Genomic DNA, 72,089 nt, shown 5'->3' with positions numbered 1-72,089 from the left:
AGACAATGCAGAATCTGCATGCAAGGAAGCAGAAATTGAAGCCCTTCAGAAGGAATGTGAACATGTGGCGGCCATGGCAAGGCTAAAGGTCTTTGAGCAAGCTCTGGGTGGGAGCCAAGAAGGCAGCGCCAGTTTGTGTGATCTCAACACTGAAGACTCACTTAAGCGTACAAGAGATTACTTGCTGGGCCAAGCTGACGAACTGCCAACTACCATCAACATTCCCGTCAGTGCTAACACTTCTCCAGAGCTTCAAAACATGGATCCACCTCCAGCTTCTAGCCTTCCAGGTCAGTCCAATGCACCTCAGACTTTCAAGCCTGAACTTGCTTCATATTCCAATGCACAGCCACACCCTGTGCATCAGCAACCTCCGTATGCCCATGTCTACATGCAACCTAACATGCCGGCAAGTCGCTACACTCCCAACAACTGTGTAGTTCCAATCCCGTATACAACAGAGATTGTACACACCAAACCGATCACTGGTCTAAACGCCTATGCCACTCCGTACTTTCCCATGTTCCCGAACCAAGAAGCTAAGAACCATGCAACCAGCACCACACAGTCAGCAAATGTGCCCCCAATGTCGGAAAGATCAGACATGTCCGACTTTGCGAGGTACATGATACGCCAAGAACTCACCAGCACTGGTCTTACAAAGTTTGATGACCAGCTCAAAAACTACAGAGGGTGGAAGTGTGCCTTCAAAACCGCAATGCATGACCTCGGCATTATGGCTGACAAAGAGCTGGACTTGCTAATCAGGTGGCTAGGGCCACGGTCTACTGAGAGAATCAAAAGACTCAGATCCGTCTACATCAGCGACCCAACAACTGGTCTCGCAACCGCATGGGACAGACTAGAGAAAGGCTTCGGCAGTAATGAAGTAATTGAAGATGCATTGCTGAAACAACTATATGACCCTCCCAAAATATCTGGCAAGGATGCTTCAAAGTACCAGGAACTCAGCGACCTGCTGTCCGAGTTCCAGCTGGCCAAAACAGACACACACCTACCTTGCCTCAGCTACCTGGTCACTGCTCGTGGGGTGAAACCCATAGTCGCCAAGTTACCTTACAACGTGCAGGAAAGGTGGACCACGGTAGGAACAAACTATAAAAAAGAGCACCAAGTCTCCTTCCCTCCATTCTCCTACTTCTGCGAGTTCATCAACGGCATCGCGGACCGTAAGGCAGACCCCAGCTTCCCCTGTGGAGAACCCACCGGCTCCACTTCACCAGCTCCCAGATATGAGAGCAGTCATCAAAATGACAGAAAACATAGGGGCCCAGTATCAGTCAAAAAGACTGACGTTCTACCACCTACACCAACGTCAGCACCAGACAAGGGCAATGAAGGCGGGAAGGCAGAAAATCCAAACCGCCAGTGTCCTATTCACAAACTGCCACACCCCCTGAAGAAGTGCATTGGCTTCAGGAAGAAACCCCTTCAAGAACGAAAGGAACTCTTGAAAAGGTTTGGGGTATGTTTCAGGTGTTGCGCCTCTACAGAACACCTTGCCAAGGACTGTAAGGTTACAATTAAGTGCATGGAGTGTGACAGCACAGATCACGTACAAGTGCTCCACCCATCTCAGCCTGATCCTGCACCTGCATCTTCTCCTACCACAAGTCATGGCGGAGAGAGTACAAGCCAAGCTGCAAACCACCTTACAGTATCCTCCTCGTGCACCGAAGTCTGTGGAGAAGATCTCTGGGACAAGTCTTGTGCGAAAATATGCCTAGTAAAGGTATATCCCAAAGGTCACCCAGAAAGGGCCGTGAAGGTGTACAGCATCCTGGACGACCAGAGTAACAGGTCACTGGCCAGGTCCGAACTCTTCGACTTGTTCGGATTAAATGGAAATGCCTACCCTTACACACTAGGTACTTGCAGCAGCATCTCAGAAGCTTGTGGAAGAAGAGCCAGTGGTCTTGTGGTAACATCTCTTGAAAATACCGTAGAGATACCTCTACCGACACTCGTTGAGTATGGGATTCACAGCTTCTAGGAAGAGACAGAATATGCAGGATAATGCTCCATCACATGCATCCAACTACTCCACAGCATGGCTGGCTAGTAAAGGTCCAGAAGATGAAAAAATAATGACATGGCCCCCTTGTTCACCTGATCTTAACCCCATAGAGAACCTGTGGTCCTTCATAAAATGGGAGATCTACAGGGGGGGAAGACAGTACACCTCTCGGAACAGTGTCTGGGAGGCTGTGGTGGCTGCTGCATGCAATGTTTATCATAAACAGATCAAGCAACAGACAGTATTTATGGATGCTAGGCTGTTGAGTGTTATCATAAAAAAGGTGGCTATATTGGTCACTTTTTTTTTTTTTTTGCATGTCAGAAATGTTTATTTCTACATTTTGGGCCTAAAACACACTTCCGCAAAAAAAACGTCCGTGTGACACGGTCCGTTTTTTTGGTCCGTTTCTCCGGTACGTATGGCATCCGTGTGATGGCGTATGCGAGCCGTGTGTATGTGTAAAATGTCCGTGTTTGTGTGTAAAATACCTGTGTATGTGTACGTGGAATGTCTGTGTGGAATGTCCGTTTGTGTGTTGCACAATGTCATTGATACATGTCGGCTGACAGCAGACAGAGTTGCGCGATGAGAATGAACTTGGGTGAACTTCACCCGACTTCATTGTCATGCCGCGGCTCTGTCTGTGTGCCGCATACTGATTAGCGATCACCTGTGAAGGATTCACCAGTGACTGCTAATCCCCCGAGTGACTGAAGTGAGCAGCCCTCTCTCATACTTACCGCTCCCCGATCACCAGCGCGGCGAGGAACAGCTGTGCAGAGAATACACGGCAACAATTACTTTGAATATGCCGGCCGCTCATTAATCAATCTCGTATTCCCTGCTTTCCCCACCCACAGGCGCCTGTGATTGGTTGCAGTCAGACACACCCCCCCACGCTGAGTGACAGCTGTCTCACTGCACCCAATCACAGCAGCCAGTGGGCGTGTCTATACTGTGCAGTAAAATAAATAAATAATTAAAAAAAACGTCGTGCGGTCCCCTCCAATTTTAATACCAGCCAGATAAAGCCATACGACTGAAGGCTGGTATTCTCAGGATGGGGAGCCCCACGTTATGGGGAGCTCCCCAGCCTAACAATATCAGTCAGCAGCCGCCCAGAATTGCCGCATACATTATATGCGAAAGTTCTGGGACTGTACCCGGCTCTTCCTGATTTGCCCTGGTGCGTTGGCAAATCGGGGTAATAAGGAGTTTTTGGCAGCCCATAGCTGCCAATAAGTCCTAGATTAATCATGTCAGGCGTCTCCCCGAGATGCCTTCCATGATTAATCTGTAAATTACAGTAAATAAACACACACACACACCTGAAAAAATCATTTATTAGAAATAAAAAACACTAACAAATTCCCTCATCATCACCAATTTAATAAGCCCGAAAAAGCCCTCCATGTCCGGCGTACTCCACGGTGGTCCAGCATCGCTTCCAGCTCTGCTGCATGAAAAAAATATTTACCTATAGTGATAGACAAAGGATTTCTGTTCCCAGGTGGCTGTGAAGCAATACCGGGAAATTAGTAAAACCAAGTGATACAGAGATTCCAAAAAAGAAAAATCAAGAATTTGGAAGTTAATACATACTTATTAAAGTGCCTTGTGCGGCTTCACAGAGATGTAATTCCAAAAGAAGACCCTTGACGACCGTTTTGCATGGAACTCTATTGCTTAATCATGGGGAAGTATATAACATATGCATAAATAACCTTTTGGTGCAGTTCCATATCTCACCCTGCCACATCCTTGATTTTTAGTTTTTTTGTTTTTGTTTTTTTTCTGCACGTGTTTGTGATTTTCAATATTGATATCTTGATTATTTAAATAAAATTTTGATATTTTAATATAAAGCACTCCTTTTTCTCTGTTTTTTCCAAACTTAGCTATATCACATATAGGGTAGAGTGCATCAGCATAATCAATGCACTGGAAAACAAATAAAAAAATAATTCTATGCCTTACGGATTAGGCTTTATTTTAGGTATGAAAAGAGAGAATCATTAAAAAGAACCTACCTGGGGTCATCATGTTACAATATAAAAACAACATTTTATTTGATTAATATTAAAAACCAGGTCAAGAGAAAAAAACAGAAATGATGCACAACACTAAATGGTGGAAGATGAACTGCCACCAGGTAGAAATGAACACAATAACTACAATTCATATATGTATCTAGATATAGTGGCACAAATCATAATAGTTGCTGGTAGTGGGTCGCTCACAAAACATTATACATGCAAAAAGGAATTGGGAAATGGAAAAATCCACAAAATAGATGTGTACACAGATGAGTAATGTGCAAAGATAACCACAAGAGGGCAATGTCTGTTTGAGTGGTATAAAGAACAATCAAAAGAGACCAATATCTATCACAAATCAATAATGCCTATACTGACACAAAAATGACAATTGCATAGCAGCAGAAAGAGAAACAATTATTTTATGGGAGAATGATTAATGGCGGAAATAATAATAATAATAATAATAATAATAATAATAATAATAATAATAATAATAATAATAATAAAATGGGAAAAAAATATATAATTATGTTTGGAAATGTCCTAACTAAGCAAAGTGCCAATAGTGCAACATAACAATAATAAATTAGGGGTGTACTCGTATGAGCAGCTGGTAAAAAGCAAAGTGGCAAATGAAAAAGAGGGATAATCTCCAAGTGTATAGCAGCAAAGAGGTGGTTATCACACTACAAACTAATAGATGTAGTGCAAAGACAGCCACTCAGTAAAAACAGCATTGATGAGAATGATGATCATAATGATTTAGTGCATGCCAATATATAGGAGCACGCATAGCAGAAAACTACATGATGTGAAAGGCCACCTGTGCAGGGTGAAATAAGTTATGGGTAGTAAACAAAAAGTCAGCTACCTGATTGTTGTCCAGCAAACGTGCACCATGCACCCGACGCGCATTTTTATAATTTATATTGTGTTAGTGCATTTTTTTTTTCTTGACCTCATTTTTATTATTAATCAAATAAAATTTTGTTTTTAGATTTTAACATGATGACCCCACGTCAGTTTTTCAGTGATTCTCTCTTGGTTATGTCACCGATTGGTCTTTAGTTTTGCTTCATTTGGTTCTTGCTACCTGGCCCTTATTACACTGTACACCTACCTAAAGTAGATGTGAATATAATTTAACCATTTCAGTGTGCCTGTACTTTTCTTTGTTTTTCTCATTCGAGTTTTCTGTGTTATGCACAGGTTACATCAAAAAACATGGACTATAGGGCCAGCAAACTTCTCTGGCTTGGTCGATTTAACCAGATGTTTAGTAAAGATGTTATCACACATGATGCAGGTGGTCTTAAGTAGAGTTGAGCGCGGTTCGTGGTTTGCGGTTCTCCAGTTCGCGGTTCGAGTGATTTTGGGGGGTGTTCTAGTTAGAACTCAAACTCGAGCTTTTTGCTAAAAGTTCGGTAGCAAGAGTTACGTTCAAGAACGGTTCTATCACTATAAATGTGGCTTTTCACAGTAGGGCTATGTGCACATGTTGCTATCTGCATGTGCCCTGCATCCTCAGCACAATCCCTCTCCCTTTCCTACTCACCGATCACGGGCGTCTCGCTCCCCGGCTGTCACAAATGTGCGGCGTCTTTTCCTCTTTAGAAAATGGCTGCCGCTTCATTAGTCAATTAGTTATTCCGCGCTTTCCCCGCCCACCGGCGCTTATGATTGGTTGCAGTCAGACACGTCCCAAAGCTGAGTGACAGCTGTCTCACTGCAACCAATCACAGCCGCCGGTGGGCGGGTCTCTATCGTGCATTAAAATAAATAAATAAATTAAAAAAAAATGTGGTTTCCCCTATATTTGATACCAGCCAGGATAAAGCCGCACGGCTGGAGGGTGGTATTGTCAGGATGGAGGACACCACGGTATGGGGAGCCCACCACCCTAACAATATCACCCTGCAGCCGCCCAGAATTGCCACATCCATTAGGTGCGACAGTCCTGGGACTCTACACAGCTCATCCCAAATTGCCCTGGTGCGGTGGCAATTGGGGTAATAATGAGTTTAATAATGGCAGGCGTCTCCCCGAGACACCTACCATGATTAACCTGTAAGTGAAAGTAAAGAAACACACACCGCGAAAAATCCTTTATTTGGAATAAAAGACAAAAAAACAGCCCTGGTTCACCCCTTTATTAATACCAAAAATACCCCTCCAGGTCCGAAGTAATCCACATGACAAGGTCAGCTCTGCTCTCTTGGGATGTAGTGGCTCCGTAGCAATGAAGCAGAGACTTCAGTCAGTACAACAGGCTTCAAGATTAGAAAATCTGCCTATCTCTTTTGTAAGAAGCAATAGACTAGTGGCTAAAGCGCCTGCCTAAGAAGCATAACGTCGAGAGTTTTAGTCCTGTTAAAGATTTTTTTTTTGTTATTTATAATTTCAAATTATAATTATTATCTATTTATTACGTGAAAGTAAATAAACACACACCATGAAAAATCCTTTATTTGGAATAAAAGACAAAAAAACACAGTTTCACCATTTTATTAAAATCCTCCAATAGCCCTCCAGGTCCGACGTAATCCACACGACACTGTCATCTCTGCTACAGAACACGAGTGCTCTGCATGAGTTTCACATAGTTTTAAATGAATCACGTGGTCAGCTGAGACTTCAGCAATGCAGACTTCAAAACTACCAAATGTGCCTATCATTCACATTAGAAGCAATAGCTGAGTCGATAGAGTGCTCACCTATGTTGCATATCGCGAGTTCTAGATCCAGTAATTTTTTTTTTTTTTAATAAATTATATTTATAATATATTTATAAATATAATTTAATTATGCACTGAGGGGAGGAGCCGGGCATCAGCTGTGAGCTCTCTCTCTCCTTTCCCTCTCTCCTATCTCTCTCTCCTTTCTCTCTCTCTCTTTCTCTCTCTCCTTTCTTTCTCTCTGATGGAATCAGCTGACACTATAAGTCGAGCGGTGAGGCCGGCTTTTTACCGCCCGGCCGGCTAAACTATCAGCTGATGCTGTCGGACAGTAGTCTGCACTGAAGTGTGTATTTGTTTTTTTGTTTTTTTGCACTGATGCATCAGCTGATTGTATAAAAGCCGTTTATACAATCAGCTGCTGTGTCATGTGAGTCAGTCCCTTGAACCTGACACATCATCTGATCGCTTTGCCTTCCAGAAAACCGATCAGATGATATTGGATCCGGAATGGACGGCGCGAGACCCTTGACCCAGGATTACTGTGGAGGGGAGTTCTTTATTTCAATAAAGATGGAGTCACTAATTGTGTTGTGTCTTATTTATAATAAAAATATTTTTCTGTGCGTTGTGGTTCTTTTTATTGGTACTAGAAATTCATGGTGGCCATGTCTAATATTGGCATGCCACCATGAATTTTGGGCTTAGGGCCAGTTGATAATATACAGCTAGCCCTAACCCCATTATTACCCAGCAAGCCACCCGTCACCAGGGCAGCTGGAAGAGTTGGATACAGCGCCAGATGATGGCGCTTCTATAAAAGTGCCATTTTCTGGGGTGGCTGCGGACAGCAATTCACAGCAGAGGGGCCCAGAAAGCTCAGGCCAACCTGTGCTGTGGATTCCAATCCCCAGCTGCCTAGTTGTACCTGGCTGGACACAAAAATATGGCGAAGCTCACGTCATTTGTTTTTTAATTATTTTATGAAATAATAAAAAAGGGCTTCCCTATATTTTTGGTTCCCAGCCGGGTACAAATAGGTAGCTGGGGGTTGGGGGCAGCCCGTAGGTGCCTGCTGTACCTGGCTAGCATACAAAAATATGGCGAAGCCCAAACTATTTTTGGGGGGGGGCAAAAAGTCCTGCATACAGTCCTGGATGGAGTATGCTGAGCCTTGTAGTTCTGCAGCTGCTGTCTGTCTGTATGGAGGAGAGCAGACAGCAGCTGCAGAACTAAAGGACTCAGCATACTCCATTCACTAGTGTATGCAGGAGAGCAGACAGCAGCTGCAGAACTACAAGGCTCTGCATCCTCCATCCAGGACTGTATGCAGGAGTTTTTTGCCCACCAAAAAAATGACGTGGGCGTCACCATATTTTTGTATGCTAGCCAGGTACAGCACGTAGCTACGGGCTGCCCCCAACCCCCAGCTGCCTATTTGTACCCGACTGGGAACTAAAAATATAGGGAAGCCCATTTTTTTTAATTTCACTTATTTCATGAAATAATTAAAAAACAAATGACGTAGGCTTTGCCATATTTTTGTGTCCAGCCAGGTACAACTAGGCAGCTGGGGATTGGAATCCGCGGCACAGGTTAGCCCGAGGTTTCTGGGCGCATCTGCTGTGACTTGCAATCAGCAGCCGCCCCAGAAAATGGCGCATTCATAGAAGCGCCATCATCTGGCGCTGTATCCAACTCTTCCAACAGCCCTGGTGATGGTGGCTTGCTGGGTAATAAGGGTTAATACTGGCTTTGTTTTACTAGCTAGTGTTAAGCCAGAGATTCCTAATGTCAGGCAAGTTTGACCCGGCCATTAAGAATCTCCAATAAAGGGTTAAAAAAAGACACCACACAGAGAAATAATACTTTAATAGAAATAAATACACAGACACATTAGAGACTCCATGTTTATTACTCCCTTGCATCCTTCCACGATCCGGCTCCTCTGTGTTCTTTCTCCTTCAACACATGCAGCTCTACTACATCAGCGCTGCATAGGAAGAAGGCGGTGCTATTCCCAGAGCTGCTGCTTGTGAGTGGTGACGTCACCATTGACAAGCGCGTTGCTATAGCAACGGTGATCTCCGTTATCGACCGGCTGTGGCAGCCGGTTTATAACGGAACAGGGAAGCAGACCGGGAACTTGAGCGCGTGCCAGAGCATGTCCTCGGTACACGGCGATACACAAACGATCACCACGTACTGTATAGATGCACTCGCAGGTCCTACATGATGCGTCATAGTCATGTGACCAGTCTGTAGCCAATGAAATAACAGACACGTGACTGGTCACATGGCTCTTTTGACGTCACGATAGGTCCTGCATCACTGCTGGCAGTGCTGGTTACCGGGAAGATTCAGCGATCATCGGATGGAATAGCAGCAGGAGGCAGAGTGCAGGACGCGTCTCGGGGACCGGTAAGTGTTATGGCAATGTTTATTAACTGTATGTGTACATTTATAATGTGTTTTTATGTGTTGGTGTTTGCCTCTCATTGTTTCCTATGGGTTCGAGTGGTTCGCCGAACCGGTTCGCCGAACTGAACTCGAACTAGACCTCCGTTCGACAAACCAAGCTCGAGCCGAACCGCGGCCGGTTCACTCATCTCTAGTCTTAAGGTTGATACCAATATCTCTAACATCAAGAGTCTTCTAAAAAGATAAAAAAATTGATGGAACAAAATGTTCCTTGAAAATGACGTTACAATGAAATTGAATCTCAGGGGACTACGCATTAAAGTTAAACCTTTGTTCCATATTGACGCAATTTAATTTATTTCTCCATTGTAAGATCTGTGTACCAATACCTCTATTAAATGTATGGAGTTACTTATCAACCTCAATGGTAAATCTATCACTTCAATTGATAAATAAATTGACAATAACTATGAAGACATCAAGAAAAAAAATCAAAGCTATTGATACACAAATGGAGAAAAACCTTGAGACAATCGTTAAGATCTTCCAGGAGACACAGTCAAATTAGCTAGAGACCAGAAGGATTTTCAAATGAAAAGAATTTACAGATGGAGAAGATCTGATACTGTCAATGCTGATAGGAATCAAGCAGCATTAAATTTATCAGTTATGTCTAATGGCGAATTATCAAATATGTCTTCAGTGTCCACTTGATTGAACATGGGCTCAAGAACTAAACAAAAGCACAATCTTCGATCAGGTTCCAGAAAACATGTATATGATTCTGAGAACCACAGAAATGAACTCAAGGTAATTAACTTAAGTCAACATGTTCTATCTCCACTGGAGATCTTGCTATTGAGCAGTGGCTTGTCATTTTGTCCTAAAATGAAATACAATCCTTTTATGGCTATTGAATATCTCCACCTATTTGCAAGAGCTCTACGTTTCAAAAAAACCCACTTCCATGATATTACTTATTTATTTCCAAAAGTGGTGGAACGCAAAGCATTAACCACACTCCATGAACCGGCTCTTAACCATTCCACTCCAGAATATAGTAAAATTCCTTCAGCTATTGTACATCATTCCAAAAAATGTCCCCCTTTATCATCTTGTATCAATATTGATTTGTTTGTCCAGATGGTCAGTAAAGAGTTCACTTAGATATCATAACATATATAATGATAAATAGAAGCGAGCGCGTCTGTGTAAATAATCTGAAAAAACTGACATACTATTAAAGCAACTGGTAAAGGTGGCAATATTGTAATTTGGGCAGTCTCCATGTATGAAACACAAGAGTTTAAACAACTTCGCAATAAGCAATGTTACAAAAAATTAACATTTAAACCTCTGAATTCATTCAATGCCCAGTTTCAAAAGATCTTAACAACGGCTTATGACAATGGCATAATTACAATAGAAACAAACAGCACTTGAAAATTTTGAACCTACCATCCCGACACCCTATTTATTACCCAAGGTCCACAAAAACTGTGATGTTCCACCATGGAAGCCTATCATCTCTGACAGATGTAAGTTTTTGGAAAATGAGAATAAATTAATTGATGACAAACTGCAACCCTTGGTGGAAATATTGCCATCATTTACAAGAGACAAAGTAGATTTCTCAAAAATGTATGGGTTGTGTATCGCAGAAGAAGCATTATTGGTCACGTTTGATGTAGAGTCACTCTACACTAACTTTAAACATACATATGGCTTGCGATCTACCAGATTTTTTCTTTAAGCATTAAACTCATCTGCTGAGGTGCTTGAGTTTATTCTGTTATTACTGGAATTCTCTGTCTCAAAATGCCTTCATTTTTAAAGGGTCTTTCTACCTACAGCTCCAGAAGAAAGCTATAGGGGCTTCCTTCGCCCCATCACATGCCAACCTGTTCCTGGGGCTGTAGGAGCGAGACCTCTTCTTCTCAGACAACATGCCATCAATGGAACACGTCATTTTCCACGAGACATTGTGAATATCTTCATGATCTGGTAGGATAGTGTGGACAAGTTGCACAAATTCATGTCTCATGTTTCTGGATGTTAAAGTCAGACGAGACATTAACAATTGTCTACAAGCAGATATTTTTCAGAAATCTTCATCTGTCAATGCATTCCTTCACGCATTATCTTCTCATTTGGCAACTACCTTCAAAGGATTTCCCATCAGGCAATTTTTAAGAATACACCATATATGCTAATTCGATGAAGATTTTGAATTTCAAGAGACTGATTTGAAAAATAAATTTTGGGAGCGTGGATACAGCCGGCGCTCCATTAAACACTCATGCCATAGAAAAAAACATCAAGATAGATAAAAGTTTCTGTATTTACAAAAGATATGTGAAAGAAGGTATCTGAGTCTCATCATCACATCATCATCACCTCCACCCCCGGGGGTTAATGTCAGTTGACGAAGGTCAGAATCTGTCAGTTGGCGAGGGTCAGGATCCTGCTTGGACCCTACTTTGTCCGGGCCAGGATCCAACTCACAAAGATTTTGGGCATTGATGCAGATGCCTTCCTCCTCTTGAGTCTGAATCTTTGGAGCAGACCTCTGATGCCCATGTGATAGAATGTGTGAACAGTCAGTTTAGCAGTTGGAGATTTGTGATGCGGGGGAAACAAGTGTAATTGTGGTGGCACCTCTGAGGAATGAACTGTGTGCAATGTTGAGGTACCAATATCTATTTAGCTAGATTACTAGCAAATTTTGAGCAATTTTGAGCAGGCAATACAAAGTAGTAATACCTATTTAGCTACTCCACTGGTACATATGAGCAGGCACTAAATGTACCAATACCCACTTACAAGGTTCACTGGCAAATTTTAAGCAGGCACTAAAAAGTGCCAATACTATTTAGCGTGTTCACTGGCTAATTTTGAGCAGGTAATAAAAAGGACCAATACCTATTTAGGTAGTTCACTGGCAAATATTAAGTAGGCAGTAATAAGTAGCAATACCCAAAAATGTGGTGCACTGGCTAGTTTTTAGCAGGCACTAAAATGTGCTAATACCTGTTTAGCTAGTTCACTAGCAAATTTTGAGCAGGCACTAATAAGTACCAATGTCTAGAAATGTGGTTTACTGGTTAATTTTGAGCAGGCATTAACACAGTAGCAGTGGCAGCACCTTCCCTAATCCGTAACAAGAACAAAATGGTGCCGACGCCGCATGTCTGCATTTTATATGCAGAAAGACATGTGACTTAGACAGCCAATGACAGAAACCCTGGTTTCTTAACCTTGAGGATGTTTTCTGCATCGTGATTGGCAGCAGGAACATCCACATAAAAAAGTTAAGAACAAAAGAGTCTCCACCCCTCAACTTGTTAAACAAATCCCCAAAATCATCATAAAGCACCACAATCCTATCCAAAAGTATAACATGTTATTAGCAAAGCATTTTGGAAACTGCAAACAGTTAACGAACAAGAACGAACATTGCTGACTTTTGGAGAAAGTGGTCCGATTACCAAGCTGAACCAGCTAAGGGTCATACCAAATTAGAGATTGGCAACCCCTTATCGAACAAATTCGCTCATCTCTGGTCCCAAGTCATGCAGCAGTCCCTTCTGCTTTTTCCTGATTCCACTATCTTGGGATCCGTGAGTCATCCAACTTTCCCTGCCCCAGAAGTGGCAGACATTGAGTGCACTGATGCCCAACCACTTGTGTTGAAGAATAAGGACATGGAAGGGATAGTGCACAGGGTCAGTTGACCACAGCAGCAATCTCTGATGATGATGAAAAACAGGTGCTAATTGCTGCAACTTTCTGTAGTGTGCAAACCAACAAAAAGGGCAGGGTTGAGGAGTGGGTGGAAGATAATGTGGGGGGTGATGCAGTCCTAGAACCCTCATGGAGTCAAGGCTGAGTGACGTGCCTAGTTCGAATGAAGAGGTGGTGGTCACACTGCCCCAGCAGCACAGCCAAATAGGGAACAGGGTGCAAAAGCACAGCAGCAGGACCCCAATCAATACATTGGCTGCTAATGCTCACCGCACTGACGGACTGAGCACACAAAAGGCAGCTCCAAGGAGCTTCTTGCCATGCATTTCTTTAGGCAATATGCTGACTACAAGACATGGTTGGTTTGCACTTTTTGCTTTCAGAGACTGAAGCGAGGTATAAATGTTCTTAACCTCAGCACCTCCTGAATGATGAAGCATCTCAATGCAAAGCACGAGTTGCAGTGGATTAAACACCTTAAAACCAGGAAAGATCTGAGGCTCCTCCTGCTACCTCTTTTGCTTTGGTCTCAGCCTCTTCCTCCCCCTCCCGAGCAATAGGGCTACCTGGCTCCCAGCAAAGAGAGGATGTGACAGCATCACCACCAGCAGTGTCACCAAGCATCTGCACACCATGCCTTGGAAGCATTCAGCTGTAGAGATGTGCAAACTTGTTTGATAAAGGCTCACCAATCTCAGCTTTGGTATGAGCCTGGGCGTGTGCGATCGGCCTCAGCAAACACGAGTCCACCCCCCAAAACTCGGTAATGCTCATTTAAGTTCATTTGCCGGCCCCGAAACGCTGGCCACGTTTCCATAATTTTTGTTTACTAGCATTTTCTTGATTTGTGTACGACTGCAGTGCTGTTTCATGTGGGAATGTGTAAAATTAGTGCAGGAGGCCAAGAATCTACAGTGGGACAAAGCTATGGGTGCGTGGCTGTTTTGTTTCTGAACTTTATTTCTCAATCTTCCTGCAGCCAATCATGGCGCAGGAAACATTATCAAGGTGGAGACAGAAGGGCTTCTGTGATTGGCTTGCTAAGTCACATGTCAATGTGGATATAAGTAGCAGCCATTTTGCCTCGGTGTCATTTTGTGAATGTTGCTCATTAGTGAAGCTGCTGCTCCTCCTCGTAGATAGTAAGATTAGGAGTTTAATGCTAGGCAGTTAAGCTATATAGGACGGTGATCGTTTACAATAGGGACGTGCAGTGTAGGGAGTGGTGTGGCACAAATAGGCACATGAAATCATAGAAAGATTGTAGGTACTTGTAGTGTATGAGAAACAGTTTAGTCAAGCGATAGTTTAAAATTGGGACATGCAGTGTAGGGAGAGGTGTTGTGCCACAAATTGGCACATGAAATCAGAAATAGGGACTTGCAGGTAACTAAATAGCTCTTGGTGCCTGCTCCAGATTACACAGGTTGAGGCCAGCAGCACGTTAATAGGTATTGTTAGTGCAGTCTGTACACAGTACATGTTGACAATTGTAATTGCCTTTAGAAAAAATTCAAAAACACTGCTTTGTTTACAGCCATGTATTACTGTTGCTGTTCAAAAAATTGGTAGGCCAGTGTACACAATACACATCCCAGAGGTTCCATGCCAGTTACACTTGTTTGCACCTGCATCACAAATCTCCAACCTGCAAACTGACTGTGGGGAATCAGACATGGTCGAGTCTGCCGAGGTCTTCACATATCAGATTCCTGAGTCGTACGCGTACTGTGCTGTGATGTGAGGCCTGGAAGAGGGAGGATTATTTGAATTAACACTCCTCAATACTTTCCCCTGCTTTCCCGGCGCTGTGTTTTTATGTATGTATATATATATAAAGTACAGACCAAACGTTTGGACACACCTTCTCATTCAATGACTTTTCTTTATTTTCATGACTCTGAAAATTGTAGATTCACTTTGAAGGCATCAAAACTATGAATTAAAACGTGGAATGAAATACTTAAAAAGTGTGAAACAACTGAAAGTATGTCTTATATTCTAGGTTCTTCAATGTAGCCACCTTTTGCTTTCATTACTACTTTGCACACTCTTGGCATTCTCTTGATGAGCTTCACGAGGTAGTCACCGGAAATGGTTTCCCAACAGTCTTGAAGGAGTTCCAAGAGATGCTTAGCACTTGTTGGCCCTTTTGCCTTCACTCTGCGGTCCAGTTCACCCCAAACCATCTCAATTGGGTTCAGGTCTGGTGACTGTGGAGGCCAGGTCATCTGGCGTAGCACCCCATCACTCTCCTTCTTAGTCATATAGCCATTACAGAGCCTGGAGGTGTGTTTGGGGTCATTGTCCTGTTGAAAAATAAATGATGGTCCAACTAAACGCAAACCGGATGGAATAGCATGCTGCTGCAAGATGCTGTGGTAGGCATGCTGGTTCTGTATGCCTTCAATTTTGAATAAATCCCCAACAGTGTCACCAGCAAAGCACCCTCACATCATCACACCTCCTCCTCCATGCTTCACGGTGGGAACCAGCCATGTAGAGTCCATCCATTCACCTTTTCTACAAAGACACAGTGGATGGATCCAAAGATCCCAAATTTGGACTCATCAGACCAAAACACAGATTTCCACTGGTATAATGTCCATTCCTTGTGTTCCTTAGCCCAAACAAGTCTCTTCTGCTTGTTGCCTGTCCTTAGCAGTAGTTTCCTAGCAGCTATTTTACCATGAAGACCTGCTGCACAAAGTCTCCTCTTAACAGTTGTTCTAGAGATGAGAAGTTGTATCCAAACTTTTGGTCTGTACTGTATATATATAAAAAAACACAGCGCCGTCATAGTCCAGAGAATCCACTATAGTCCACCAAATGCATTTTAATCTAAAACAGTAGATCTGAAAAAAAACACAAATATGTAATCACAGAAAAATAAAACAAGCCAAAAAAAAATCCCAGCTGGTCGGATGTAGTCCAGGGATACCGACAAACAAAGTCTGTGGAACATCCTTCTGATACTCTATAGACTTTGCTTACAGGAAATTCCATGTCTCACTGCGCTGCATGAGACCCAATGCCTGCAATGAGCGGTGACATCAGTAACTTTTCTGCTGTTCAAAGTCACCGCCTCACCGGGTTACCAGGTCATTCCGAGTCTTGCTAGCCTGCATAAGATACAGCGACTCTGATGAGCGGTGACATCATTAACGTTACTGCTCATCACAGTTGCCAAGTTTCACACAGCACAGCATGACACAAAGTGACCTGGTGACATGGCGACCCTGAAGAGTGGTAACTTTACTGATGTTCTTTCCCTAAGAAAGCCAAAATAGATCAGTGTCACCTCTCAGGTGCTAAATGGTGTATAGAAATCAATGGCATAAAAAGAGTTAAAAGGTATTTTAGGAGTGAACTGTTCTCCTTAGATGTAACTACTGCACACTCTCAGCCAGGGTTTGGGCAGTCACAAGTGCGCAAGCTCCACCAAAACCAGGTAGATAAACGCTTTAATTGCAGGAGAATGAAAGCAGATAGAAAAAGCAAGTCAATTGCAAACCTACCTATTTTCAAGCTGTCTAACTAATTAAAGCAATTAAATAACTTCAGAACATCCCTTCAAAGAACCTTTCATAACCTGCCCAGGGTACCATTTTCCATCTAACAGTACGGTTCCACTTGCGATTTCCATGTGCGAGTATAATCCGATAAAACCTCAGTTTGCACTCGCACCAGTGTAAAACTATTTGGCAGAGTCCATCTGCGACTGATTTCTCATGCCATAGCGGCATGCAGAATGAATCGCAGTATGTTGCGTTTGGCAGCGAGACTCAGCTCACGCACCTCCATACAAGTCTATGGGAGCATGTGAAACATCACTGTGCACTCGCATGTCATCCTCCTGCAGTGACATGAACGCAGAGACAGACAGCGGAGGAGATGGGGAGAAAGTGCTCCCTGCCTCTTCTCTGCAGCTGTGATGTGATCACAGGATCACATCACAGTCGCATGACCCTCAGCTGATGCATGCAGTAGAGGGTCATTGGCATATCGCTTCTGATGATCTTGCATCACAAGTAGAGATGAGCGAACCGGTCCCGGTTCGGCTCGAGGTCGGTTCGCCGAACGGAGGTCCCGTTCGAGTTCGGTTCGTCGAACGTTCGACGAACCGAACTCGAACCGCATAGGAAACAATGGCAGGCATTCACAAACACATAAAAACACCTAGAAAACAACCTCAAAGGTGTCCAAAAGGTGACAAACAACTCACAACACAACACAAACACATGGGAAAGTGACAAGGACATATACTCATGCGAAAACAAAAGAGCTGGACAAGGAAAAAGAGGAGGACACACAGATATATGAGTATATGCAAGGAAACATCGATTCCATTATTGTGCAACTTGAGCCCTGCTCATTTTAGGCTTCCAATCTTGATAAATTGCCTGAGCTCGCCACGTACGCCTTGGGGATCTTGTCGTGTCCTGCAGCCAGCGTTCTCTCGGAACCTGTCTTCAGTGCTGCTGGGGGTCTGCTGGCAAATAAGCACACGTGTCTGTCCACTGACAATGTGGACATGGCTCTCAGAGGACTTTTCTTCCCCTGGGTCAGCCAGGGGACGGGAAAGGCACGCGTATTTTTGAGAGTGCTTCATGCAAAGCATCTTTTTCATCTTGAAAATTGGGTCAACTGATGCCAGTCAAGTGGGGTGTGTGTGGCCCAATTAGTGGAAACGAGGGAGACTGTGGTTGTAGTCCCCTCGCTGTGTTTCTAAAAGAACCAAAATGAACAAGTCATGGCTCTCAGAGGACGTTTCTTCCCCTGGGTCAGCCAGGGGACGGGAAAGGCACGCGTATTTTTGAGAGTGCTTCATGCAAAGCATCTTTTTCTTTTTCAAAAGGGGGGTCAACTGATGCCAGTCAAGTGGGGTGTGTGTGGCCCAATTAGTGGCAACGAGAGAGACTGTGGTTGGAGTCCCCTCGCTGTGTTTCCGAAAAGAACCAAGATGAACAAGTCATGGCTCTCAGAGGACTTTTCTTCCCCTGGGTCAGCCAGGGGAGGCGAAAGGCACGCGTATTTTTGAGAGTGCTTCATGCAAAGCATCTTTTTCATCTTGAAAATTGGGTCAACTGATGCCAGTCAAGTGGGGTGTGTGTGGCCCAATTAGTGGCAACAAGGGAGACTGTGGTTGGAGTCCCCTCGCTGTGTTTCTAAAAGAACCAAGATGAACAAGTCATGGCTCTCAGAGGACGTTTCTTCCCCTGGGTCAGCCAGGGGACGGGAAAGGCACGCGTATTTTTGAGAGTGCTTCATGCAAAGCATCTTTTTCTTTTTCAAAAGGGGGGTCAACTGATGCCAGTCAAGTGGGGTGTGTGTGGCCCAATTAGTGGCAACGAGAGAGACTGTGGTTGGAGTCCCCTCGCTGTGTTTCCGAAAAGAACCAAGATGAACAAGTCATGGCTCTCAGAGGACTTTTCTTCCCCTGGGTCAGCCAGGGGAGGCGAAAGGCACGCGTATTTTTGAGAGTGCTTCATGCAAAGCATCTTTTTCATCTTGAAAATTGGGTCAACTGATGCCAGTCAAGTGGGGTGTGTGTGGCCCAATTAGTGGCAACAAGGGAGACTGTGGTTGGAGTCCCCTCGCTGTGTTTCTAAAAGAACCAAGATGAACAAGTCATGGCTCTCAGAGGACTTTTCTTCCCCTGGGTCAGCCAGGGGACGGGAAAGGCACGCATATTTTTGAGAGTGCTTCATGCAAAGCATCTTTTTCTTTTTCAAAAGGGGGGTCAACTGATGCCAGTCAAGTGGGGTGTGTGTGGCCCAATTAGTGGCAACAAGGGAGACTGTGGTTGGAGTCCCCTTCCTATGTTTTACATGATTTTCGAAGGGCATGACATGCCTACGAGGTTGAGATTCATCATCTGCAACTTGTTGGCAACAGAAAGGCTGCCTTTACACCCTTTTGAGACCGAGGATTTTTGAGACCTTATGCCCATTGCAGTGCCCCAAGAGCCGATGGCCAGTCGTCACTCCTTCTCCAAGAAAGGCATGCCCGCGCTACCACAGTAGGTCGCACACAACCTCACCAATTCCTTGAGAAACTCTGTGTGTGACAGGGTGCATTTCAACACAGATACTTGGACCAGTAAGCATGGACACGGGAGTTACATGTTGCTGACTGGGCACTGGGTAACTATGGTGAGAGATGGAGAAGGGTTTGCTGTACAAGTCTTGCCGTCCCCACGACTTGTGTGTCAATCCTTCCTCTGTATGTACAAGTTCCTCCACTGCTTCTGCCTCCTCAACCTCGTGTGGGTCCTCCACCTCGGCCCAAACCCTGTGTGGTCAGTCCACCCTTCCTTGTAACTGCGCCCAAGGAATCCCACACACCTCCTTACTATGCTGGCAGCAGAGCTCAAGGCCATCAGGCGGTCAAATGTTTACTTTGAAATGTAGGGGAAATGTGAGACACCGCTGAGGAATTGTGGACGGTTAGCTCTGGAGAGTGAGACCGAGTTTCATCAATGGTTGTCTACAGTCAACCAGCAGTCAGGGAAGGTCGGGTGTGACAATGATGCAAACCAGTCTGCGACCCTTCTTCAGGGCAATGTGACACACGTGCCTTGTGTGGCTCACGTGTTGAACCTGGTTGTCCAGCAATTTTTAAAATACCATCCCGGCCTACATGGCCTTGTGCAGCGGGCACGCTGCTGTGTGCTCACTTTCATCCTTCGCACCCAGCAGCTCAACAACTGTCATCGCTCCGGAAGTCTTAGGGTCTGGCGGTTAAACGCCGGAAATGCGATGTTCCGACACGCAGGAATTGGAATCTGCACATGTTGCACCGTGTGTGGCAGCACCGCAGAGCCCTGCTGAAATACGGTATGACGTATACCCTGGGCTAACTTGATCCAGAGGTGGTGCAGATCACACTGCTGGAGTGGTGTCAGATCAAGGACCTATGCACCCTTCTACACAGTTTACAAATGTCGACGAAGATGTTTAGCACTGGCAATGCCATTCTCAGCGTGACAAATCTGGTCATCTACATGATGGAGCACACTGTAAGCATTATTCGGAGTCAGGTATTGGTCCAAGAGGAAGGTGAGGAAGTACAGGAGGAGTCATATGCAGAAGGGATAATAAGATCTACAAGGTCCATACGGTAAGCGGCACCTAGGCAGCAGTTATGGTGGGGGATAGGGATTAACAAGGGCGCATAGTATCAGCAAAAATTGTTGAGGAAGGTGCAGGAGCCATGAAGAAATGGAGGACGAACTTGCGATGGGCATGGAAGACTCAGCAGATGAGTGAGAGCTTGCTCACATTTTGGTTGTGCGAGGTTGGGGGGAGAGGGCAGAGGAAGGAGGCACGATTCTCACCTCTCTGCCACCAACACACCAAGGACTTGGTCCTCCTGGATGCACAAGACACATGAGCGTCTTCTTGCTGCACTACCTACAACATGACCCTCGGATTGTAGGAATTCGAAGTAATGCTAACTACTGGGTTGCCACACTGTTAGATCCCCGGTACAAGACAAAATTTGGCGAAATAATTCCTGCCATATAAAGGGACGCACGTGTACAGGAGTATCTTCAGAAGGTGTTACGCAATCTTAGATCTGCTTTTCCACTAAACACCAGTGCTGCACAGAGTGAATCTCAATGCTTTGTCATGGATAGGAGGAAATGGTCTTTTACTTGTCCACATCTGAGGGACCGAGGGCTGGCTGTTGTGCTGAGATGCCATTGAGTACGGTGTCCCTGCAGAGTTGCACTTTTGGTCATCTACAAAATGAGTTGAAAAAGGACAGATGCGGGTGAAAAGGGGAACAGGTGTGTTGGAAAGGGGAAAGTTTTGGTCCGTGGGTTTGGTGGTTAAGCAAAAGTAACATTTGATGAAGAAACACCATCTGTTACGGTGGGACTGGCAGATTTGGATAAGGTGGTATATACTATGTCACCGCTATATAACGAAAATTAATAAGAAAAGAAAGAGAAAGGTATATATCCCCATCAGCAGTCAGTGTCCACCGTGCTCCCAGATGGAAAAGGAGAGGTTGGCAACTGGAAGGTTCGGTGGAGGATACAGAGCTGTGTGGCTATGAAACTAATAGTAGCCTGAACCAAGTTAGACGCCACTCGGATCTTGAGACTGGGAGTCCTGTTAGAGTAACAGGGTCCACACGCCCACCCAGCCCAGGAACTCCCTGTTAACATCACAGGGGCCATTCAGTACGCTGACCGTGTGCATTGGGGCCACACCTGTGAACAGCAGGCGCATCAGCAGCAGCAGGCCTGTTAATGCCACTGGGCTGCACAAGCAGGACTTGTAGGACAGGAGCTGGTCTTAACCATTCTGCGTTACCAACTGTGGTGGCGGCCTGCATCGACGCCCTATCCCTGCCTACCTCTGGCCTAAAGCCGCAATGGGTTCAACACATGGAGGTGTGCTCTTTCGGAGCATAATAGAAGACTGCGCACCTCCTTGTTGTCTCCAGCCCCTTTTATAACCTGGGTCCGCCACAAACCAGGGTGGACCACAATGCACCTCCTGGAGACAAAAGCAGAGTGATACGTCATGAGTGGCATAACTAGCGTCCTATTTGGAACCGCAACTTCAATGATGACCTCATGGCTGTCATGACCCAAGCACCTCACCAGTCATCATCTGACCATCAATAATGAGGTGACAAGTCATAGGGGCGGGCCTCTGCAAGCCATTTAGGAGTGGCCTGGCCACATCGTCAGGGCACCTGATGCCCTGTGGTCTAAATGGGCCCCCCACATCAGGGGCAGGGCCAAAGAGTTCATTACCGGACCTAGTTTCTGATGCAGTAAGTGCCTGACCATGGTCAGTTGCATGAAATACAGTCTCTGAAAAAAGACTATCAGCTTTAGCATGGTGTCTAGGCACAACACAGGACTTAGACCCGGCACGGAGTGCAAGTACCTGTGCAAAGAGGCTTTTCGCACTAAGTGTGGGAGCATGCGCTGTAGCCCGAAATGAAGACTTAGCCTCAGGAATGGCACAGTCAGGCTGAGCATACTCACTAGGCGAAACACTGGAGTTAGGCTGCGGCTGGGGTAAATCGGCACACGCATGCGCACTAGCTGCCTCTCCACACTTAGACGTGGAGGAGAAAGCAGCCAGCTGGACAACCCGAGGCACAGGCCTAAATGGCAGCTGATGCCTGGGCGCAACTGAAACCGCAGCAGGCTGCTTGCGTTTAAGGCGTCACCGTTTTGTAACAACAAATAACATCAAAAAGAACAGGTGTACTTCTTCCCATGGATAATCTGATATGATCCCTTTTTTCATGGACACGACCATCGCTAACAAATGTAGATGAGGCCAAATCAGCAGCTGCTTCAATGGATCTGAATTGCTCCATAAAGTGGCCTCTCCTCCACCCCAATTTCAAGATCCCAAATACTCCATTCCTCTGTGGTGTCAATCCAATCGCACTTGCTTCCTAACAGCTCTCAAGTTTCCACCAGCCCTGCTGAGTATGGGGTGACAGAGGTGGTTGAGTTTGCATAGCTGTTCAGTCGCACTATAACCTGGGAATCAGAGGTCTGCTCCAAAGCTGCAATGAGTACAGACAAGGAAGTTATTATTATTTTTATTATTATTGATTTATAGAGCACCATTGATTCCATGGTGCTGTACATGAGAAGGGGGTTACATACAGAATACATATACAAGTAACTATAGACAGACTGGTACAGAGGGAAGAGGGCCCTGCCCTTGCGGGATTACATTCTAAAGGATTTTTGGGAGGAGACAGTAGGAGTTGTTTAGGTTGAGCGTCAAGTACGTATGGTGGTGGTGTCATTGAAGGTTATAGTCATTTCTGAACAGATGAGTTTTCAGATTCAGTTTGAAGCTTGCGTGTGTAGCATATAATCTAACGTGTTGAGGTAGCGAGTTCCATGAGACAGGGGAAATGATCTGCGCAGATAGCCTGAAGCTTTGTGACTGGGATCCAGGCCCCGATGAAGAAGGTGCTGTGCCTAATCTACACCCTCATTTCCAAAAATTAAATCCTCCTGGTGGAGACAATGGGGAACATGATGAGGAGCACAGATACCTGATTGGAAGGACAACTTTACTATTCGGTCAGGGCAGGAAGAGGTTGTCTCGGAGGACTCAGGACGAGGGGAATGAAAACATGCAGAGGTGCTGCACATAGATTTGCACCAGTGGGGCACTAATGGAGTACAACAGCCAGTTCTCTGATGCCACTAAATGGCAGTATTTTTTGCTATCATTATAGCTTATTAAAAACAGAGCAGGAGGGTGTCATGCAGAGGTGCTAGAAATAGCTTGGCACCAGTGGGGCACTAATGGAATACAACAGCCAGTTCTATGATGCCACTAAATGGCAGTATTTTTTGCTATCATTATAGCTTATTAAAAAGAGAGCAGGAGGGTGTCATGCAGAGGTGCTAGAAATAGCTTGGCACCAGTGGGGCACTAATGGAATACAACAGCCAGTTCTATGATGCCACTAAATGGCAGTATTTTTTGCTATCATTATAGCTTATTAAAAACAGAGCAGGAGGGTGTCATGCAGAGGTGCTAGAAATAGCTTGGCACCAGTGGGGCACTAATGGAATACAACAGCCAGTTCTATGATGCCACTAAATGGCAGTATTTTTTGCTATCATTATAGCTTATTAAAAACAGAGCAGGAGGATGTCATGCAGAGGTGCTAGAAATAGCTTGGCACCAGTGGGGCACTAATGGAATACAACAGCCAGTTCTATGATGCCACTAAATGGCAGTATTTTTTGCTATCATTATAGCTCATTAAAAACAGAGCAGGAGGGTGTCATGCAGAGGTGCTAGAAATAGCTTGGCACCAGTGGGGCACTAATGGAATACAACAGCCAGTTCTATGATGCCACTAAATGGCAGTATTTTTTGCTATCATTATAGTTTATTAAAAACAGAGCAGGAGGGTGTCATGCAGAGGTGCTAGAAATAGCTTGGCACCAGTGGGGCACTAATGGAATACAACAGTCAGTTTTAAGATGCCACTAAATGGCAGGATTTTTTGCTATCATTATAGCTTATTAAAAACAGAGCAGGAGGGTGTCATGCAGAGGTGCTAGAAATAGCTTGGCACCAGTGGGGCACTAATGGAATACAACAGCCAGTTCTATGATGCCACTAAATGGCAGTATTTTTTGCTATCATTATAGCTTATTAAAAACAGAGCAGGAGGGTGTCATGCAGAGGTGCTGCACATAGATTTGCACCAGTGGGGCACTAATGGAGTACAACAGCCAGTTCTATGATGCCACTAAATGGCAGTATTTTTTGCTATCATTATAGCTTATTAAAAACAGAGCAGGAGGGTGTCATGCAGAGGTGCTGCACATAGATTTGCACCAGTGGGGCACTAATGGAGTACAACAGCCACTTCTTGTATGCCACTAGGTACACTGAGTGTTTGCTAGTATAATGGCTTAGTTATAATGAGTTTGAATGTGCAATGCAGGCAGACGTGCTGCAAATATCTTTGCACTAGTGGGACTAGACAAAAGTCCAATAGCCACGTTTAGAATGCCACTAGGTACACTGAGTGTTTGCTAGTATAATGGCTTAGTAACAATGAGTTTGAGTGTGCAATGCAGGCAGACGTGCTGCAAATATCTTTGCACTAGTGGGACTAGACAAAAGTCCAATAGCCACGTTTAGAATGCCACTAGGTACACTGAGTGTTTGCTAGTATAATGGCTTAGTAACAATGAGTTTGAGTGTGCAATGCAGGCAGACGTGCTGCAAATATCTTTGCACTAGTGGGACTATAGCAAAGTCCAATAGCCACGTTTAGGATGCCACTAGGTACACTGAGTGTTTGCTAGTATAATGGCTTAGTTATAATGAGTTTGATTGTGCAATGCAGGCAGACGTGCTGCAAATATCTTTGCACTAGTTGGACTATAGCAAAGTCCAATAGCCACGTTTAGGATGCCACTAGGTACACTGAGTGTTTGCTAGTATAATGGCTTAGTTATAATGAGTTTGATTGTGCAATGCAGGCAGACGTGCTGCAAATATCTTTGCACTAGTGGGACTAGACAAAAGTCCAATAGCCACGTTTAGAATGCCACTAGGTACACTGAGTGTTTGCTAGTATAATGGCTTAGTTATAATGAGTTGGAGTGTGCAATGCAGGCAGAGGTGCTGCAAATATCTTTGCAATAGTGGGACTATAGCAAAGTCCAATAGCCACGTTTAGGATGCCACTAGGTACACTGAGTGTTTGCTAGTATAATGGGTTAGTAACAATGAGTTTGAGTGTGCAATGCAGGCAGACGTGCTGCAAATATCTTTGCACTAGTGGGACTAGAAAAAAGTCCAATAGCCATGTTTAGGATGCCACTAGGTACACTGAGTGTTTGCTAGTATAATGGCTTAGTTATAATGAGTTGGAGTGTGCAATGCAGGCAGAGGTGCTGCAAATATCTTTGCACTAGTGGGACTATAGCAAAGTCCAATAGCCACGTTTAGGATGCCACTAGGTACACTGAGTGTTTGCTAGTATAATGGCTAAGTAACAATGAGTTTGAGTGTGCAATGCAGGCAGACGTGCTGCAAATATCTTTGCACTAGTGGGACTAGACAAAAGTCCAATAGCCACGTTTAGAATGCCACTAGGTACACTGAGTGTTTGCTAGTATAATGGCTTAGTAACAATGAGTTTGAGTGTGCAATGCAGGCAGACGTGCTGCAAATATCTTTGCACTAGTGGGACTAGACAAAAGTCCAATAGCCACGTTCAGGATGCCACTAGGTACACTGAGTGTTTGCTAGTATAATGGCTTAGTTATAATGATTTGGAGTGTGCAATGCAGGCAGAGGTGCTGCAAATATCTTTGCACTAGTTGGACTATAGCAAAGTCCAATAGCCACGTTTAGGATGCCACTAGGTACACTGAGTGTTTGCTAGTATAATGGCTTAGTTATAATGAGTTTGATTGTGCAATGCAGGCAGACGTGCTGCAAATATCTTTGCACTAGTGGGACTAGACAAAAGTCCAATAGCCACGTTTAGAATGCCCCTAGGTACACTGAGTGTTTGCTAGTATAATGGCTTAGTTATAATGAGTTGGAGTGTGCAATGCAGGCAGAGGTGCTGCAAATATCTTTGCAATAGTGGGACTATAGCAAAGTCCAATAGCCACGTTTAGGATGCCACTAGGTACACTGAGTGTTTGCTAGTATAATGGCTTAGTAACAATGAGTTTGAGTGTGCAATGCAGGCAGACGTGCTGCAAATATCTTTGCACTAGTGGGACTAGAAAAAAAGTCCAATAGCCATGTTTAGGATGCCACTAGGTACACTGAGTGTTTGCTAGTATAATGGCTTAGTTATAATGAGTTGGAGTGTGCAATGCAGGCAGAGGTGCTGCAAATATCTTTGCACTAGTGGGACTATAGCAAAGTCCAATAGCCACGTTTAGGATGCCACTAGGTACACTGAGTGTTTGCTAGTATAATGGCTTAGTTATAATGAGTTGGAGTGTGCAATGCAGGCAGAGGTGCTGCAAATATCTTTGCACTAGTGGGACTATAGCAAAGTCCAATAGCCACGTTTAGGATGCCACTAGGTACACTGAGTGTTTGCTAGTATAATGGCTTAGTTATAATGAGTTGGAGTGTGCAATGCAGGTAGAGGTGCTGCAAATGTCTTTGCACTAGTGTGACTAGACAAAAGTCCAATAGCCTCGTTTAGGATGCCACTAGGTACACTGAGTGTTTGCTAGTATAATGGCTTAGTTATAATGAGTTGGAGTGTGCAATGCAGGCAGAGGTGCTGCAAATGTCTTTGCACTAGTGTGACTAGACAAAAGTCCAATAGCCACGTTTAGGATGCCACTAGGTACACTGAGTGTTTGCTAGTATAATGGCTTAGTTATAATGAGTTGGAGTGTGCAATGCAGGCAGAGGTGCTGCAAATATCTTTGCACTAGTGGGACTATAGCAAAGTCCAATAGCCACGTTTAGGATGCCACTAGGTACACTGAGTGTTTGCTAGTATAATGGCTTAGTTATAATGAGTTGGAGTGTGCAGAGGACAGGAGGGTACAGTGCCAGGATTGTGGGGCTCTGGGTAGAGGAATGGAAGCCTGCCTTTCTATTCCCTCCTAATGGGGAAATGCAGCGACGAAATCCCTGACCTTAGCTACACAGACGCTGTCTCTGTTTTCAGGACCTGTCACCTATGGCTCTGACCCTGCCGGTACGAGCCCTTAAAAGGACTGATGGAAAGTGCTATCCCTATGCTGTCCAGCGCTGTGTATGGAGCGCATACAGCTGTATCAACGATAGGACTCAGGACGGAGCTGCGCCAGTGATGTCTGACACCAAGGACGCAGAAGGCAGATAATGGCGTCCTGGAGGAAAATGTCCGGTTTTATAATGCAGGGACATGTGACATGGACATCCTATCACACATGCCGTTGCTTCTCTGGCTAAAAGTCCACTTAGCTGTGTGTGTGTCTGGGATTGGCTGACATAATGGCCCTCCCCACTACACGCGCGCGCTTAGGGAAGAAAGACAAGGAAAAAAAAAAAATGGCGATCGCCATTATACAAACAGGAGTGATCTGAAGGCGCTGTTCACGCACACTATACACTGAAATGTCATAATAGTGTGAGTCACAGAGTGACTTACACTATTACAGCGGAAAGCCAGCTAGGAATTAGCTGTTTTTTTGCTGCTAGAACCGTTCTCGAACGTTTCTAGAACTATCGACCTTTTGCAAAAAGCTCGAGTTCTAGTTCGATCTAGAACAGGCCCCAAAATCACTCGAGCCTAGAACTGGAGAACCTCGAACCTCGAACCGCGCTGAACTCTAATCACAAGCTATGCGCAAGTGGAACAGTACCCTAAAATGTATTTTCATCTCTTCGATCAAAGAAAAAAGTTTAGTCCCACAATGTCCTCTAACTTAGGGTACAAAATTGAACCTGAATTGTTATTGGACTCCAAAGAAACGTTAACTGCAATAACTCCAAATAAGTGAAAGTTCAAAAACATCAGAACTTCCATTACCATTGCCTGAACTAAGAAAAATAGAATAATTACAGAAATACCTATGTACGATATGTTATCTTATGTAGCCATGTCATGATAGCACAGCATGCTGTTGCACCAAATAATTCCTGCAGGACAAAACTCCCTGAATTATTTTACAGGCAACCACTGGGACCACTCCTCCGCCACCTGTAACACTGTAACGGGGTGCCGGGGGTGCCTCGGGGGTTGTAGTCGTGGCCCCTTTTTCTGTCAGGCTTACCCCCGGCTCCGCCGTCACTTTTGGGACAGGAGATTGCTTGGTGGGGCAGAGTGTGGTGGTACAGAAAACGCTGTCAGATGTATAAAGACTTTGCAGACGAAGATCAGTTGAATCAGAAGGCATGTTTATTGCACACATCTTCACAACAGTGGCAACAATCGGTTAGCGGCGTTTCACAACTTCTGCTGGGGGGAAAACCTCTTCTTGTCGTCTCCTCTCGTGGGGATGTGCCAGGCTACTCTACTTCACCTGGGCTCCCACTCCGGCTTCCACAGACTTGACCCACCCAACTCTGCTTCACCATAGAGGACACTTTCTCTTTCTCTTTCCTTCGTTAGCTGTTCACCTAGTTCCCACACCCTGCTCCCGCTGCTCCTTCTCTCCTGTCCCGGACTCGACTGCCTCCAACTCAAACTTTTTCTCTACCACTCTCTCTCCCTCCCCCTTCTGCTGCCGGCTCCTCCTTTCTCCTGCACTGTTTCTATGGGGACAGCCGTCCCACCCGGCCACTAGGGGAAACCCACTAAAACAGTATAAACACAATTTATCATTAACATTAACATCACAACTTTATCTACCCCAGCATGGGGTATCTTCAGGGGGGGAAAACTACTCCTCTTTGTAAGGGGACCGTCCAGCCCTTACATTCCTCCCCTCTTTCTGCCTTAGCCTCCCGGCAAGGCCCGCACCTGCAAAACACAAACTTAGCAGCAAAGTCACTTTTATAAAAACCTTAAAATGTTCACATAAAGGCACACTCAAGGGGCGCACAAGTCCGGCGCCCGGAGTCCTTCCAAGGGAGCTCCCGGTCTTTGCAGTAGATTTGCCCGGAGGCCGTTAGCAGGTGCTCCCGGTCTTGGCTGATCTTCTGCCCGGAGGCTCTCACAGCACTCCCGGTCTTTGCAGGCAGGGAACACAAACAATAGAAGTCTCCTTCAACATCACAGAGGGAGTCCTTGCCCAGTCCGGCATCAGGCTCCTTCCGGGCTCGGTACCTTGAACGTGGTTACAACATTAACTCTTCTCCGGTTCTTCTCCATAACTCCGGTACTTAACACAAGTATGTCCACCACCTCCGGTCGCTATGATTCACTCGGGGTGGTATGCACGCTGCCATTTAGCCCGCTGAGTTCTCACATAGTCGGACAGGGATTGGCCTGGCAAGCGGCGCAGCCTCCGGAATGGTTCATAGTTGATCGGGGGCTCTACCTCCTCTGTCTCCGGTTTGGGCTCCTCAACCCCCGACGGGGGTGATGGGGTAGCTGAACGTGACGGCCGGGGACTACCAACGACGACCACCGGGTGTGTTACCATACTCTGGTGGATCGCTAACACCGCCGGTGTCCCCCTCTCCATCTCAGATGCCGGTCCGGCAACTACTTCGGGTGTTACCGCCAGCGTATTTCTCGGCCGGCAAGTCTCAGCCAGCACCGGTCTCGGTTGAGTACGTCTCCGGTATTGGCATTCCTCCCACTCAATCTCTTGTTGCCACTGTGCGGCCTCTTGCTCGGTGGGCATCCGGGTCACTCCCATGGCAAAGAGGCCCCGTCATCCCACTTCTCTCCGGAACTTCACCTTTTCTCCCGGGTACAAAGTATGAAGGCGTTGTGGCAAGCCTTCAGTGTCCAGGTTAACCCGGTTGTAGAAAAAATGGTCCCCGGTCTCTTCGTCCTCAAGGAACCCGTAGCCTTCAGCCTGGTTGAATTTGACCACAGTGCCAACGGTACATTGCCGATCAAACTCCTCGCTGAGGGGACCGGCCATCATCTCACGGGCCACGGTCTCGGCTAGTAACCTCTCCTGCACTGGGTCGGTTTCAGGCGGCGGAGACTGTCGTCGGGTCAGGGGCGTCGGTTTCACCGGCTCCCAAAAGAATCCCCACTCATCTTCTTCTAAAACCGGGGTCGGAACTTCTGTGGGGACTGAGGGACCCACCTTGTCTGGTGTAACCACCTCCGGACTCTGGAGAGGTGTTCCCAGGGTTTCGCTTCCCGGCCGTAGCGGCGCCTTGTAGGTGGCCCGGACTTCAGTAGAGGTTTCACCGGTCGCGGCATCCCAGGAAGTGACCCACGTTACTTTTGTGTGCCGCTCCGGACCTCCTGGCACAGCCGGTAGTTTAAGGGTAAGTCCTTCCTCGGCTGCGGTCTGCTTCGGGCGTCCTCTGCTCAGGCTGGTTGCTACCAGCGCGCCCACTGCAGCTCGCTGTTTTCTCTGGGTCTCCATCTCACTCGAAGTCAGTCTCTGAGTTGGCGCTTCTTGCAGCCCTTCTTGTAATGGCGCCGGGGACAGTGGAGATGCTGGAGAAGGTGGAGGCGGGCCTTCTTTTCCCGCTCTTGTATACACTCCACCCCCAGTCTCGCACATCAAATCGACCCAGCATAGGCGACTCTTCTTTTTTCCTGTACTGCCGCCCTCTTCACATGTTTTCAGCAACATCTTAGGGCCAGCACCTCCCCTCTTTGGACAGCGTACTCTGTACTTCTTTTTCTTCGCCGGCCAGCTCAGGGTTCTTCTTTTGGCGCCAATCTTCCACGCACCCACTGTGTTTGTGAAGACGGCGACCATCTTAGCGCCATATTGTGCCCGGTCCAACGCCTTAGGCACCACTTGTTCTTCCCAATATGGAATCGGGACCCTTCGCAGATAGTCCGGATCCTGACGACTACGCCACATGTAACGGGGTGCTGGGGGTGCCTCGGGGGTTGTAGTCGTGACCCCTTTTTCTGTCAGGCTTACCCCCGGCTCCGCCGTCACTTTTGGGACAGGAGATTGCTTGGTGGGGCAGAGTGTGGTGGTACAGAAAACGCTGTCAGATGTATAAAGACTTTGCAGACGAAGATCAGTTGAATCAGAAGGCATGTTTATTGCACACATCTTCACAACAGTGGCAACAATCGGTTAGCGGCGTTTCACAACTTCTGCTGGGGGGAAAACCTCTTCTTGTCGTCTCCTCTCGTGGGGATGTGCCCGGCTACTCTACTTCACCTGGGCTCCCACTCCGGCTTCCACAGACTTGAGCCACCCAACTCTGCTTCACCATAGAGGACACTTTCTCTTTCTCTTTCCTTCGTTAGCTGTTCACCTAGTTCCCACACCCTGCCCCCGCTGCTCCTTCTCTCCTGTCCCGGACTCGACTGCCTCCAACTCAAACTTTTTCTCTACCACTCTCTCTCCCTCCCCCTTCTGCTGCCGGCTCCTCCTTTCTCCTGCACTGTTTCTATGGGGACAGCCGTCCCACCCGGCCACTAGGGGAAACCCACTAAAACAGTATAAACACAATTTATCATTAACATTAACATTACAACTTTATCTACCCCAGCATGGGGTATCTTCAGGGGGGGAAAACTACTCCTCTTTGTAAGGGGTCCGTCCACCCCTTACAACACCATAGGTCGAAATACCATACCAGAAAACAAAGAAAATGTAAACTTGGATCCAGTCTTCTTCTGCTTGGGCATACTGGTTATCTCCTTCTAAGTTATACACAGAATATGGGGTCACAGGAATATCAGGGAACAGTATATGAGGTCACAGTATATGGAATCACAGGAATGTATGAACAATATATGGGGGTACAAGAATATTGGGGCACAGTATATGGGGGCAGAGTATGTGGGGCATAGTATACAGTCGGGCACAGTATACAGTGGAGCACTATGCCGACCATCCTTGGTGACAGTTTAGACATATCAGGATCACTTTGCAGGCCCCAACAAAATGGCTCTGCACTATGATCTTCCCTTATCCTTTTGGAAACACCCAGAACAGGAGGGGAAGGTGTGACATCACACACATGAGAGCAGATTCTTCCCACTTTTACTGCAGTTGTAATATGAGCTAGTTGTACTGTAGGATTTCAGCAGCTGCTCCCCCTAGTGTTTAAGAGTGGAAAATATCAAACTTTAATTTTTTTTTATCTTTTGCTCAATTAAAAACAAATAATAATATTTAAACAAAACATTAAAACATTAATACTTTACATTTTTTTCAGTTACTGAATTTTTTTACGACACTTTCCCTTTAAATTTTTTCAGCTTCAAGTCAATATATGGGGCTTCTAACCATGTCCAATTTAAAGAGGCAATATCTAATATATTCCATGATGAGACCTTACCATCAATGATCAGAAAAGCTAACAGTGTGTCTGAGGAGACATGATTAGGCAACAACTTGGAATAGAGACCTTGAGGTACGTAGGTCATCTTTCTTGGTCTTCTCCCTAGCAGCGTTGGCGGGATAAATCTATTTGAAGAAACACCTCTAGGATCAACTTTTCAACCAAAGTCTGGCTAGGATAAGTTAACACTCAGTGTGTCTGCTGTTTGCTGTTTGCTTGTGCATAGACATTACCTATTGTACTTGGATGTATAAAATCTATAAAACTAAATCTTTGCCACATGTAACTTGGGTCTTGATTTTGTAGATATGCAAGATAAATTTTCCCTCAAAATCTAAAAACCTAATTATAGAGAACTATTGCAAAAAGCCTTCAGAGAAGACGTCAAGAAAGAATAACCACTAGATGGAAGCAAAGTACAAGAACGTTTCCAAGTGGAATTGTTTTACCTGATGTACAGCACTCCAGATACCTTGAAAGCTGAGTTGAATTGGTGATGGCTGCCAATTTTCCTTTCACCAGAGGTTTTCACTGTAAGTCCAGCACTAAAAATGTCCATGAATTTGAACTGCAACTTGTTCTAAAAACAATATATTTTATATTTGACTGGATGCCTCGTAAAAATGCACAATCATATTAATATTTTCTGGATAGTAATAGTACATTGGATTTAATAATATGGGTGTACAATTATTTTAAAAAGTATAACTTTTATCTCCAGTAATGTTTTGGTTCATTTGGACCAAATAATATACGTCTTTTGTAATATTCAATCAAAGGAGCATAGTTTATAAATGTTCTCCCATTCTGGGTACAACTTTGTGCCGGAGTATGTAAGAGAGTCTAAAGCTTCCTAAAAAAGAAAAAGTATACACATATATTTACATGTGTCACAACTTCTACAGGGGAACTCATACTGTGTGTCAACAAGGTTTGAATCACAAATGCAATTCTCCTAGCAGTTATTTTTTTCAAGCTATACCAGTAATATAAGCACTGCTGAAGTAAGAAGCAATGAGCAAGAGGGTATGTCAATCTGAGCCCACTTTTGTGGGTTAAATACATGACCACCACTTTTAAGTGTATGGTCTCCACACCCCACTACTCTCCATTTTGTGGGCCACAGGTAGCTTTAGGAGTGCAACATCCAGAGGGGCCCAGGTATCATTATTTCTTTGATGCACTGATGAAACATTCTTCTTGTATGGATGCACTTGTTAAGGGAACACTCAAAGGCTAGTTTCACTTTTAAAGGACACTTGGAACAATATTGTAAATTGAACCCTTAAAGAGAACTTATCAGTACGATTTTAAAACGTAAAGTAAAAGGATAAAAGAGAAGAAAAGTGAAAGGGTATACATCCACAGTAATCATGGCACAGCCAAATAACTATCTTTATTAGTATCATCAAATGTAACAAACAGAAGGAGAAAATTCCATTAAAAAAATTAAATTGACATCAAAAGCTAAAACATTCCCACATTAGCCCATGATAAAGCTATATAATGGAAAACTCTGTGTCCAATAATATGGACTAATAAATATAAAAAATTGCCAGCGAAGACATAAAGCATAGTGAACATGGAATGAAGTAAATGCTGTATGTGCATAAAAAATGTATACATAACTTTAACATGGATGAAGCATAGGTCAAAATAGTGAGAATGGCTGAGAAACCACATGTGTATCGTTGGTTCCTCAGGGGTAATTGCAAAAAAGAACAATACAAGGCTTTAAATAACTATGTTGTGTAAGGCATCATAAATAAACATGGAAATAAATAAAGTAAAAAACAATGAATCACCGGGTTGATAGTAAAAGGCTTCAATGCTCTGAGGAACAAGTCTATGTCACTATTAAAAAATGGCGGGAGGTTCACAATGGTGTCAACTAATAGTGACAGCATAAAACCTAGTCCAAGTGACATGATAAACAATTTTAACTGATGAGAAGTATTGAAATAAAATCTGTGCAAGCGCAAATTTATGTGATCTATGGCAAAAATGTTTATAGAGAGCACATGCGCTCTCAAAGAAAGCCTGAGCATGCATAGATTGTTATAGTATATGATAAGAAGGTTTATAGAAAGCACATGCACAGAAAAAAAGTGGACAGATTGGTCACATGATTTGGATTATTTGTCCGAAGGTTTCTTAACCATAGGCGAAATAACAGCATAAAGAAAGAATGTGCATGTGCAATACAGTTTATCAATAAAGCAACACTGACCTAAAAAATAAGGTGACTTTAGTGTTGCTTTGTTAATAAACCTTATTGAAAATGCGTATTTATTATGTTTGTCATTATTTCACCCATGTGAAAGAAATCAATGTATTTTGTTGTATTTCTCTCTTGTCATTCCCGCAACAACTCCTACACTGCTCTCTTTTCGTTCCCTCTACTGAGCAGGATTACTGCTAATTTGTCAAAATTTCACTACTTTTGTGTTTTTCACATTTTATTGCAAAAGGCTTTCCTCTAATACTTCCAAATTTCTATTCATTTGCTGTCAGTTAATGGACTTTACTCACTTTTTTTTTAATTCCTTGTAGACTTAATGTTTCTTGCTTTACTTTACATTTTTATAATTGTTTAAGGTTCAACCCAACTTTCTTATACTCTGACATTTTTTCTTTTCAGGTCAACTGCCACTATTTCCCATTCGACATCTCTCTTTCAACCCATTTCCCCTAGAAAAAACTTTCATTCATTGCTGCTCTTGCTTCATTACCCAACAATATAATTATGAATTTGTTTTTCAAGAGTTTTTATGAATCTTTAGTGCTCACAAAACAACATTTTAAAGTGTTTTCTCTCATTTTTTTCTCCAACTCTCCACTTCTGTTTTTCATATCTTTTTTCATTTCCCATTTCTATTGAGTGAACACTCTTCTTTCTTCTTTTGTTTGATTTTTTTTCCCAACCCCTTTACATCCACATCCCTCCAAGATACCCTTTTATGGTTTTTTTTAATGTGTTTGCTCCCATAAAAAAGGATGTTTTTCTTAACTTAAATTCACATACACCTGCTCTCACTTCTCCTTTTCTCTTTTCACCCCTCCACCTTCCTTCTCACTTCTCTAGTTTTTCCTAGACTCCTCTCTCTCTCTTTTCCATATTTACCTTTCTACCTCTTCCTATATTAGTCAGTTTTCCATTAATCACAGCAATGTTTTTCCTACAGCCCATACTTATTTCCCTTTTTCTTTTTTGAATTTGTATTCCAACCCCCAAATGGGCATGTCTTATGTCACTTGGCGCCGATTCCAAGTTTTAAAAGCCTCTATGTGTCTGTTTGTTAAATGTTATTTTTTTAACTTGAAAAAGATACCAGTTTGGCATGCAAATCATTGTTTAATTTTAAAAAAAAGACAAAAACTTTTTTTGACAGTAGCAAGAACTGTTTTCCTTCAGCCATGCAGCCTAATTTTAAAGGGATTTGTTTCCTACTAGTGAAATTGTTCACAGTGGCTCAAGCCATTTCGCTTATGCTATTTGATAAAAATTGCACAACATTAGTTTGTAACAATACTTCCGGTACCATTCATCAACCTCATACATATTCACTGCTTCCCCTGCCAACCAGCAGTCGCCGCATCTCTGGTTGCAGTCAGATGCGCCCCCACCTCATGTGACAGCATGTCTGACTACTTTCAATCACAATCTGTGTGCATTCCTACTGGTGTAAAAATAAATAAATAAAAAAATTGGCACAGTGTCTCCCCATATTATGATACCCAGCACAGATAAAGTATAGGGCTGCAGGCTGCATCAGCCAGCCATGTGCTTATCTTTGTTGTGTATCAAAATAAGAGGGACCACATGCGGCTATTTTTTTTTTTAATTGTTTAAATAAATAAATTTAAAAATCACATGCAGTTCCCCCCAATTTTCATATCCAGCCATGATAAAGCCAACAGTTGGGCGCTAGTATTAACAGGTTGGTGAGACCCACGGTTATTGGGCCCTCAGCCTAAAAATAGCGGCCTGATGCCACCCAGGATTGTCACATCCATTGGATGCTACAATCCAGGAACTTTATCTGGCTCCTTCTAATTGCTCTGGTGCTGTGGAAATGACAGCTCACAGCTGCCACTAAGTCCTATATTAGTAATGAGGAGGGTCTGTGAGACCCCCATTACTAAAACTAGAAATGAAAAGGCTAGAAAAGGAGAAAAGGTTCCTCACTGAGTTTAATTTAGGTTACCTCAGGTCAGGTTACCTCGGGTCACAGGTAGAGAACCATAGAACCAACCTCCAGCTGTGACCGCAAATAAACTCCGTCACTGCTCATCACTGTAGCTCAGTCTCTGCCAGAAGCCCACAGCAAGTGTTCATGTTTCATGTCCTGCATGCAGTGCCTTCAGTAATGTACCAGAATAGAATAGTCATGGGACCTCATGTGAATTATATCAAAGCTGGGTGTTTTAGGGGTTAAAGGGTGTAAGAGGGTGGGTTTTTGTATGTTATTTCAAATAAAGGATTTTTATAGTGGTTGTGTTTATTTATTTTCACTTTAGTAATGGGGGGGGTCTCAGACGCCTTCCATTACTAAGCTAATGCATAGTGGCAGCTGTGAGCTGATTACCCTGATTGTCACTGCACCAGAGCAATTGGGCTGAGTCATTTGAAGTTCCAGGATTGTCACATTTAGTGGATTTGACAATCCAGAGGGGCAACAGGCCGCAGGCAGCATAATAGGGAAACTTCATGAAGAATAAGTTCACTGAAAATTGAATTTCCATCAGAATTTGCATCTTGTCAGATCCGCTTCTCTCTAATTAACATGCCCAATTAATCACGTGATTTTCATGATGCCACGACTTTTCCATCTTTATGTTACAAGTTCAATGTTTAGGAGTGTATAATATTTACCAACAGTATTTTTAGGCATTTGGAGAGTGTTTTTGCATCTTTTTTGATTACTTTTGCATTTTTGCCATAGTACCACACATTTTCATTTATTTGTTGCATTGTACATTAGGGGATATTACTGTCTATACTTTGGTTGTGCAGTCCTACTAACGTTCGTAATTAGAGCAAAAAATAGCTTTATCATACCTGCCCTGAGTTCATCATAGGCTTAGAACCACCGGTGAATCTGTTTAGTTTAAGGCCAAATCCAAAGATTTTTCCTTTTCATTACCAAAATGACTCATCAAAATGTTTAAACATGTGAAATATGTGTATGTATATACATATTATTTACATATTTCATACTAACTTGTTCATATTTGTAGCCTAGGGACAATGAAGTCCCATCCGGAAACTCTTCTGACTTCCTCGGGAATGCCCCCAACCAGAGCTGGGCCACAGAAGACCAACCTTTTTTGACCAGGGACAGCTTCATGTTTTGTCATGATTGTCCTTTAAAAATTTAGACTGTCCAAGCAATTTCTGGGAATGTCAGCAAACACAGCATTTCTTGCTATTTGCAGTGGGTTGCTGCATCTCTATTGTTTTGCACTGCGGCCAAAGCAGCACGCACCTGCACATTTATTTTACTTTCTTTGGATGTGCTGGCTAGCTTTGTTTGTTGCATTATTTAACACATTGAGCTAGATATGGCTGACTTTTTATATATTCTTCGAGCACATTAGACAGATGTCATATATCTATTTTTATTCACAGAAAGCTTTGTCTCACATGTACAGTATTATATATGGCCCATTGGGAAAGCTGCAGTACAAAAGTAAATGATACGCTTAGTTAATAAGGAAATAAATGTTATACTTTGAATTCATTCGCCTTAATTTATTAGTCAACATATGGCATTTTATTGTCTCATTTATATGCAATTGCCAAATGAGCCAATTTTAAAAATCAACATAAAACAATAATCAATTTATTCCTTCATCTACCCATGTATGTACTGAAGACATTAATTTATGCTGGAGGGTTGACTTATTTACCTTTGATCCTGAAGTTGTAGGTACTAATAATTTAACAAAAGATTAACCATTCCAACTTGTTTTCACAGTTTTTTTTAGAGGGGTTCTTTATAAGAATTAGCAAGACTGCCTATATTTCAGGCTCTCTCCCCATTCTATGGGGACTGAGGTTCAGCGAGTGGGGTTCATCTCACTGTTGCGGGTAGATCTCCAATCCTGGGCCTTCTCTCTGCCAGTTGATTCTCAAGGGTACTTTAAACGCTGCGATATCGGTACCGATATCGCTAGCGAGCATACCCGCCCCTGTCGGTTGTGCGTCACGGGCAAATCGCTGCCCGTGGTGCACAACATCGCTAACACCCGTCACACGGACTTACCTTCCCTGCGATGTCGCTTTCGCCGGCGATCCACCTCCTTTCTAAGGGGGTGATTCGTGCGCCGTCACAGCAACCTCACACGGCAGCCGTCCAATAGCAGAGGAGGGGCGGAAATGAGCGGCCGGAACATGCCGCCCACCTCCTTCCTTCCTCATTGCCGGTGGACGCAGGTAAGGAGATGTTCCTCGTTCCTGCGGTGTCACATATAGCGATGTGTGCTGCTGCAGGAACGAAGAACAACATCATACCTGCAGCAGAAACGATATTTGGAAAAGGAGCGACGTGTCAACGAGCAACGATTTTTCACATTTTTGCGCTCATTGATCATCGCTCCTTGGTGTCACACGCTGCAATGTAGCTAACGGCGCCGGAATTGCGTCACTAACGACGTGACCCCGACGATATATCGTTAGCGATGTCGCAGCGTGTAAAGCACCCTTCAGGCGATGGAGTCGGTAGATGAGTTTTTGCGGCTCTTGCCCTGGTCTACAGTGACACTGATAGCTTTCCCAGGCCTAATCCCATATATATATATATATATATATATATATATATATATGTATATTATAGAAATAAAGGCAAAAATGAGTGTCTGTGTGTTGAATGCCAAGCCGCAATTTTTGCCCAAAGGGTCTTAAAGGATTAAAGCAATGGCACCCAAAGAGTTGCTCTTAAAGGGGTAGCAACCATATAATAGCTAAGATGGGGCAATCTGATGAATCACTCTAAAGTCTGTAATTATAGCAATGGCTGTCAACAACCAGAGCTGAGGTAACTTGACCCTCATCTATGAGATTTGCCTCATAATATGATTATTCTAGTTGCCTACAGCCACTTGAGAAGCAACCGAGGCCTCATTTATGAGAATTGCCAAACAATAAGATCACTCTGGTTGCCTATAGCTACTGAAGGAGTAACTGGGGGCTTCATTTATGAGAATTTGTCACGCTCCCCGGGTCCCCTGCGCTGCCCTCCGGCTCAACGGTCACGCTCCCCGGCTCCCCTGCCTCGCTTCCCGGGTCCTCGGTCCGGTCACCGCCGCTCCCCGCTCTCCAGCAGCCATTGCCGGCGCGTCCCCGGCGTCCTGGTCCCCGCTCCCGGCGCCCGTCGGCTTCCCAGCCCCAGCCCGGCCCTACTGCTTCCTCCTCGCAGCTTCCTGCCCTGGCTTCTGGCACTCGGGCCGCGCGCATGCGCATTAGGGCGCGCGCGCGGTCATTGACCCTTTCTTAAAGGGCCAGCGTCCATTAACAGGAAATGATGCAAACAGGTACAGGGTATAAAGGGGTTTAATGTCCAAGGGGGCGGGGCCTGATCTTCGTGTTTCTTAAGCTAGGAGTCAGGTCTCCTGGTGTCGCTGTGATATACTCACCTATCTCTCTTGTAGAGCCGTGCCTGCCTCTCCATCCGGTCCTGCCGAATCCCGAACCCCGAACGCTGCCCATCTGCCATCCTGACAGTCCGTACCATCTCGGATCCCTGCGGTGACCCGTCATCTCGCTCCAAAGGTTCCGGACCCCGCCTGACATCTTCTCGGCTTCCGAACCTGAGCTGCGTCACCCGGACTACCATCAGTGACTCCGTGGTCCCAGGGACTTCTCCGTTATACTCGTGTGCACGGACTGTTCTGCTGCCTATAGTGCTCCAGCTACCGGACCCCTTACCACCATCTAGGAGTTCGGCCCAGTGGATCCACCTCCTGGGTCTGCCCGTCCACCTGGCCCTGACAGAATTCCCTCACAGTGAGGTTGTTCTGTTTGCCTATAGTCACTACAGAAATAACTGGGGCCTCATTTATGAAAATTAAAGAGTTGTGGAACACTGCCGCTCTAAATGTGTATCAAAGGGAAAAAAGGAACAATGATGTAGGTAGGAATGATTAAAAATTAATGTTTCCCTATTGGTAGCGTGGTAGTACCTACATATTTCATTTATGAAAATTGTCTAATAGTAAGATCTTCTTTCTGGTTGCCTATAGCCACTGCAGAAGTAACTGGGGCCTTATTTATGAAAATTGTCTCACAGTAAGATCATTATGGTTGCCTAGCTCAGCTATCAGCATTAAAGCTGCTGAGGTAAAGTGAGAGCTGAGCTTTGATTGGTTGCTGTAGACAACTAGAACAGTCTGACTATGAGACAGTCTTCATAATTGAGATTTGAGATACTTCAGGACACATTGTCTACTTTATTTTTATATTGATTCGCTTAGTAATCACCTCACACTGATCAAAGATTTAATAAGGGTCATAATACTAAGGACTGTTTTTTAAAATGCTGCCCAAAAAATGACCATCTATTGGGCAAGTTCATGCAAAAGCTAAGAAAGCGAAACTGTCTCAAACAGGTAAGATAAATGATCATTACGCGTCCAGGCGAAAAAAAAAGAAATGGATAAGACAGGCTGAATCAAAGGCAGCTGAGACATTTGAACAGAAATGTCGTCTTCAGGAGAATCACCTCAGTATTACGAAAATTTGAGTTGAAAAAAAAAACTATTTTAAAATGCTAAAGATGTCGAGTTCAGGGTGAAACTGAAAATGTAACCTTAGCAAGTGTAACCAACAATTTGATTTAATTTTTTGCGAGTGAAGGCATGGGTATTTTGCTGGTATAAAATAAGTTAACTTGGTTGGTAAACAGCGTAATGAGAAAGAAAATCTAAACATCAGAATTACATTTTTTTGGCTGCCATAACAAGGCAATAAAATGCAAAGAGAGTTGAATATAACATGTTTTTTTTTTTTTTTGTTCTTATTGGCCTTCAGCTCAGTTTCAAGCCAAGGGTGGATGAATGCTATAGTGGTAAAATTGATCTTTTGCAAGCCTAGATAAGTCCACTAGGTTCTTCTCTGCTGTTGTATGGATTGTATCAAGTCAATGAGTTGCTGGTCTTCCTCTTTACCTTGTTCCTTTTATTCTTCCACCATGATGTTCTTCTCCAGTGTTTGCTCTCTTCATTGAATGTGTCCAAGTAGGCAAGCCGTTGGTGATCCTGGCTTAGAGTGGTATGTCTGGCTTGATTTCTTTCAAAATGGATGTTTGTTCTTCTTGCCACCGATGGTATTGATGTCATCCTTCTCCAGTACCACATTTCAAAGGTATTGATTCTGCTATATCTTGTTTCTTCATCGTCCAGGTTTCACATCCATATGTTACTACAGAAAAGGCCAGTCTATGTTCTTGTTGTGTCTTCATCACCAGTGAAATATTCCTCAATGTAAGGACCTTGTTCAGTAACTTCATTGTTGATAAGACCATAGCTATTCTCCTATTGACTTCCATTGTTGTTGTTGCATCTTGAGTGATCATTGATCCAAGTAGATTGAAGTCCTTTATAACTTCTAGTTCATCACCAAAAATCTCTAATGTGTCTTGGTCATACCTGGCAGTAGTCAATATCTTTGTCTTTTTTGTATTGAGTAGAAGTCCCAAGTTTGAGCTTTCCATTTTGACACTCCGTAATAATAACTTCATTCCATCAATGTTTGTTACTATCAATATTGTATCGCCTGCGTATTAAGGGTATGTGCGCACGTTGCTTTTTACCTGCTTTTTTGCTGCTTTTTCTTTTGCGCTGTTTAATGCCAAAATGGATGTGTTCTTCTATTCAAGCAAAGTCTATGGGAATTTGGGTTTCTTGTTCACACTATGTTGTTCAAAATGCTGCCTTTTTGTGGCAGAACTTTGGTCAAAAACTCAGCTTTTCAAAGAAGCAACATGTCAATTGTTTTTGCCATTTGGGTTTTGCACTGCAAAGCTGAGTTTTTGACCAAAGTTCTGCCACAAAAAGGCAGCATTTTGAACAACATAGTGTGAACAAGAAACCCAAATTCCCATAGACTTTGCTTGAATAGAAGAACACATCCATTTTGGCATTAAACAGCGCAGAAGAAAAAGCAGCAAAAAAGCAGGTAAAAAGCAGGTAAAAAGCAACGTGCGCACATACCCTTAAGATGGTTGGTGATTCGTCCAGCAATTTGATTTCTTCTTGTTTTTTGGCAAATCAGCTTTTTTGAAAATAGCTTTAGCATATAAATTGAAGAGAAATTGTGACAGGATATAGATTAGTCTGACACCTCATTCTACTTTGAGCCATGCCATGTCACTGTGTTCTATTCAAACTGGTATTGGTTAATGTAAAGATTCCTGGTGAGGCTGTTCATATGGTTTGGCACTCTCATATTCTTAATGGTATTTCAAAGTTTCTGTTGATCAATACAGTTAGAGACTTTGCTATAGTCGATAAAACAAAAATAGAGCTACTTGTTATATTCTTTGGCCTTTTCCATGGTCCATCTAATATTAGCTATTACACTTCTTGTTCCTCTACCTTTTCTGAATCCTGCTTGTTCCTTTGTCAGTTCTTTGTCAAAGTAAAGTTGTAACGGACTTTGTAGGATCTTTAGTAGCATTTTGATGGTTTGAGGTATGTGCACAATAGTCTGATAGTATCCACATCTCCCTTCTTTGGTATAGGAATAAACACCTGCTTTATCCAGTCATTTTGTCCTTTACCATTTGTTTATATCTATTGACACAGGCGTGTCATGACATCAACTACTGCTTCAGAAGATTTTATTAGTTCTATTAGAATATTGTCACACCAAGTTGCTGGGCGCTAGTATTATCAAGTTGGGGAGACCCATGGTTATTGGGACCCCAGCCTAAAAATAGTGGCCTGATGCCACCCAGGATTGTCACATCCATTAGATGCTACAATCCAGGAACTTTATCTGGCTCATTCTAATTGCCCTGGTGCTGTGGCAATGACAGCTCACAGCTGCCACTAAGTCCTATATTAGTAATGAGGAGGGTCTATGAGACCCCCATTACTAATACTGGAAATGAAAAGGCTAGAAAAGGAGAAAAGGTTCTTCACTGAGTTTAATTTAGGTTACCTCAGGTCAGGTTACCTGGGGTCACAGGTAGAGAACCATAGGAACCTTCAGCTGTGACTGCAAATAAACTGAGTGACGTCACTGCTCATCGCTGTAGCTCAGTCTCTGCCCAAAGCCCACAACAGGTGGTCATGTTTCATGCCCTACACGCTGTGCCTTTAGTAATGTAACAGAGCTGAAATAGTCATGGGACCTCATGTGAATTATATCAAAGCTGGGTGTTTTAGGGATTAAAGGGTGTAAGAAGGTGGGTTTTTTTGTATGTTATTTCAAATAAGGGATTTTTACACTGTTTGTGTTTCTTTATTTTCACTTTAGTAATGGGGGATCTCAGACAGACGCCTTCCATTACTAAGCTAAGGCTTAGTGGCAGCTGTGAGCTGATTACCCTGATTGTCACTGCACCAGAGCAATTGGGCTGATTCATTTGAAGTTCCAGGATTGTCGCATCTAATGGATTTGACAATCCAGAAGGTCAACAGGCCGCAGGCAGCATAATAGGGGAACTTCATAAAAAATAAGTTCACTGAAAATAGAATTTCCATCAAAAATTGCATTTTGTCAGATCTGTGTTACGGGGGGACCGGCAGATTAGGACCAGGGGGTATATATCCTAATCACCAGTCGGGGCCCACCATGCTCCAGATGACAAAGGAGCTGCTGGCACCTGAGGGTTAGGCGGAGACTATAGAGCTGGATGGCTCTGAGATAACCCAGGAACTCTGGGAACCGGTCACGTGTGCTGGGACACGTCAGACCGGACGACAACCCGATTAGCGTTTTGGTGCACCTAGCGCTACACCAACCACGTGTGCAGGAAACACGTCAGGCCGGGTGGTAACCAGGTAGCGTTGACCGGAAGACCGCCACGAAAGCGCCCTGTCGGCCATGTGTGTAGGACACGTCAGGCCGAGCGGTCCTCCGATTAGCGTTTCTGGCCACCTCTCGACTGGCCACGTGTGTGTAGGACACGTCAGGCCAGATGGGTACACCAGTAGCGTTGACTGGAAAGCCGAGGAGGATAAGGAACACCCTGTTAACTCCACAGGGGTCCTGGGGTACGCTGTCCGTGCGCATAGGGGGCACAACCGGACAGGTGGCGCAGCAGGTGTGTTGTTCGTGTGCGTAGGGGGCACAATCGGACAGGTGGCGCAGCAGGTGCGTTGTCCGTGTGCGTAGGAGGCACAATCGGACAGGTGGCGCAGCAGGTGCATTGTCCGTATGCGTAGGGGGCACAATCGGACAGGAAGCACAGCAGCCGCAGCCCAGTTAACGCCACTGGGCTGCTATAGCAAGACTGGAACGGCAGGAGGGAAGCACGGCGCCTGACCCTGATGTGCCGAGCCACGAATCTTGGTGTGACAGGCACCGTTCGCCTAACCCTACCTACCGCTTCCCAACATAGGCTTATGCTGCAATGAGGCTCTAACATGGAGTTGTGCTCTGACTGAGCAAAAGTGAAGACTGCGCACCTCCATGTTGTCTCCAGCCCCTTTTATAACCTGGGTCCTCCCCAAACCCAGGGTGGAACCACCAAGGTCCAAAGCAGAGTGCCATGTCATCAGTGACGTCACATGCGACCTATCCGGAACCGCCACGTCATTGATGACCTCATGGCAGCCACGCCCCAAACACTTCACCAGTCATCGTCTGACGACCAATACTGAGGTGCCAGATCATAGGGGCGGGCCTCTGCGAGCCAGTCCGGAGTTGCCACGTCATCAGGACACCTGACACCCTCTGCCCTATCAGGGCCTGCCACCTCACGGACATGCTCAGTGAGGTCTTTACCGGACCTAGCCTCTGGTGCACTAAGTGCCTGAGCATGCCCAGTAGCCTGAGCAACAGGCTCAGAAAGCAGACTATCAGTTTGAGCATGCTCAGTAGGCACATCCCAGAACTTAGACACAGCACGAAGTCCAAGTACCTGTGCAAAGAGGCTGTTAGGGTTAATTGTGGGAGCATGCTCAGTAGCCTGAACTGAGGACTTAGTCTCAGACATAACACAATCAGGCTGAGCATGCTCACTAGGCAAAACACCGGGCTTAAACTCTGGCTGGGGTAAATCAGCGCACGCATGCGCACTAGCCGCCTCTCCACACTTAGACGTGGTGGAAGGAACAGCCAACTGGACGACCCGAGGCACGGCCAAGAACGGCAGCCGGCGCCTGGGCGCAACAGGAACCGCAGCAGGCTGCTTGCGGCTATGGCGGCGCCGGTTCGTAACACTACCCCCCCTCTAGCGGCCCTCCCACTCGAATGGTCTATAGTCGCCACAGATACCACTGAGCGAGGGGCGGAAGATGGAGACATGCAGTGGGAGCTACAAGACTCGCTCCACCGCGTAATCACCCCAGACGACCAGTCGATATGTGGGGAATGTTGCTTCAACCAAGGAATACCCAGCAGAATATCATCTGCACCCTTAGGGAGAACCAGAAATGGAATGGTCTCCCTATGCCCAGATGACATAGCAAGGGTAATGGGCACTGTCCGCTGGTGAATTACCTTGGGCAACAAGGACCCATCCAATACACGGACTCTCACTGGCCTTAGCATTTGCACCAGTGGGATGGCATACCGCCGGGCAAAAGAGGAGGAGATGAAACTATCCCCAGCACCTGTGTCCACACTTGCCCTTGTGGACCATGTTGACCCCTTAAAGGAAATGGACGCCAAAAAACGTCACCCTAATGGATGATGCAGAGTCCAGTCTACCTTCAGCTATGGTCACCAATCGCGGTCGCTTACCCTGACGCTTTGGGCAACGGTTGGCATAATGACCATACTGCCCACAAGCGAAATAGGAAATGCCCTTGCGACTTGAAGACCTAGCAACACCAACCCTAGCGATGTCCATAGGGACAGAGATGTCCTCTAAGGGAGGTGCAGTAGGAGAGACCACTACAGTGGCTGAACGACCCTCTGACCTGCGCTCCATCTGACGTTCGGAGGTCCGCAGGTCAATGCGGGTAGCCAGAGTCATGAGGCCCTCAAGGGTAGTTGGTACCTCACGCGACGCTAATGTGTCCTTCACGTGCGAGGCTAATCCCCTCCAGAACAGTGGAATGAGAGTCCTCTCTGACCACCCCAGTTCTGCAGCAAGTGTCCTGAAACTCACAGCATATTGACTTGAGGAGGTACGCCCCTGCTCCAAAGTCAGTAGCTGTAGGGCCGAGTCGTGAGTGACCTGAGGCCCCAGGAACACTTGTCGCAAGGACTCCAAAAACTCCTTAGAGTCCTGTACTACGGGGTCATTCCTCTCCCAGAATGGTGTAGCCCACTCCAGTGCTCTATCAGAGAGCAAGGAGATGATAAACCCCACCTTCGACCTCTCTGTAGGAAACCGTGCAGCCAACAGCTCTAGATGGACTGAGCACTGGTTCACGAATCCCCTACATGCCTTGCTGTTCCCCGTAAACTTGTTGGGCAGCGAGAGGTGAGGGAGGGTTGGAGTAGGCTTGGTGACTGACACCATTGCAGCCGCTTGAGCCACCACATCATCCATATCAGCAGCAAGAGCAGACTTCTCCAGAGACCTCACTCTGGCACCAAGCTGCAGCATGAACTGACGTAGCTGCTCCATCTCCGCCATGCCAGCCAGACCCTGGCGCAGTCTTACTGTTACGGGGGGACCGGCAGATTAGGACCAGGGGGTATATATCCTAATCACCAGTTGGGGCCCACCGTGCTCCAGATAACAAAGGAGCTGCTGGCACCTGAGGGTTAGGCGGAGACTATAGAGCTGGATGGCTCTGAGATAACCCAGGAACTCTGGGAACCGGTCACGTGTGCTGGGACACGTCAGACCGGACGAAAACCCGATTAGCGTTTTGGTGCACCTAGCGCTACACCAACCACGTGTGCAGGAAACACGTCAGGCCGGGTGGTAACCAGGTAGCGTTGACCGGAAGACCGCCACGAAAGCGCCCTGTCGGCCACGTGTGTAGGACACGTCAGGCCGAGCGGTCCTCCGATTAACGTTTTTGGCCACCTCTCGACTGGCCATGTGTGTGTAGGACACGTCAGGCCAGATGGGTACACCAGTAGCGTTGACCGGAAAGCCGAGGAGGATAAGGAACACCCTGTTAACTCCACAGGGGTCCTGGGGTACGCTGTCCGTGCGCGTAGGGGGCACAACCGGACAGGTGGCGCAGCAGGTGTGTTGTTCGTGTGTGTAGGGGGCACAATCGGACAGGTGGCGCAGCAGGTGCGTTGTCCGTGTGCGTAGGAGGCACAATCGGACAGGTGGCGCAGCAGGTGCGTTGTCCGTGTGCGTAGGGGGCACAATCGGACAGGAAGCACAGCAGCCGCAGCCCAGTTAACGCCACTGGGCTGCTATAGCAAGACTGGAACGGCAGGAGGGAAGCACGGCGCCTGACCCTGATGTGCCGAGCCACGAATCTTGGCGTGAAAGGCACCATTCGCCTAACCCTACCTACCGCTTCCCAACATAGGCTTATGCCGCAATGAGGCTCTAACATGGAGTTGTGCTCTGACTGAGCAAAAGTGAAGACTGCGCACCTCCATGTTGTCTCCAGCCCCTTTTATAACCTGGGTCCGCCCCAAACCCAGGGTGGAACCACCAAGGTCCAATAGCAGAGTGCCATGTCATCAGTGACGTCACATGCGACCTATCCGGAACCGCCACGTCATTGATGACCTCATGGCAGCCACGCCCCAAACACTTCACCAGTCATCGTCTGACGACCAATACTGAGGTGCCAGATCATAGGGGCGGGCCTCTGCGAGCCAGTCCGGAGTTGCCACGTCATCAGGACACCTGACACCCTCTGCCCTATCAGGGCCTGCCACCTCACGGACATGCTCAGTGAGGTCTTTACCGGACCTAGCCTCTGGTGCACTAAGTGCCTGAGCATGCCCAGTAGCCTGAGCAACAGGCTCAGAAAGCAGACTATCAGTTTGAGCATGCTCAGTAGGCACATCCCAGAACTTAGACACAGCACGAAGTCCAAGTACCTGTGCAAAGAGGCTGTTAGGGTTAATTGTGGGAGCATGCTCAGTAGCCTGAACTGAGGACTTAGTCTCAGACATAACACAATCAGGCTGAGCATGCTCACTAGGCAAAACACCGGGCTTAAACTCTGGCTGGGGTAAATCAGCGCACGCATGCGCACTAGCCGCCTCTCCACACTTAGACGTGGTGGAAGGAACAGCCAACTGGATGACCCGAGGCACGGCCAAGAATGGCAGCCGGCGCCTGGGCACAACAGGAACCGCAGCAGGCTGCTTGCGGCTATGGCGGCGCCGGTTCGTAACAATCTGCTCCTTTCTAATTAACATGTGAAAACACCTGTTTTATCCAGTCATTTTGTCCTTTACCATTTGTTCATATCTATTGACACAGGCATGTCATGACATCAATTACTGCTTTAGAAAATTTTATTAGTTCTATTAGAATATTGTCACTAGAGATGAGCGAGCCTCTGAAGGCTCAAGTTGGGTTCGGTTCGTCGAACGGAGGCCCCGTTCGAGAACCGTTCAACGAACCTCTTGAACCCCATTGAAAACAATGTGAGGCAAACACAAACACATAAAAACACATTATACATGTACACATACAGTTAATAAACATTGCCATAACACTTACAGGTTCCCGCGACGCGTCCTGCACTCTGTCCCCCGCCGCTTTTCCTTCCGATAATCGCTGCGTCCTCCCGGTAACCAGCACTGATGATAAGACCTATCGTGATGTCAAAATAGCATGTGACCAGTCACGTGTCTATTATCTCATTGGCTACAAGCTGGTCACAAGGCTAGACGTCATTGCTAGGTCCTGTCAGTGCATCTCTCCGGTATGCGGTGATCGTTCCTGCATGTCCGTGTACCGGCGAAATGCTCTGGCACATGGTCGACTCCCCGTTCCTGCATTTGTGCACTCTTTACAGAGTCAGCTCACATGCAGGGACTAGCTGTCAGAGTCGGTAAAAAGCGGCACTGGGAATCACGTGATCGGAGCACCGTTGCTATGGTAACCGCCTGTCAGCAGTGACGTCAACGATTACAGCACGCAGCCTCTGCTCACTCTCACTGAGTGATTAGACTGCACGGGGAGCTGCAGCGTCTTCCTCCCATGCAGTGCTGTCTGATGTAACAGAGCTGCATGGGTTGAAGGAGAAAGAAGACAGAAGAGCAGGATCATGGGGGGATGAGAGGGAGTAATAAACATGGAGTCTCTAAGTGTGTCTGTGTATTTATTTCTATTAAAATAATTTTTCTCTCTGTGGTTTGTTTGTTTTTTTAAACCTTTATTGGAGATTCTTAATGGCTGGGTCAAACTTGCCTGACATTAAGAATCTCTGGCTTAATACTAGCTAGTAAAACAAAGCTAGTATTAACTCATTATTACTCAGCAAGAGCAAGCCACCCGGCTTCAGGGCTGCTGGAATAGTTGGATACAGCGCCAGATGATGGCGCTTCTATGAAAACGCCATTTTCTGGGGCGGCTGCGGACTGCAATTCGCAGCAGAGGCGCACAGAAAGCTCGGGCCAACCTGTGCTGCAGATTCCAATCCACAGCTGGCTAGTTGTACCTGGCTAGACACAAAAATGGGGCGAAGCCTATGTCGAATTTTTTTTAATTATTTCATGAAATTCATGAAATAATTAAAAAAAGGGGTTACCTATTTTTTTTAGTTCCCAGCCGGGTACAAATAGGCAGCTGGGGGTTGGGGCCGCTGTACCTGCCTGCTGTACCTGGCTAGCATACAAAAATATGGAGAAGCCAACGTCATTTTTTGGGGGGGGGGGGAAACTCCTGCATACAGTCCTGGATGGAGTATGCTTAGCCTTGTAGTTCTGCAGCTGCTGTCTGCTCTCCTGCAAACACTAGTGAATGGAGCATGCTGAGCCTTGTCATTCTGCAGCTGCTGTCTGCTCTCCTGCATACACTAGTGAATGTAAAATGCTGAGCCTTGTTGTTCTGCAGCTGCTGTCTGCTCTCCTGCATACACTAGTGAATGGAGCATGCTGAGCCTTGTAGTTCTGCAGCTGCTGTCTGCTCTCCTCCATACAGACAGACAGCAGACAGCAGCTGCAGAACAACAAGGCTCAGCATACTCCATATAGGACTGTATGCAGGAGTTTTTTGACCCCCCAAAAAATTATATGGGCTTCGCCATGTTTTTGTATGCTAGCCAGGTACAGCAGGCAGCTACAGGCTGCCCCTAACCCCCAGCTACCTATTTGTACCTGGGAACCAAACATATAGGGAAGCCCTTTTTTTTTTTTTAACTATTTCATGAATTTCATGAAATAATGTTAAAAAAAAAAAATGACGTGGGCTTCGCCCAATTTTTGTGTCCAGCCAGGTACAACTAGGCAGCTGGGGATTGGAATCCGCAGCTCAGGGTGCCCAAGCTTTCTGGGAACCCCTACTGCGAATTGCAGTCCGCAGCCGCCCCAGAAAATGGCGCTTTCATAGAAGCGCCATTTTCTGGCGCTGTATCCAACTCTTTCAGCTGCCCTGGTGACGGGTGGCTCGCTGGGTAATAATGGGGTTAGGGCTAGCTGTATATTATCAACTGGCCCTAAGCCCGAAATTCATGGTGTTGCGCCAATATTAAACATGGCCACCAAGAGAGAGAGAGAATGTGTTTTTTGTCTTTTATTCCAAATAAAGGTTTTTTTGTTGTGTGTGTGTATTTATTTTCACTTACAGGTTAATCATGAAAGGTATCTCGGGTAGACGCCTGTCATGATTAACCACGTTATTACCTCGATTGCCACCACAACAGGGCAATTCGGGATGAGCTGTGTGGAGTCCCGGGACTGTCGCATCTAATTAATGCGGCATTTCCGGGCGGCTGCTGGGTGATATTGTTAGGGTGGTGGGCTCCCCATAACGTGACGCTCCCCATCCTGACAATACCAGCCTTCAGCCGTGTGGCTTTATCCTGGCTGGTATCAAATATGAAGGGAACCACATTTTTTTTTAATTATTTATTTATTTATTTTACTGCACGATATAGACCCGCCCACTGGCAGCTGTGATTGGTTGCAGTGAGACAGCTGTCACTCATCGTGGGGGCGTGTCTGACTGCAACCAATCATGGGCGCCGGTGTGCGGGGAAAGCATGAATAGCTGATTGAATAATGAAGCGGCAGCCATTTTCAAAAGAGGAAAAGATGCCGCAAATTTGTGACAGCGTGCAGCGAGGCGCCCATGATTGGTCAGTATGAAAGAGAGAGGGATTGTACTGGGGACGCAGGACGCATGCAGACAGCAACATGTGCACATAGCCTTACTGTGAAAAGCCACATTTTTGGTGCTCAAACCATTCTCGAACGTAACTTGAAAAGCCGAACTTGAAGCAAATCGATTGAGTTTGTCAAACAACTCGAACACCGCCCAAAATCACTCGAATTTGAAATTGGCGAACCATTCGAATCGAACATCGCTCAACTCTAGTCAGGAGTAGAGAGTTTTAGCAAAAAGCTTGAGTTCGTCAAACGTCTCGAACACCCCCCCAAAATCACTTGAACATGAAATTGGCAAACCTTGAGCCTCAAACATCGCTCATCTCTAAATGTCACACCAAGTTGCTTTGTCTTTTACAGAAACTTTATCGCACCAACAACTTTGTCTTTTAAGATATTCCGTTTGCTATCATTTTCAGTCTTCATTTTTTCCCATATCACTGAGTCATTCTTTTAGAGGTGCTTCATGTATTCTTTTCATTTTTCCTTAATTTGTTCTGGCTCAGTTAGTTTGTTCCCTTTGGTGTGTTTCAGCATTCCCACTCTTGGTTGACTTCCTGGTCTTGCCCTTCAGATGTTTGTTTTTTTATCTCTGTACATACTTTTTCGTAAAAAACTTGTTTGTCTGCTTGAATGGCCCTCTTTAGACTTTTACTGATGTTGTCTGCGTCCTGCTTGTTACCTTTTGCCATTCGTCTTTCTTTGATTATCTTTAGGGTTTTTCCTGTCTCTTATTTATTGTCTTTCTAACTTCTTCATTAATAATAGTCTTTCCATGTGTTCATAATTCCTCAGGCTTTGTTTCATCCATGTACAGAGATATAAATCGATTGTGCAGGCCATTCCAAAATACTTCAGGTATGTTGGTCAAATCGAAGTTGGAATGACCTTTTTAATCCTTTTGTGCAGCTTGACTCTAATCTTTCAAAAGTTCATGATCAGTTCAACAGTCAGCTCTTGGCTTTATTTCATAGTAATGATCAACAATGTCCATATTTGTCAAGCACGTATGTAGTCAATCTGATTCTTATCGACCCCATTTGGAGATGTCCATGTGTAAAGTCTCAGTTTGTGATTTGGGAAGAAGGTGTTCATGAAGGACAGTTAATTTTTCATACAAAAGTCAATGAATCATCTGTCAGTCTAGTTTAGTTCACAGAGTCCAAAGTTTCCAAAAACGTTTCCATGTTTGCAATGACCTACTTTGATATTCAAATCTCCCATAATAATGAGTAAGTTTTGTTTTGGCGTCTTGTCGATTTCTTCTTGTACTTGATAATAGAATAGTTCAATGTCCTCCTTCTCACAATTAGTGGTTAGTATGTAGACTTGTATTTTTGTGACATGTATTGCCAATGCGCCAATGCGCTCCTTGTAGTAGAATCGAAATGACTATCACTGACTGTATTGTAATTCAGGACAGTGCCGGCCAATTTTCAGTTAAGAATAAAAGCAACACCATTTCTTCTTTGCAAACAAGCTTGGGGGTAAGACCACTGCACTACCCACACGTGCAAATGGATATTTGATTGTAAAACTGTGAGATTACTAAGTATCACGGCTGAAAATGGTCATAAATGCCAATGATTGTATCTTACCTGGGTTGCTAGGTTAGCAACCCAGGTAAGATACAATCATTGTCATTTTTGACCATTTTCAGCCATGATACTTAGTAATCTCACGGTTTTACAATCAATTATCCATTTGCACGTGTGGGTAGCGCAGTGGTCTTACCCCCTCGCTTGTTTGCTCAGTTTGTCTCTAGAAGGTATTTGCACGTAACCTTTGTTTGACCAGCTGCAGCTCCGCACATTGTTTCTAGTCAAGTGTTCGCTTGAGCGCTACCGTTTTTTATCTTTACCATTTCTTCTTTGGTTATCATTGCCAGAATATTAAGCCCAATGTTTATTTGACTGGAAATGTTCAGATTGAGTCCATCTTAGTATGTTAATTTCTATTAAAATGAGTTCTGTTCTGTACATTCAGCTTTGACAATGTTGAGTTTGTCTTTGTTCATGGTTTGTACATTGTTTAATCTCCAAATCTTATGATATTTTTGTAGATTTTAATCTTCCCTTAGCGATATCATAGCTAGAATAAAAATACCGTGTAATGCACCAAGTATACAATATTCACAATTTACCAAATTTCTGTGTTCACAAATATATTTTTGCTTTTGCATAACATAATAATATATACTTCAATTCTAGTGAAGGAAATAAATATAGACTGTGCTACATTGTAATCACTTATTATAGCATTTATACCATGAAGTGTTTCTTAGACGTCAGATGTATTGGTTTCTAATGTTCATCAAGAAGATAAATATCCATTGATTAATTGTTAAGCTTGAGGATACTTAAGCAATTTGAGTTGTTAATTTGTGCTCTTCTCACAGAATAACTCTTTACATCATTGTCAATTTCTACTGTGTAACAATATTAAATTACTTACTAGAGAACCTTCATATATTTTTAAACTCTTTTAATTACTTTAATTATTACAAATGTGAAAAGAACTGAAAATAATGAGAAAAGTAGTTAGAAAAAATAGACAGCACCATTCTAACACCTGCTGTGTGAGTGTCCTTCCAATGGCTAGGTAGAAAAACTGTAGGCGACGGAAAACTAACAAGACCATAAGCTAATACCCTTTTTGGTATAAGGTGAATTAAAGGAAGGTGCTCACCTGAGCAGGTTGTGTGCAGACATAACTTATATGAACGGCTCAAAATATCAGCTGTTGCTGCCTTGTGAATGGAGGATAATTCCTTTATTTTTACATTTAATTCAAATAATTTTTTTGTATATTCAGACTTTATATGTCAGTTTTATATTAATGTATTTTATCTATGTTCCTCGTAAAACACCAATTACTTCAGTTCCCACTTGTGGTTCAATTAGTTGCAAAAAAATCATCCCCTTCTCTCTTCATATTCAAAACTCATTCACCTCCTTCACTGAATTTTCCAATAGCTTTCCACAATCCGAGCATCAAACTCTCCATTCATCCCCTGTTTTTTTCTATTTTCTTTATGTTTCATTCTCTAAAAATAGCTGCAGAAGTCAAGGAATTTACCCCAAATAGAAGAATTGTGAATAGCCGGGTAATAATAAAATGTAGCTTTTAAGAATATAAAAATAAAAGGGAAACGCACAATAGGGTGAAAAATGGGACAGACAGCATCAACAATAAACATAAAAAGATACCCCTCTTCCGGAGTGTCAGAAGGCTGAACCTAGGACAAGGTTCACCTAATAGTAACCAACACAAGGAGGGGTGAAGTACTGTGTAGCTGCGAAATATGGCTCCCCCTGTTGATACATCAATTACTTGCTTTGAAACCACCACTGGAATCTATCCTTGCTGCCGATGAGACTGTTCACATTTTTAAAGTGACGTTTCATTCTGTAATGTATATTTTGGCTACTCTTTTCAGTTGAGCTGACTATCATATACCTCAACATTATTTATGAGTTTGCATATACTAGATTATACAGAGGTTACTGTTATACACAGCTGTGGTTGATAAGGGACCAGTTTATTCACGATTCTGTGGTCCATATCCCGCTGCTGTCCCTCTGTGTTACTTCACATTGCCTTGTGTTGGTTACTATTAGGGAAACCTTGTACTATGTTCAGCTTTCTGACACTCTGGAAGGGGGTATCTTTTTATGTTTATTGTTGTTGCTGGCTGTCCTATTTTTCACCTTATTGTATGTTCTCGCTTTTAATTTTATATTATTAAAAGCTACATTTTATTAATAATAATAATAATAATAATAATAATCTTTAATAATAATAATCTTTATTTCTATAGCGCGAACATATTCCGTAGCACTTTACAATTCAGGAGGATAATATACAAACAAGTAAGAGTTATTATTATTATTTATTATTATAGCGCCATTTATTCCATGGCGCTTTACAAGTGAAAGGGTATACGTACAACAATCATTAACAGTACATAACAGACTGGTACAGGAGGAAAGAGGACCATGCCCGCGAGGGCTCACAGTCTACAGGGAATGGGTGATGGTACGATAGGTGAGGACAGAGCTGGTTGCGCAGTGGTCTACTGGACTAAGGGCTATTGTAGGTTGTAGGCTTGTTGGAAGAGGTGGGTCTTGAGGTTCCTCTTGAAGCTTTCCACGGTAGGGGAGAGTCTGATGTGCTGAGGTAGAGCGTTCCAGAGTATGGGGGATGCACGGGAGAAATCTTGTACGCGATTGTGGGAAGAGGAGATAATGGAGGAGCAGAGAAGGAGATCTTGTGAGGATCTGAGGTTGCGTGCAGGTAGGTACCGGGAGACTAGGTCACAGATGTAGGGAGGAGACAGGTTGTGCATGGCTTTGTATGTCATGGTTAATGTTTTGAACTGGAGTCGTTGGGTGATGGGAAGCCAGTGAAGGGATTGGCAGAGTGGCGAGGCTGGGGAGTAGCGAGGGGAGAGGGGGATTAGGCGGGCCGCAGAGTTTAGGATAGATTGGAGGGGTGCAAGAGTGTTGGAAGGGAGGCCAGAGAGCAGGAGGTTGCAGTAGTCGAGGCGGGAGATGATGAGGGCATGCACTAATGTTTTTGCTGATTCTTGGTTAAGGAAAGCACGGATCCGGGAGATGTTTTTGAGTTGTAATCGGCATGAGGTGAAGAGGGCTTGGATGTGTGGCTTGAAGGATAGAGCAGAGTCGAGGGTCACTCCAAGGCAACGAGCTTGTGAGACTGGGGAGAGTAAGCAACCATCGAGTTTGATGGAAAGGCTTGTTGGAGGAGATGAGTGAGGAGGAGGAAAGACAATGAATTCTGTTTTGTCCATGTTAAGTTTTAGGAATCGCGCAGAGAAGAAGGATGAAATAGCAGACAGACATTGTGGGATTCTGGTTAGTAGAGAGGTAATGTCAGGTCCAGAGAGGTAGATCTGTGTGTCATCGGCATAGAGATGATACTGGAAGCCGAAGGACTCTATGAGCTGTCCCAGGCCGAAGGTGTAGATGGAGAACAGCAGGGGTCCAAGAACTGAGCCTTGGGGAACACCGACAGATAGGGGGCGAGATGAGGAAGTGGTGTGAGAGTGGGAGACGCTGAAAGTTCGGTCAGTTAGGTATGAGGATATCCAAGATAGGGCCAAGTCTGTGATGCCCAGAGATGAGAGAATCTGTAGTAAAAGGGAATGGTCTACTGTGTCGAAGGCAGAGGATAGGTCCAGGAGGAGGAGGATAGAGTAGTGTCGCTTGGCTTTGGCGGTTAGTAGATCATTGGTGACTTTAGTTAGGGCAGTTTCAGTGGAATGATGCAGTCGGAAGCCAGATTGTAGCTGGTCAAAGAGAGAGCAGGAGGAGAGGTATGAGGACAGTTCAAGATGGACATGCTGTTCTAGTAGTTTTGAGGCATAGGGGAGAAGGGATATGGGGCAATAGTTTGACACAGAAGAAGGGTCAAGGGAGGGCTTTTTGAGGATGGGTGTAATGGAGGCATGTTTAAAGCATGAAGGGAATACACCAGTTGTTAGTGATAGGTTGAAGATATGGGTTAGGGCTGGGATGAGGACTGCGGTGATGTTGGGGATGAGGTGCGATGGGAGCGTGTCCAGTGCACAGGTTGTTAGATGTGATCTTGAGAGTAGAGTGGAAAGATTGTTTTCTGTCATGGTGGAGAAGCTGGATTTGGAGGAAGAAAGCTGAGTAGCTATGATGAGGGGCTGTGGTGATTGTGGCCCAAAGCTTGCTCTGATGTTGTCAACCTTCTGCTTGAAGAAAGAGGCAAAGTCTTCAGCTGAGAGGAGAGGAGAGGGAGGTAGTGCTGGAGGACGGAGGAGAGAATTAAAAGTGTTGAATAGCTGTTTAGGGTTGTGTGAGAGAGAGGATATGAGGGATGAGAAGTAGGTTTGTTTTGCAGCAGTGAGTGTGGACTTGAAAGTGGTGAGGGACTCTTTATATGCAATGAAGTGCTTAGTGGAATGAGACCTCTTCCATCTGCGCTCAGCAATTCTGGAAGCCCGTCTCAGTTCTTTAGTCTGACTGGTGTGCCAGGGTTGCCTGTTGATAGTGCGGGTTTTGGTGTGTGTGAGGGGGACGGCTGATTCGAGAGCTGCAGAGATTGTAGTGTTGTATAAAGTTGCAGCAGCATCTGCATCATGTAGAAATGCAATGTCTGTGAGAGGGAGAAGGGACTGAGAAAGGGCGTGTAAATCAATGTGTTTTATATTTCTGCGAGGGTGTGAAAGTTTGTGGAGGGGGGGTTGCGTAGTTGGAGAAGAGAGGGAAGAGAATGTGAGTAGGTTGTGGTCAGACAGGGGGAGAGGTGAGTTAGAGAGGTTAGATAGGGAACAGAGGCGAGTGAAGATGAGGTCCAGCGTGTGGCCATCTTTGTGAGTAGTTCAATTAGCAAAATACCAGGGGGACCCACAGTATCCACAAGAGTAAATAGCTGGATCCAAGAAGAGCCAAATGGTCTGAACACAAACAAGACCTAAAACATAACTTTTAATAAGTACCAATTAAAAGAGCTAAACGCTCAAAGGATGTATTAAAAACCGTGAAGCGATGATGTAACTCATGCTCTACAAGAGGGCATCAGATATAGCCCAAGTCAAACCACCATACACAGGTCCTTATCACAGTGGTATCATATAAACCTGGTCAAAACCCAGGAAGACCCCGGTAGGACCTAGAGGATGTTTGACAAAAATGAACCACACTCACCCCCACTGCCCCTTACTATAGTGCTCCAACTTAAAGAGAAGAAGGAGAGGGGGGGAGAAGTGTGCTACAAATGCTGGCAAAATACTGGCAGTACAGATCAGATTAACATGGCATAGTTAAATCCCATATCAGAGGGAACCAAATGCTGATCATACACAAAGGATCAGAGTATAAAACGTAATACGTCCTATGATGGAACAATCTTACCCCGTCCTGTGGAAAAGAGGGCGACTAGAAGTACATCATGGCTCATGGGGAAGCTGTCAACCAGCTATTTTAGATCCCTCAGAATTGCCATGAAGAAATCACCTCCATAATGTTGAGAAACACTCACTCCCAACGCGTTTCATGGGGAACAATCATCAGGGGAGTTCAGGTGAAAGATTACTGGGGGCACTTTTTGAATCTGTACCTGGACACATGGATATTTCTGTGACACTGGGCATGACAATACTGCAGGATAAGTGAATGGACAGTACCCAGTAATCTTTCACCTGAACTCCCCTGATGATTGTTCCCCATGAAACGCGTTGGGAGTGAGTGTTTCTCAACATTATGGAGGTGATTTCTTCATGGCAATTCTGAGGGATCTAAAATAGCTGGTTGACAGCTTCCCCATGAGCCATGATGTACTTCTTGTCGCCCTCTTTTCCACAGGACGGGGTAAGATTGTTCCATCATAGGACGTATTACGTTTTATACTCTGATCCTTTGTGTATGATCAGCATTTGGTTCCCTCTGATATGGGATCTAACTATGCCATGTTAATCTGATCTGTACTGCCAGTATTTTGCCAGCATTTGTAGCACACTTCCCCCCCCCCCTCCTTCTTCTCTTTAAGTTGGAGCACTATAGTAAGGGGCAGTGGGGGTGAGTGTGGTTCATTTTTGTCAAACATCCTCTAGGTCCTACCGGGGTCTTCCTGGGTTTTGACCAGGTTTATATGATACCACTGTGATAAGGACCTATGTATGGTGGTTTGACTTGGGCTATATCTGATGCCCTCTTGTAGAGCATGAGTTACATCATCGCTTCACGGTTTTTAATACATCCTTTGAGCATTTAGCTCTTTTAATTGGTACTTATTAAAAGTTATGTTTTAGGTCTTGTTTGTGTTCAGACCATTTGGCTCTTCTGACATCTTTGTGAGTAGCTGCAGAAGACCATTGGGTGAGGCCGAAGGAGGCAGCGAGTGTTAGAAGTTTGGAGACAGATGAGTGGGGAGTGTCAATGGGGATATTGAAATCACCCATGATGATGGTGGGGATGTCGTTGGAAAGTGTAGTAGCCAGGTGGTGAAATGATCAAAAAAGGCAGTGGCTGGCCCTGGAGGGCGATAAATGACAGCCAGTTGAAGGTTGGAGGGGGCGTAGATGCGAACGGAGTGCACCTCAAAAGATGGGAAAGTAACCGAGGGCGGTAGTGGAATTGGTGTAAAGGAGCATTGGTCGGACAGGAGCAAACCAACTCCTCCACCATGCTTGTTAGTGGGGCGGGTGGTGTGAGAGAGTTGGAGACCGCCATAAGAAAGTGCAGCAGGAGAGGCAGTGTCAGAGGGGGTGAGCCAGGTTTCAGTGATGGCGAGGAAGGATAGTTTATTAGTGATTAAAAGATCATGAATGTAGGATAGTTTGTTGCAGACAGAGCGAGCGTTCCATAGAGCTCCTTTTAGTGAGACTGGGGGAGCGGGGGCTGGGTGAATGTGTATGAGGTTTGAGAGGGTGGGGAAATTTGTGTTAGGTTGTGGATCTGGGTTTGAAGTGACAATAGGGATGTGGTGAGGAGGTCCAGGATTTGGAGAGATATCCCCAGCAGTGAGCAGAAGCAGAGAGAGTGTTAGTAGGTGAGAGCAGGAGAGGCCATGAGGTGGCCGTGAGTGTCTGGAGACACTGGGTGTAATATTGAGGAAAATGTCTGAGGGGAAGGTGAGATGGGTGGGGAGGATAGAAGGAGAGATGAAAAGTTCATTACTTGGTTTAGGAATCAGAGGGGGCAGTAGAAAGTGAAGTATTATAGAGGTGAAAGTTAATAGACATACGAACATTGTTTACATTGACTATGTGGTCAAATACCTTCCGGCCCAATTCTGGCCTAATTCAATGCATCATACTTATATAGTGCATACTTGTATTGGTGCAGACAAAGTCTTTGGGCAGACTTTGAGCTGTCCCAGTATATACACATACAAGTGCATTCAGCTGTGAAGGGGTGGGGTACAGCAAGAACCCCTTGATCACTCAATCAAAGAAGCCAGATACAGCATCACATAGGCAAAATAAATAAAGGTTATAAAAGGAAGGTGGGGGAACATGGGGGGGGAGGTCACAGATGCTGGAGCATGCCAGGGAGATATTGAAGCAAAGAGGGAACAGGTCAGATATATTGGAAAAGCAGGATGAAGGAATTGGCATACCATGTATTAAAACACACAGCAGACAGAAGGGGATACTAGGTCAGTTCATGAAAAAGCAGGATGAAGGAATTGACATGCCATGTATTAAAACACACAGCAGACAGAAGCGGATAGTAGGTCAGTTCATGGAAAAGCAGGATGAAGGAATTGACATACCATGTATTAAAACACACAGCAGACAGAAGGGGATAGTAGGTCAGTTCATGGAAAAGCAGGATGAAGGAATTGACATACCTGTGGGGAGATAGACATGGTGATTAGATGATGGCAGAGAAGTGATGGTAGAATGCCATGTGCATCATAATAATATCTCTGGCCTAATTCAATGCATCATACTTATATGGTGCATACTTGTCTTGGTGCAGACAAAGTCTTTGGAAGTTATAGAAAATACGATATTTAGAGGGGGAAAAAAAAAAGAAAAGAGAAACAACCCTGCTCGTGAGAGCTTACAATCTACAATGAGATATGGGGGGGGCAAGGTACAAGTGCTTATTTACAATGACAATCCAGCCATCTCACGGAAATGGGGGATGGATAATGCCTTCCTGGACCAGTTGGCCAGAGCCTTGAGATACATTTGGGTGGCGTGGAGTTTGACGTAGGGTTATGTTGTGAGAAGTTGTAGAGGGACTATATGAAACAAATCTGATTAGGGAGTGTGATAGGCCGCCCTAAAAAGATGCGTCTTTAGGGTGCGCCTGAAGCTGAGTAAGTTATGATTTGTCCTAACTTCTTGGGGTAGAGCGTTCCAGAGGGTTGGTGCAGCTCGGAAGAAGTCTTGGATCCGGGAGTGGGAGGTTCGAATTAGTGTGGATGTTAGTCAAAAGTCGTTTGCAGAGCGTAGAGAATGGGTGGGGTGATAGACAGAGAGGAGGGTGGAGATATAGGGGGGTGCCACACTGTGAAGAGCTTTGTAGGGGAGAACAAGCAGTTTGAATTGGATCCTATGATATATGGGCAGCCAGTGCAATGACTGGCACAGAGAAAAGGCATCCGAGTAGTGGTTAGCCAGATAGGTGACCCTTGCTGCTGCATTAAGGATGGACTGTAGAGGAGAAAGTCTAGTTAGGGGGAGCCCAATTAATAGAGAGTTACAGAAGTCAAGGCGAGAGTGGATCAGGGCCATGGTGAGGGTTTTTGTCGTTTCCATTGTGAGAAAGGGGCGGATTCTAGAGATGTTCTTGAGGTGCAAGCGGCAGGTGCGGGCAAGAGATTGTATGTGGGGGGTGAAGGAGAGATCAGTGTCAAGTATAACACCCAGACAGCGGGCTTTCTGCCTAGGAGTTATTGTGGTGTCACACACAGAGAGGGAGATGTCAGGTTTAGGTAGGTTGGAGGACAGAGGAAAGAGAAGAAATTCAGTTTTTGAAAGGTTAAGTTTCAGATAGAGAGCAGACATGATATTGCAAACTACAGTCAGGCAGTTGCTTGTGTTCTGTAGTACAGCGGGGGTGAGCTCAGGGGATGAGGTGTATAGCTGTGTGTCATCAGCATAAAGATGGTACAGAAAGCCAAATCTGCTGATAGCCATTCCAATTGGGGCAGTGTAGAGGGAGAACAGAAGAGGGCCGAGGACTGAACCTTGAGGGACCCCATCAGTGAGAGGAAGAGGAGAAGATGTGAAGCCAACAAATGATACACTGAATGAACGGCCAGAAAGATAGGAAGAGAACCAGGAAAGAACAGTGTCCTTTAGACCAGTAGAATGGAGCATAGAGAGAAGGAGATGGTGGTCAACAATGTCGAAAGCGGCAGAGAGGTCAAGAAGGATAAGCAGAGAGTGGTCACCGTTACGTTTGGCTGTCAAAAGGTCATTGGTCACTTTGACAAGGGCAGTTTCTGTTGAGTGTAAAGGGCGGAAGCCAGACTGTAAAGGATCTAGAAGAGAGTTAGTGGAGAGGTAGCGGGTGAGACGAGAGTAGATCAGGTGCTCCAAGAGTTTGGAGATGAAGGGGAGATTGGAGACTGGTCTGTAGTTGCTTGTGCAGGACGGATCAAGAGAAGGTTTTTTTAATAATGGAGCAATGATAGACTGTTTGAGGGAGGAAGGGAAGATACCAGAAGAGAGAGAGAGATTGAAGATTTTAGTTAGGTGAGTGATGACAACCGGAGAGAGGGACTGGAGTAGAGGTGAGGGGAAGGGATCAGTAGGGCAAGTGGTAGGACGAGAAGAGGATAGGAGCCTGGAAACCTCTTCCTTTGTGACTGGGTCAAATGTGGAAAGTGAGCTGGATGGGATAAGGGGAGGGATGGGATTCGCAACGCTTGGTGGCTGGGAGCTGATCTCTCTGCGGATGTTTTCTATTTTCTCTGTGAAATACAAGGCCAGGTCATCAGCATGAAGGTCTGTGATTGGGGTCTGTACTTTGGGACTGAGGAGGCAGTGAAAGGTGTTTGAGGAGCTTTTTTTGGATTGTTGGCTAGTGAGGAGATAAGGGTGGTGAAGTAGGTCTGTTTGGCGAGATGAAGGGAAGAGTTGTAGGTCCTTAACATGAACTTGTAGTGGATGAAGTTTTCTGGTGAGCGGGTTTTCCTCCATAGGCGTTTGGCACTCCTGGAGCATCGCTGAAGAAATATTTATAATTTAAAAATAATAATTTAATATTCACAATGTTTCATTGTCTACATTATTTTTATTATCAATTTTCTTCACTACATTACACAGTTTAGATACTTACCTCCATCAATGGCTATAACCTGGTTGCCTCCAGACGTCTCCCATTGTCTTTTTTATCAAGTTCCTTGACTGTTGCACTGACTACATGCACTCCATGCTATCCTTCTCTACAACAATTATTGCTGGTTCCTTTTCCCTCATTCCTTCCTCTGTGGCATGTCTTTTTACCTCTTATCCATGCTTTTCATTTGTCTAGTCTTCCTCTTCCTACCAATGGCTCAATCAATTAATTGATCCCATTCCTTCTCTATTTTTTTCTACACAGCATGAGTTTGATCTCTGCCTAACACTTCCCCAATCTACTCTCTTTTCCTATTTTCACCTCAATTCTCCACTGATTCTATTTGTTTCTTTCCTTTTCCTCATTATTTCTTTTTCTATGTCCATTGCAATTTCATGACCAGTCAACTCCTTATTTTCATTCCTACCCTTCCCCTCACCCTACTTCCACTCTTCCCTTTTTCAATTGTTTTTGTCTTCAGTTTCAGTTACACTTCCAGACTTTGTTAATCCCTGCCTTTCAACACTTGCTATGCAGTTGTTTTCTTCATTTGAAAAAGACACTGGTCCATAGTTGAAACGCGTTGGGGAAATAAAAAACATTCAACTCATCTTAAGGTTTCTTCATTACAGCAGCACAACCTAAAATTGTGACATCGTCCAAATTGCTCTTTTTATGGATTAGTCATGCTCACAGTGGTTGTATTATAGGGCACTGAAGAGAGCAGTTTTATACTTCTGAGGTATGGTTCATGTTGATGTACAAACTGGAAGGAAGGTAGATGTGCCATCTGTATTTTCTTACTATTGTTAAGGTGAACTCTTAACCAGAGATCACTAGTTGCCTACTGCCTGGCCGAATTGGTATATACCAAGTGCATGCATAAAAGAATTCACACCAGACACAGTCGGATATGAAATCTCTTCTTGGTCACAGTAAAGATGGCACCAGACACAGAAGGAACATGCGTCCTCTTGATATAGGCTAGGGGCGTACACAAGTTCAGATATGCCCATTTAGTGGGACAGTTCATGAGCTAGCCAATGGGGAGATCCGTGTTGCTGTTGATGGGTGCGTCTGACTTCAGTGGATGAAACCATGATGATGGGAGGGACGTCATCTGGTGCATCCATGCTGATGGTTTGGTCTGTGATGTCTTCTAGCTTGACCAGGGGTCTTCCCTTATATGGTATCTTCTTTCATTCCCTGCATTCCAAGCAAGGTGTGGATAACAGGAAATGGCGGCCATCTTTATATCTGTGTCATGTGTATGATCTGAGAGCTGAATTATGTAAGGCAAATCGACATATTTCCCACAATGCTCTATGTCCAGAGGTTAATTAAGTATTTCATTTTATGGCTCTCCTCAACACTATAAGCCAGGAACGATTTTCATGTTTGCTACTGTTTTATATATCTAATTGTATTATACTGTATATTCATTATTATATATATTATAGATCCGTTGGGTTCACATATGTATATACTGGTTATGAGGTCTTTTGTTTGTTTCATTGTTTTATATATCTACTACTAAAACATTCTAAATAATCTAAGATCGTCAACCAAACATTGAATCCCAGTGCAAGTTGGAATACCCAAACACAAAAAAGGAAAGAGATGTGCTGTAAGAGATCACCAAGGAATAAAAAATACAATTATTTATTCAATTTAATTAATTGAACCAACAAACACATGAATAATCAACACATATTAAAACATTTAAATCTAGTACCGTGTTTTTCCAAAAATAAGACACTGTCTTATTGTTTTGCCCCCCAAAAAAGCACTAAGGGTTATTTTTGGAGGAGGTCTTATTCTTGGAGAAACATGGTAGGAGGGTAAGTTTACCCCCCAAAAAAGCAGACCCCCCCACTTCCCAGGAGATGCATACTTACCAGACCCGGACGTCTGCGTGGCTCCCAGTTCCTCCCTGTGATCTCCAGTGGGTGCTGCACGCTGTTCTCCCCTGGTGCTGTCTGACATGCTGACACACAAACACACACACAGACACACACACACACAGACACACACACACACACACACACACATCACAGATCGCGTGCACACACATACACACACGCACGCACACACATCACATCACATCCAGCACTGCTGGCCGCAGGGAATGATGGGAAGAAGTCACGTGTGTCCACAAGTTCTGTTGCAGCAAGTCCTTGCGCTCCACCGCACAGGCTTTCAGGATAATGCCGGGGAAAAGAGATAGGTGTCGCTGGATGTGGTATGTTTGCGATCCGATGTGTGTGTGATGCGATGTTTGTGTGTGCGATCTGATTATGTGTGCGATCTGATTATGTGTGCGATCTGATTGTGTGTGCGATCCGATGTTTGTGTGTGAGATCGGATGTTTGTATGTGGGATCTAATTGTGTGTGTGTGTTGCGGGCAGGTGTGACTGACCATGGCAGGGAAGGCTACCCGAGGCGCTCTGATCCGGGATCGTGGCTGTGGCTCGAGTGGCAGCCGAATCTGGGGCTCGCACAGCAGCCCACCGCCCACAACAATAAAAAAGGGGGTATTTACAAGGGAAGAGTTTGTCAGTGATGCCACCCGTGGGTTGCGGTGATGGTTGGTGACACCGCCGCTTCCTTGGTATGGGGCACCCGGAGCTGATGGAGTGGGGCAGCAGGATAGTAGGGGAGGTGTTGTCCTGGGGCACAGGTGTACGGGGAAGGATGCTGCGGAGCATATTCTGCAGGGCTGGACCGGGTGGTATAGGTGTACACACAGTTCTAGAGGTATTCACATAAAGTCAAAGTGGTAAACCAAATTGCCAGTGACCGGTGACCTCCGGCGGGTGTATTCGGGTCCCACACCCTGGTACAGCAAACAGGGGTCCCTTCCTCCTGCACTTAGTGTTTGTGTCCTTAGTTTTGCTACTCCGCTTGAAACGGGGAAGTCCACTCCAGGTGATTCTGTGTGTTGGGAGCTGTGGCCCGCGAGAACTGACCAATGGGATCTTAGCAGGCAATTATGGAGGCCTATCCCCCTCGTTGGGCTTCCGTCTCGCTCTCTGGGCTTGCTGGTGGGACAAGACATGGAATCTTGTCCCCTGCTGGCTAATTGACAAGAGGCTTGAAGCAGTCCTCGCCCTAGGGTCCAGGCACCCCGACTGTGCACGGCCTCCTGACCGGATTCCCGCTGTCGGCACCGGTGGGCTACAACCCTTCCCCGGTCCACTTAAGGTCTCCCGTGACTGGATCTCCATCGCTTGTGGTCCTGTCTGCCGACTGCCATCTAGTCAGTAGTTCGGTAGTCCAGAGGCTACAACCCCTGACTACCCTGTCACTTCACACTCCTCTCACTTCCTCACTCCAAACTAGACTGTCTTTTTTCCTCCCAGAATACCTCAGGAAACCTAGGTGGGCGTCACAATCCGCTTGGCCCCGCCCACTGGTGTTTCCTTATTGTCATGGGGGGTGACTAGGCTTTGCTGCCGGATGTTGTGTACCTGGGTGTGGGTTTGTGTTGGTATGCCAAGGAGGATGGAGTCCTGCACCTGGTTTTGCCAGGGTGTCACATGTGTGAGATCGGATGTGTGTGGGGGTGAGATCACTGCAGATCCTGCCGCTCAGTGTCGGGTGAGTGTGATTACGGGGTGCCCGCTGTCTGTAATGAAGTGTCCTGCAGTATCTGTAACTTTTTTAGCTGCACAGACACTTCATTATTGATTGGCGACTAGGGCTTATTTTCAGGGGAGGGCTTATATTTAAGCCTTGCTCAGAAAATGCTGAAAATCCTTGCTAGGGCTTATTTTTGGTGGAGGGCTTATTTTTTGAAAAACATGGTAATAGAAGAAGATCTCACACATATTAATATTGTAAAACAGACCAAAACCTAAAAAAATAAAGGAGCATACAATATGAATCAATCAAATATTATTCCAGGGGTCCCTAAATAGATCTGATAGATGATGTAAGATACTATGCAGGTCAGACTAAACCAGAAAGACAAAGTGTGCCATGGAAAGAGCTATCTGAGAGCACTGAAGGTGCACCAATATAATCAAAAGTGCTGTACAGACTGGATCAAGCAGGCAAATGTGCGACAGACATGAACGGAAGATATACAAATTAAACCAAATATTGGCAAACAGCTGCTGACATTTGAAGAGTAAATGACCAGAGCAAACAGCAAGACCCATGGGAGCATGAGAGGGAGGAGTGGGAGATGTGATCCCATGTGTATTGCCACTAAAATTTGGCTTTCTCAAGGGCAAAAGATAAAGTGCCATATCCAATGTGCCAGTATTTATATAATTACTAATTAAATGTATTGTACTCACTTGTGAATAGAGAATTCTGGCCACTGCTTGCGGCGTCCCGCACGCATGGTTTAAACACTGGGGTAGAATTACGCATGCGCTGATGGTAATCTTCAATCACGCATGCAAAGTACTAGAACACCTATGAGACTAGACGCTGAGGCACCGTCTGAGCTCCCACAGTAAGAGCTTACGTCAGGCAGGTGGTTGTTAAAGACTTATATACCAAATAAATTATGTCGCAATAATGAGTAAAAAGGCGCAACTACATACATCATTCAATGAGTTTTCTTTATTTTCATGACTCAGAAAATTGTAGATTCACATTGAAGGCATCAAAACTATGAATTAAAACATGGGGAATGAAATACTTAAAAAAGTGTGAAAAAACTGAAAATATGTCCTATATTCTAGGTTCTTCAAAGTAGCCACCTTTTGCTTTCATAACTACTTTGCACACTCTTGGCATTCTCTTGATGAGCTTCAAGAGGTAGTAACCGGAAATGTTTTACCAACAGTCTTGAAGGAGTTCCCAGAGATGCTTAGCACTTGTCGGTCCTTTTGCCTTCACTCTGCGGTCCAGCTCACCCCAAACCATCTCGATTGGGTTCAGGTCTGGTGACTGTGGAGACCAGGTCATCTGGCGTAGCACCCCATCACTCTCCTTCTTAGTCAAGTAGCCCTTACACAGCCTGGAAGTGTGTTTGGGGTCATTGTCCTGTTGTAAAATAAATTATGGTCCAACTAAAACGCAAACCGGATGGAATAGCACACCGCTGCAAGATGCTGTGGTAGGCATGCTGGTCCTGTATGCCTTCAATTTTGAATAAATCCCCAACAGTGTCACCAGCAAAGCACCCCCACACCATGACACCTCTTCCTCCATGCTTCACGTTGGGAACCAGCCATGTAGAGTCCATCCATTCACCTTTTCTACAAAGACACAGTGGATGGATCCAAAGATCCCAAATTTGGACTCATCAGACCAAAACACAGATTTCCACTGGTCTAATGTCTATTCCTTGTGTTCTTTAGCCCAAACAAGTCTCTTCTGCTTGTTGCCTGTCCTTAGCAATGGTTTCCTAGCAGCTATTTTACCATCAAGGCCTGCTGCACAAAGTCTCCTCTTAACAGTTCTTCTAGAGATGAGAAGGTGTGTCCAAACTTTTGGTCTGTACTGTATATACCAAATATATTGGCAGATAAATTGTGGCGCAGTAATAAGACGAAACGACATACATACAAAATAGAATACGGCGCAGTATGGGCATACAAAAATCAATCGACTAGCATAAGTGTTTGTAAGATCGAATATTTAATTGTGCAACATATTGACATAGAAAGCATAAGTTGGAATAATAAATGCAATTTACATTAATTATTAGCCAATTTGTATTTTTGATGATTAATTTTACTGTTCAACAACTGCAGTCCTGTCAGTCAATCCAAAAGGTTAATGAACCTAAAACCTGAATATTTAAGAAAGTAAATGAAAGCTTTTGTCTTTTTTAGGAGAATATCTGTGTGCAGAATTATTATACAATAAAATGAAAAAAATAAAATTTTCCCATCTCAATTATTTACTTTTTTCAGTTAAAGTCAAAATAATCACTAAACAACTGAAAATGTACAAAAATATATTTCTAACATTTTAAAAATATATATATCTGTGATCAATATAACCATCCTTTTTTCAATGACAGTCATACGCATGCCATCTATGGAGTCTGTCAATTTTTTATTCTGTTGATGATCAACTTTTTGGGCAACACCAACCACAGCCACGCGGAAACTATTCACTGCGGTTACTGTTTTCCTGTGAGTCTGCCATTAAACAAATGCCCACAAGTACTCAATTGGGATTAAAGGGCCCATTACACGCTACAATTTATCGGGAGATATGTCGTCAGGGTCACGGATTCTATGACGCACATCCGTCATCGTTTATGACGTCGTTGCGGTTGACACCTACGAGCGACTGTGAACAATCGCAAATAGGATGAAAATCGTGGATCGTTAACACGTCGTTCATTTTTAAAAAAAATTGTTCATTTTGGGGAAGCAGCTGATATAGTGCTCCGTTTGACACCCTGCCAACATCGAACAACATTCAAACGACCGCCTGGGTCCAACAATATATCGTTGATCACTGATGCGTCCATTTTAAGATCGTTACGTGTGACAGCAAATAAACGACCTATAAGCGATACCGGCAAATCGTAAATACGATCTGGGCGTGTCACGTCACACATGTGATCGTTAGATAAATTGACCCGTGTAAAGCGGCCTTAAGTCCGGGGAGGAAGGGGGCATTGTCATTATTTTTTCATCTTTAAAGGGAATTTGTCAGCAGGTTATTGCTATCTCATCTGAGATCTCAAAAAATATTATAAACCCCAAATTTATAAAATTATCCTTTATTATAACAAAGCTAAAATTGACTCACAGACATAAATACATTCAATGTCTCAACTGGGTTCAACCAGTTAGGGGGTAGATATATAACAGTGAACAATTCATTTTTCCTTTTACAATCCAATAAACACAGCAAAAATTTAACCTCCTCAAAAAGTAAATACTTCCAAAGGACAAAGAAAGAAAAAATGCAAATATTATAAATATTAGAGGGTTTGTGTACAATTCATACTGATACTCATAGTTTTAGCCCTCCAAACCCCTACTAAGCTCACTGCCAATCAATGGTATAGGAGCTGACTACAGAGACAAAAAGATATTTTGTCTCTATGTCCAGTTCCAACCCCTACCCAGTTAAAGACCAATAATATATATATAACCACAGATATCCAGATATCACCCCTGGTAACCCCTATTGATGTTTTTTATGACCGCTATTCAACATCCATATCATAACCTTAGCCGGTCAAAAAGGCAGGGGAAAAACAGGGATAACCTTCAAACTTAGGCGCACCCTGGAATACCCACAGGTTATTCCCAACAGGACCAACACCCAACATGTAGTGTAAACCCATCCACTGAACTGTTGATTTAAATACCGTGCACCCTATGAAATGCCAAAAAGGTCACTCCCTACAGGACAGAGACTTAATATCGGCCTAAAACCATCATCTGAACTGTTAGTTTAGAAAAAATTTTCATAGCAAAACAAACAAACACATATATGCCATAGATAGTACAAAAAATGAAAAGTCCAATAACCATAACTTGTTCCTTAATAGGATTCTTAATAGATGAAATATTTATCACATATCCACTGGAAATTATTCTGAAGGGAAATATTTTATGAATATCCTTCTTCACGGAGGTAGTTGATTTCAAAAGCGTGATATGTCGCAGGTTCCTTTTGGTAATGGTTAGACACACTGTGCTTGATAGCTTCACACTCTTGGGATACAATTTACACCTTACACTTCGACGCGTTTCCCCCCTTGTATGATAAAACCAAAGGGTTCATCAGGAGGTTTTATTGATCCATGAGTTTAATATCAATATTAAATATGGATCCCAAGCACCTCAGATAAAGCGTAGAATGCCGGACAGGACCACTACATCGATAGTTCAGGGGTCTAAATATCATAAGACAGTATAAACTGGCAAAACGCCATGATAACACCCATCACGGAGAATCCCGGAATAAGGATACCAGCACCATTGCTATCTCATCTGAGAGCAGCAAGTTGTAGGCAAAGAGATCCAATGATGTATCACTTAGATTATTGGCTATAGCTATTCTGACACAATCAGAACATTTAAATTTAGCAAACCAGCAGATCTGAGAGAGCTGCCCAGCCCATATCAGGTTCTCTTTAGAAATTATACATTAACAATGAGGTGTCGATCAGAGGATCGGGCGAGTAGGGCTGCCTTGTTTGTGGCCTTGTAGTCCAGTAATGGTAATCACTAAGTGATAAAGCCTTTAGTTTAAGTAAACAACAGAACAGCCTGATAAGAGAGGAAGAGTTGATTTTAGTTTTTTTAAAGCATCCATGCTGTCTTCAGTTTACAAAATCTTGCTGATGGATTTCCTTTAGCGCCTTTGCTGGCAGCCAAGCATTAGAGACATTGATGCATATGATGGAGCAATGTCCTGCATAAAAATAATGGGTTTTGCGAAAAATGCTAACTTTTTCATGTGCCACTGCTTGCAGAAAGTGTGTTTTAAAAACTGGCAGTAATGCCTCCTTCACACGTCCGTGAAAAATGTTTGTTTTTTCACGGCTGTGTTGAAGGTGCATATGGCCCATCCGTGTGCCATGATTTTGGCACATGTGTATTCTCCGTGTGCTATTTGTGATATCACATGGAGAGCAGGAACCTTTTACGCCAATGTTAACAG

Source organism: Anomaloglossus baeobatrachus, chromosome 4 (assembly GCF_048569485.1).
Source record: "Anomaloglossus baeobatrachus isolate aAnoBae1 chromosome 4, aAnoBae1.hap1, whole genome shotgun sequence".
Classification (NCBI taxonomy): Eukaryota; Metazoa; Chordata; class Amphibia; order Anura; family Aromobatidae; genus Anomaloglossus; species Anomaloglossus baeobatrachus.
The sequence above is the reverse complement of the archived record's forward strand: the minus strand, read 5'-3'. Positions refer to the sequence as shown.